This window comes from Notolepis coatsorum, assembly GCF_963971535.1.
Source record: "Notolepis coatsorum genome assembly, chromosome: 2".
NCBI classification, from domain to species: domain Eukaryota; kingdom Metazoa; phylum Chordata; class Actinopteri; order Aulopiformes; family Paralepididae; genus Notolepis; species Notolepis coatsorum.
In genome coordinates this window covers 70,627,139-70,687,917 of record NC_140166.1, presented here as the reverse complement: position 1 = coordinate 70,687,917, position 60,779 = coordinate 70,627,139, and the positions used below count along the sequence as shown (strand labels likewise).

Below are 60,779 nucleotides of genomic sequence, written 5' to 3'. Positions count from 1 at the left end.
CCTAGAGGCTAATCTCTCCTGTGACAAAATGGCATCCAATGTAATAAAAAAAGTCAACCAACGAACTCGATTCTTGTACCGGATCACCTCTCTGGTAAACAAGAATACCCTGAAGACTCTGGCAGGAGTACTCATTCAAGGGTACTACGACTATGCTTGCACCTCATGGTACCAAAGCACCTCAAAGGCGCTAAAAACAAAATTACAAACATCTCAAAACAAACTGGTCAGACTACTGCTTCCTCACCCCTGCCCACTTTGACAACCTAGGATGGCTTAGAGTAGACGACAGAGTACAGCAACTTGCAATGGGCCTGGTCTACAAGATACACTACACGACCAAGGTACCCATGTACATGTCAAAATACTTCCCAAAGGTCAGTGAATACCACGATCACAACACCAGAGGGAGCTCCACAAATCATGTTAAACCCAGATTCGGCTCAAACAAGGGACTAAACACGTTTCGCAATTATGCCACATCAATGTGGAACGCCCTACCCAAAGCTGTAAAGGAATGTGAATCACTACCCACTTTCAAAACCACTCTCAAGGGACACCTACGGGAGACTGCAATTCGAAACTGGCCCCTGTAAATGTCCTAACCCAACCCCCTCCAATGTACAGTAATTTACCTAGTATGGTTTTGTCAATATTCCAATGTACAATTTTGCTTGTTTGTACAGTGTGTGTCCCCCCCCCCCAATGTACAGTTTTGCTTGTTTATACAGTGTTTCTCCCCCCCCCCCCCCAACCACCTCTAATGTAAATTACCCAGTATGGTTGTCAATATCCCAATGTACCCAACCCCACGCAACCTCCTCCAATGTACAGTTTCTACGTCAAATGTATATACTCCCTTTTCTTGACTCTTTTTGTATCACAAACAGTACTGTATTTGCAAATCTGGTATGTCATAAATATATAGATGTAGCAGTACTGTCTATCTGTATGTCATGTATGTCATATATGTCCTGATGAATTGAAAATGGGGGACCCTGATGTAAACAAGATGAAAGTCTTTCTCTGGTCTGCATCCCCTTAACAATTGTGTGTATTGAGCTGTACTGTATTGTACCCATTCTGCAATCTGTTAATAAAGTTTTCAATCAATCAATTCCACTGCTTTGCCGACGATGTGCAGATCTATTTACCCCTACAAGCAAAAGGCACGGTTACATTACAGCCACTGTTAGATTGCCTGGCTGACATAAAAATATGGATGAGTGCATATTTTCTCAACTTAAATGAGCGCAAAACAGATAATTTTATTTAGTAATGATTCGGTTGACCCTACTGCCAATGCCCTAGGTCCTATGGGCTCAAATATCCGCTCCTCTGTCAGAAACCTTGGAGTAATCTCAGACATTTTTTATTTGACAAACAGGTTAGCTCGGTGGTTAAAACCAGCTTTTTCCACCTCAGACTCCTGGCCAAGACCAAACCATACCTCTCTCAGAAGGATCTGGAGAGGGTGATCCATGCCTTTATTTGGACCCGGCTGGATTACTGCAATGCGTTGTATGTTGGCATTGACCAGTTGCTGCTCTGTCGCCTGCAACTGGTACAAAATGCGGCTGCCCATCTTCTTTCTGGTACCAGGAAACGTGACAACAATATCACCGGTTCTGGCTTCACTCCACTGGCTCCCTGTCCGTTTCCGTATTGATTTAAAACTTTTTGCTATGACTGTTTTTAAAGCACTACACGGGCTGGCTCCACTGTACTTAGCTGAGCTCCTGCATCACCACACCCCATCCAGAGCCCTAAGGTCTGCTGACCAGCTACTGCTGGATGTGCCTAGGACCAGGCTCAAAACTAGGGGAGATCGAGCCTTCACTGCTGCTGCCCCCCAGCTCTGGAACAGCCTCCCCCACATAAGATCTGCCCAGAGCCTAGAGGTTTTTAAATCACTGCTCAAAACACACCTCTTTTGGGGCGCCCGAGTGGCGAACCACAAAATGCGCTGCGTCGCAACACGGTCAACCCGGGCTCGATTCCCGGACCCGGCTTTCTTTGCCGAATGTCTTCTCCTGCTCTGTCTCCCATTCCTCCTCTCTCTCTCTCTACCGGACTGTCCGGTAGTAAAAACCCAATAAAAAAAAATCTACAAAAACATAACTTGTCTGAAAGGACAAGTAACATTTAAAACACACCTCTTTTCCCTGGCTTTTGACCAGAGTTAACCTGCCACTTATGACGTCCGCGGTTACTCTGGACATTTTATCCAATTTTCCTGTCTCTTTCTATATTGCACTTTGCCCTTGTTTTCTTAAATGTACTGTACTATACCTTTTTCTGTAATTTTTGTGTATTTCTATTGCATTGTATGTGTTTTTATCGTGTGAAGCACTTTGGTTTGGCTTTTAGTCATTTGTAAATGTGCTATACAAATAAAACTGACTTGACTTGACTTGATGATGCTCAAATATAACCCCTGGCTTGAGTTACTTTAAGTTCCTTATATATATAGATATAGTTACTAGGGGTGTAACGGTACACAAAAATCACGGTACGGTACATACCTCGGTTTTGAAGTCAAGGTTCGCTACGGTTTTCGGTACAGTGGGGGGAAAGTTTGGCTTTCCATGTTCCACTCAGGAGTGATGTAGTGTGCAGTAACTAATTGTACTTGTAGGGCTGTCAACTAATATTCTATATTGAAATGAATAATCGACCTGTAAAAAAAATAAAGAAATAATAATAATTATATTAGACTGTGAAAAAAACAGCCCCGGTGAGCGGTCGTTAGTGGTTAACATACTGTTGTATTCGTTGGGTACACTACACAGCCGTTCGGTACGGTACGGTACACACTGAAACTTGTTCGGTTCGGTACGGATACATGTACCTTTACACCCTTAATAGTTACTTGTGCTTTCTCACTAAATGGCTGACTGTAATCTTAACCATTAACTAAAAATCCTATCTTAAAAGCCGTTTAACTGTTAACTGACGTGCTATCAATGTTTTTTTTTATTTTTTTTATTATATTTTTGCACAAATCTTACACATCTTCATGGAAGAACTTTCATCGTCATAACATGCAAAGTCGAAGATTTGTCTTTTTCTTTTTTTGTAGACATACAAAACTTACATAGGACTTATACAGACATACCAAAAACAGACATGGAAATTAAAAAAGTACTTACAAAAAAAAAAAAAAACATTACTATATTGTGCATATAATATAACCAAGATGCATATACGTTACATGTAGTCCGATTCTACCTGCGATGCAAGCATGTGCTGCATCTCTATCGGGATGCCATCTTTCTCCATAGTGCATGTGAGAGGATGCGTCTCAGATATATGTAAGTGTGTGTGAGAATGTGTATGAATGTGTGTCTCAGATATGTGTATGTGGGTACGTGTCTCACCTATGTATGTGTGTGTGTCCCATATGTATGTGTATATCCCCTATTATGTGTAAGTGAGAGCGTATGCTTCAGATATGTGTATAAGTATGTGTGTGTATGCCTGCTTCCTATATGTGAGTATATGCGTGTATGTGTGCCTCAGATATGTATATCTCAGCCATGTGCATGTGAGTGTGCGTAGCTCAGTTATGTACACATAAGAGTGTGTGTGTCCTAGACATGCGTATGCGGCTAGATATGCATATGTGAGAGTGTGATAGAGCAAGTGGCTATGCCATAGATACACCATTCGGACATACAATATATGTACATACATTGTTAAAGTTAGAGGTTCTATGTAGGATTGCAAGTAACTGTCTAACTGTATTTAACTGTTTCCACTGACTGTACATAACTGTTTCCACTAGAGGGCGCTAATGGCGGAGCCACTAATGCTACCACCAGGTGGAGAGTATTTAAAGAGATGTCTCCTCCCTCTCTACCTCTTTCCCACCTGCCTCTCACGGAGAGGAGAACTCATGTACTGCTGCCTTACCATGCAAATAATAAACCACGCTGATTAATGGCTGAAGGTAGAAACCATGGCCCTCATTCATCAACGTGATTTACGCACAGATATGTGCTTAAGCTGTGCGTACGACCATTTCTAAGCAGAGTGTGGGATTCATCAATTTCAACTTGAACTTGACTTCGTGCTTATATTTACGCACAGCTCGGACCATGCGTACCTGGCGCCCGTTGGTAGAATATATTATTACAACAAGGAAATGAGCTTCTGTGCATTAGTTTCAACACTGGCATGTTCTGTATGAACCGTAATTCATTATAGTTCATTGTAAAATAGCAACAGTAGTGTAATTATGGTCAAAACCCTATAAATAGCATTTGGAATAATAGATCTTTCTCTCAGAATGAATGCAGCATGGTTTATATAGCGTTATCGGAATATACGGGGTGTACTGACTGACTGCGCTCCGCGTAGCTCAACTCGTTATTATTTTGCGCACAGACCGCAGAAACACGGGAACGTTTTGATTATATTTAAAAGGCTCTACGTTAAACGAAACAAGTGGAATTTCGAAGCTGTATGAACACCCACGATATAGTGTTCTTCCCCCTTTTTACTGTAGAAAGAATAAAAAACGCATTGCAATGACACCAGGGTGTATGTGTATGGGATTCAAGTTCGCGTTTTTGTTGATCATAGGCATGCTGTCAGAGTATGATATCTTAATCAAACATTCTAGAACATTTGTCATCACAGATCATGTCATAATAGAACATAGGCTACATGGCATGGTCCATCGTGATATTGTGTAGACTGTTATTACTGTACCAGTACCACCCACTCCCGCACACAAACATGATGGAATTCAAGTTCATGTATTGAAAGGCAGGCTACATCATACATGGCCGTGAGATTCATTGTTCTTGTATATGCTCTCGTATTATTGTTTATATAGGCTACCCAATACTGACATCAAAATAGATTGTATGCCTCTAGAAATCATATGCAGCAGGTAGAAAATTGACGGAAAGTCCGTCGCGATTTGGAATAAAATTGAGGAGAACTTTAATCCCTGGGTATTAATCAAACAAAACGGAAAAAGGCAGTCATATTCCAGCATGGTCTTTATTAGTGTTTGCGCTGCCCAGGCAGCAATGGTTAATAGATATCATATCCGACATCACCGTACGTGTACACGTCTGTCAGCCTGTCTCATAACACACTTCCCTCGGTTTAGTCCATTCTTCCACATGTCATGGGGGTGTCCATTACCGTATATGGTTAATCGGGGCGGTTTTGGTATGCAAATACGTGAAAGTGTGCACAAGCCTCGGCGCAGGGCCAAGGTGATATTTATCATGACAGGTGTGCGTAGAACCTGCGTACGCACGTGTGGTAAATCCCGTTTATTTTGTGCGTGCACTCATTCTAAATTCTGTGCTTACGTGTGGAAATAGAACATTTTCTACATCACGTTGATGAATGAGGGCCCATGCCTCTTGACCACATTATTGTCGCCCCATAGCCAGACTCTGTCAACATACATACATAATACAAAATAAAATATAGGTACGATCAGGTCAGATCCTACTTTTCACATTCATCATTGATGATAATACTGAAACCCTGCCTCAATCATTCATCCCCAGACCGTTCAGTTAGGTGTAGAAAATTATCCCATATCTCAGCAAAGATATCCTCTCTCCCTGCAACTCTATATGTTACCCTTTCATATGATGCTGTCCGGAACATTAGTTCCATCCATTCTTTAAAAGTAATATCAATGGGTGATTTCCAATGTCGTAAGGCAATTCTACATCCTGATATCATGGCCAATCTATACCACATTCCTTGGTACTTAGACAGTTTAATCTCTTTCGGTACTATACCCAATACGCATGCCACTGGGGAGTTATTCACCTTTACATTCAGAACTTTACTTAGGAATATCACAATTTGATCCCACATTTTCTGAACTTTCTCACATTCGTATAACATATGTAGTAGAGTACCTGTCTCCTTCTCACATCTCCAGCAGATGTCACTGTTTCTTAGTTTTAGTCTGGCTAGTTTACTAGGCGTCCAATAGGTTCTGTTTAAGACTTTGTAAAAGATAAGTTGTGACTGTGCCTCCCGAGAGAATTTACCCCATTTGGACACCAGCTTCTCCCATATTTCCTCAGTAATATCCTCACGTACATCGTTCTCCCAGCTCAACCTCAGACCCACCAATTTGGGTGCATTGTGTTCCCTTATAACATCATAGAACCTTGACGCACCGCCTTTTCTACGCCATCCTTTATAAAATATTTCTTGAATTGCAGTAATCGGGCACATTTTGCAAATCTTTCCCCAACGATGACGATATACAATGTCTAATCTGCAGGAATCAATAGAAGTTTTTATTATCTATGCCAAAATCCTTTCTAATATCCTCAAACGGTAATACCCCATCTTCCCCGGCTATATCACCTAGTACATGTATCCCCTTTTTAACCCAGTCCTCCCATATGACTGATTTATTTCAATTTCGCGCGAATTGATTGATTGATTAATTGCAATTTTTTTTTCTTTTTTTTTCTTTCTATAGAAGCAGCTGGGAGGTGCGCTGTTTTAAGTGAGCGTGGACTATTGAATTAATTGATTGATTGATTGCTAATTTTATTACTGTACGCCTTGTTTCCAACTGGTTAAGTTTAGGCACTCTTTCGAAGTTGGTTAAGGTTAGAGTTTGTCTTTAGAGCAGGGCGATAGACCACCAGCCCTGATTCCAAACTCTAACCTTAACCAACTTCGAAAGAGGGCCTAAACTTAACCAGTTGGAAACAAGGCGGACAGTAATAAAATTAGCAATCAATCAATCAATCAATCAATCAATTCAATAACCCACGCTCACTTAAAACAGCGCACCTCCCAGCTGCTTCTATAGAAAGTAGATACAAAAAAAAAAACTCTTATAGGGCAGAGAAACCCCCCCCCCCCCCTATATAGGGCAAAGACAAAAAAAATTCCCCCTATAGGGCAAAGAAAACTTTTTTTAATTTGTTTGACCTACTTTCTATAGAAGCATCTAAGAATGAAGTTCTATAGAAAGTAGGTTAAAAACTAAAGAAAAGTTGGATGTGTTAGTTTGCTGGATGTCTAGTTGAAAGACAGTTGGATGTCTTAGTTTGTTGGATGTCTAGGTGAAAGACAGTTGGATGTCTTAGTTTGTTGGATGCCTAGTTGAAAGACAGTTGGATGTCTTAGTTTGTTGGATGTCTTAGTTGAGAGACAGTTGGATGTGTTAGTTTGTTGGATGTCCTACTGAGAACAGTTGGATGCACTTCCGAGCTGCTTCCACATGGAGGCAACTTCTCTTTTTCTGGCGGATGGTTTTTTCAATACATTTTTAATTAATTAGACCATGCCTAGACCAACCCCGGCGGCGACACGCTGCAGGGCGCTCGACTCTTCCGCCGGCTGAGTCGGGGTCTCTGGTCCCAGCCCCGGATCCTGGGTTGTTTCCGCCATCCCCCCGCTCCGGTCCCTTCTCCGGGCCTCTGTTCCTGTCCCCGGCTCCCCTCACCGGGCCCCTGTCTCCGTCTCCCGCCCCCCCCTTGCCCCAGCCTGAGCCTGTTCCTGGTTTCTCCGAGGCTCTCCCCGTGTTCTCCCACTACTTCCCTGGGTCCCGGCCCCCCGCCTTTCCCGTGGCTGCCTCCGTTGCGTCTGGAAGCCGTCCCTCGAGGGGGGGGTCCTGTCAGGATCAGCCCCAGCCTGGCACCACTCTCCCTCCGTTTCCCCAGGCTGGTCACAATGCCCCTCCGCCTCAGAAGGCTTGCCCTACACCTCCCTCTAGTGGAGTGTTCCCGGTACTCCCTGGACTCAATGTGTTATTATTCCCTATGTTAATCAATCTCCTGTTTACGTCAATGTTCAATGCTGTGAGGATTTTGGATTACCTCTGGATGCTGTTTGTTCCCCCCGTGTTGTACCTCGTCTGTTTTTCTTCAGGACGTCTATGGAAGTCGCCGCTGTTGCTTTTCTCTGTCTTCCGTTGGAGCTGTGCCTCGTTGCCCGCTTTGCGCATTTGCGCCTTGGTGAGTTTTTAGAACGAACCTTTTGGATTCTCTGTTTTCTGTGTGTTTTGGTAACACTGAAGATTTGCTGTTTTTGTTTTGTACTGGACTCAGCTAAACTTGTGTGTTGGTAACACTGAAGATTAAGTCACGTGTGATTGTACTGGACTCTGCTAAACTTGTGTGTTGGTAACACTGAAGATTAAGTCACGTGTGATTATACTGGACTCAGCTAAGGAGGACTGGACTGCCTTGTATTCCGTTGGCTGTTTTGTTGACAACTCTCTCTCTCTCTCTCCGTTCCTTCCCGAGTTGGAGCCTTGAGTAGCTGCAGAGCCGCAGAGGCAGTGGCGCAACGCTGCTTCACCCTCTCTACACCGGGACGATCTGCAGAGCCGCAGGCTGCTCCGCCCATAACATTCCCCACTTGTACCTTTTGTTGTTTCATCTATTCCCTGTTACTTTGGAAATAAATACGCCCTGGTTTTTGGCTAACTCTGAACTACCTGTCTGTGCCGTGCTGTTGGGGTTGGTGTCAAACCATAACATTTGCGTGTATTGTATTTCTGTGTGTGTTACCCGCTCTGTTCCCTGGTCTGGTTTAGTGTTGTATTTGTATGTTTCATTGTTGTTCCTTAAAAGTCATGTTATCTAGTGTTGTCATTGTTTGTCATCCAGGTGTGTCTTGTTAGTAATCAGTGTGATTAGTCTTCCTATATATTCTGTGCTGTCCTGTTACTCCGCTGTCGGTTTGTAAATGTTTCTTGTCTTACCCGTTGTTTTCATTATCTGCCAGCTTAGGCTGTGGTACAATTATAATTTTGTTGTAGTTTAAAGCCTTGTGAAGAACGAGTAAAGCTTATTTCCAAACTACACTCCGCTGTGTCCTGCCTCTCTCTCTCTCGTTCCTGTTATTGCGCCTGGGTCCACACCACCAACAACGAATCCTTACATAAGGGTTATGTGCAGGTGTACAAGCAAATATATATAGGGTTGTATGTAACTATATCTAATTACAATCTAATTACAATCCTGGGTGTGTGTCTATCAGGGTAAATGGCTGGGCTAGTGTAATGGTCTGGTAGCACTTCATGCCTACCAGGGGCGGGCCAGTGGCAAATAGGTGTCACAGCCTTTTTTGTGCTCACATGACCTTCTCTACAATTACAGTGATTAACAATTAACAATGCTTGGTTAGAATAGAATAGAATAAACTTTTAATTGTCATTGCACAGTATACAACGAAATTTCAGGGGAGCTCCCACAGACCGTAGTACATATATACATACATGAACACATAACACATATAACACTGTACATAACAGAATATTTTAAATAATAAAGTGCATAATGGGTGGTAATCAGAGATTATCAAGTGCAGTGGTAAGTGCATGGTGCACGTGAGGGGACAGTCAATGAGTATTTAACAGTCTGACTGCTTGGGGGAAAAAGCTGTTCTTAAATCTTGTACTCTTGGCATGTATGGACCGGTATCTCCTCCCTGAGGGAAGGAGCTGAAAGAGGTGATGTGCTGGGTGAGACTGGTCTTTGATGATACATTTGGAGCGGTGGAGGCAGCGGGAGGTGAAGACGGAGGTGATGTTTGGTAGAGGAGTCCCGACGATCCTTCCTGCCGCCTTCACCAGCCTCTGTAGAGCCTCTTGCTCTGCCTTTGTGCAGCTGGAGAACCACACAGACACACCGTTCTGTATGAGCCCCCTGAGAATGTGCTTCATACAGTAAAAAAAAAAAAAAGAAAAAAAAAAAAAAGTACACACACAAGTACAAAACACTATAACACTAATACTACCCATGAGGTCCTGGGTTCAATTCAAACCTGTGCCACTAACTGTATGTCTAATTATCTAGCTGGTTTATAATATAAATGTTGTATAGCAGTCCCAAGATAATTTGAAATGGTTTTCATATCTAGAAGTGTACTGCTTTTAACTCTACACTACCCAGACTCCCCTTAAAAGGCAAGTCTTCATGATTGGCTTGGCTGAGAGTAGTCTGTGAATAGGAAAAGTAAAAACTAAATCAAGTACACACATTCCTCACTTGATTAAAAACAAGCTGTAAACACTAGTTCTCTGAGTCCTCCATATATAGAATTCTACAAAGATTATTTACTACTAAAGTATGAAATGAAAAGTAAAAGCACATGTTCACTTTGTCTCCAGGAATGTTTGCTATTCTTGATTTGAAGTGAATCATTTTAATTAATGACCCAACCCTGTGTTTATTATGAAAACTTCTTATTTAAAATTGAATCAATGCAGGTGTTTGATAAATATAGTGGAGAGAGAACTGTGTTCTTTTCTTTGAAATATGGCAGAATAATATTTTCCCTAATGTGTAATTACTCTGGTAAAGTACCGAAATAATCTACAGAAGTATAAAGATTACGTACTTTATCACTTTTCAAGGATAAATCTACCGAATTAAGTCAACCATTTAAACACAGAAGGTCGGACAAAGACGGTTGTAATAATATTGTAAATCATCCAAAAGCAGTAGGGCTTCATGCACTAATCGTGGTTATGCAAACAGACATATTCTGTTTACTCTATTTTAACTCAATACATAACTAAACAAGCTTGGGTTTTACTATTTTGAAATACTAACATCATTAATGAATATGACATGAAACTAATCACAAAATAAAACAAGCTGATGAAATCAAATAAAGTAGTAATGGAAATCTTCCCAGATTATAAATACATGCAACATTACACCCACTGAGAAGAAGTTACACCCGCAGTAATATATTTAATGACTGATCATTGCCAAGAAGTGCACTCCTGTTATGGTTGCAATGTTGTTAGCACCCTGGGTTTATTAATAGAGTTGTATATGTCAATGTGATTAAGATGCTTTATTATATGTTATTATATATTAGGATATATAAGGATTCACATATCTTAATATGTGAAACAATTATTGAACCTTTATTATGAAAACACACGTGTTATCTTGTTGATTGTAATATTTTGTAATTGTATTAACTATTAATGCAGCATTAAATTCACTGAATGCAAAAATTAAACATGTTGTATATGAATAAATGAAAATGAAATACACAAAAAATAATCAATATGGTATAAAGGCACATGATCTAGCACCACAGTAGTGGGTGATGATACAAAAAAAGCAAATATAAATCAAAAACCATTTGACCTTTTTGAGGAGATGCCCACATTTAGTTTTTGCTTGGCTTGCAGAGTCAGCTCTATATAAGACAGCTGAGAGAGAGATGGAGGTAGTGGAGTGGAGTTCTGTTCTATTCCAGCTGGGGGTAAGTGACACAGATGCTTCAGCTGCCATTCACAGTGAAGGAATTGCATGGGAGATGTTTCAGTGCTATACATGTTGACTGATGAAATTAATTTCATCACAATATTTGTCTTCGTTTTAAATGTATAAGGACATTTTCCAGTATAATGTTTTCCAGTACAAATTACTATGTGACATAACATATTTGTATGTCATTAACTTTTAATAAAATTGTCAGGGTGCTATTTCATTCAAAATGGTCTATATTATTAAAAATGTTTAAATACTATGCAAGGAACACATTTTTAACAAACTAAACTAAACATAATGAACTAAAACATGCAGTATTTTGTATGTATGTACAGAGTAAATATATTATGTAGGGGAGAACGGGGGACGTTGTCACACTTTTTACTCTAGTGTGAATTGCTCATAATCAAAAGATCTTTCAATAGTTATTCCTACATTAAATTGAAGCTTAAGATGTTGGCTTGAAATGTGTATCCCTCTCATTTTCCAACGTATTGTAACAAAGAGTTAATCACCTATCAAAGACACTCTGACACATTGTGACAACTAACCCCATCATGGGGATGGTTGTCACACACTATGGGGTTGGTTGTCACCATGTGTTTTAAAACGTTTAATGGGAAAATCTTAAAAAAAAGACAAGATTTAGATTTCAGATAATGATTGAAGAAGTGCTTCTTTAGTCGACGGCGAAAGATTGAACGGGTTTCGGCTGTCCTAACTGGGGTGGGTAGTTCATTCCACCATTGTGGGGCAAGGACTGAGAATAGACAAGAAGGCAGAACTAAATTTTAAAGTTTAATTGCATTGACAAGTTGACAAATACATAACTTAATGCATTTTAATGAACATAAACAGGAAACACATCTTTAGGCCATCCTATATAACAAAATAAGAACACAATAAATCGGCCTAACAATAATAGCCTACACAACATGTGACAACCAACCCCAAATCAAATGTGACGACCAACCCAAACTGGAATGTCTTGATAGCATCAAGGCTAACAGCCATCTAACAACTAGTTAGCTAGCTAACAACAATCTAAACTATATAGCTATCCCATCACACCTTTTAAGGGTAATAATTGTTTCATTATAAACCAATTGTGTATAAGCCTAGAAGAAAAATACTGAGGAGCGGAATATTTACAAATGGACATGAAAAACACAAAAAGTCCTCTCACCTCAAATTCAGCTGTTTCACTCCAAATATGACAATGTAGGTGAACTCTGACCCCAATTCTGGACATTTAAATACCAAAGTATGGGAGACAGGATCCTCTGGTGGTGAAATATAATAAATGTGACAACCTACCCGTGTGAATGACGGTATTGTAAAAATCCATACCTTTGACGGTATACCTTCATATTTGGTATACCTCCCATCCTTCAAATAATTGTTCTTTGGGGAAATAATGTGTCCATAATTGGGGATGTGTCCATAATTCAGTGTGATCAAATTTTAATTAATATACTGGGGGAAAAACATATAACTCAAGTAATAACGGAATAACATTAATACATGATTATTCTCTCAAGCAGGGTTCTACATTGTGAAAAGTTCTTCTGTGATCGGGTAGCAACAAGGTAAGAACAGAACATCCTACAACCTGCCATTATTTCTGCAATCTGTACCCCAGTGGTGGTTCAGAGTGAATTTAGTTTTGTTTCCACTTCCATAAGTTGGTCCAAGTGTAGGTTGTGAACTTAAAAATTGTCTTTCAGTAATATGCTACAATAGAAAACAAGACTAACATTTATTTTTGTTATATGGGAGATGTGGCTGATATACCAATACACTGCATGCAATATAGTTATCTCTTGTGCCAAAAAACTGGCGTCATGATAGACATCCAATCTACTGCAACCGTTTAGTCGGTTCAAACTCAAATGAACAAGGACACAAAGTATCAAAGATGCAAAGAATGGTGACATTAATAGGTATACTTCAATGTATTCATGAATGAGTGGTCTATGAGGTCTAAATATATATACACATAAGATAGGAGAAAACATGGTATCTTTTTGTCAGTCAAATATAAAAGCAGCATGTTTGTTAGTTTTAATCTTAATGTACTAATTATGTTTTTGTCTGTTGACAGGAAGCCGCCACCATGAGTACAGACGCGGAGATGGCCATTTATGGCAAGGCCGCCATGTACCTCCGTAAGCCAGAGGCTGAGAGGCTTGCAGCTCAGACCTCACCCTTTGATGCTAAGGCTGCTGCTTACGTGGCTGATAAGGAGGAGCTGTACCTCAAATGTACCATCCTGAAGAGAGATGGTGCCAAAGTCACTGTCAAAGTGCATGACACTCAGGAGGTAAATTAGGCTGAAGTGTTTCATACAGAATTCAAAGCAATACAACTTGCAGATGACTCGGTAAACTGAAATTGTGTTTCTGTATTTCAGGAGAAAACCGTTAAGGAAGATGATGTTCACCCTATGAACCCTCCCAAGTATGACAAAATTGAGGACATGGCCATGATGACCCATCTCAATGAAGCCTCTGTGTTGTATAACCTCAAAGAGCGTTATGCCGCATGGATGATCTACGTAAGATATTCTCAAATATGAGTAAAAGGTGCAATATTAATTAATGACCCTTAAGATAACTTACTGTAAATGTTCCTAAATGTCTATTCCCCTTCAGACCTACTCTGGGCTGTTCTGTGCCACTGTGAACCCCTACAAGTGGCTCCCAGTGTACGATTCGGATGTTGTAAATGCCTACAGAGGCAAGAAGCGTATGGAGGCCCCACCCCACATCTTCTCTGTCTCTGACAACGCCTTTCAGTTCATGCTTACTGGTATGTCCTGGTCATGAAAATCCTATGAATTATTATTTTTGGTTTGGTTAAACAGATAATAAATATGTATTTTCTTTACCTTTCACAGATAGGGAGAACCAGTCTGTTCTTATCACGTAGGTTTCTCATCTATTGTTCATCAAAAATATCAATATAATCAAAATGATTGAAATTAGTTTGTGAGTTTCTCTTAATTCAATTATCTATACACAGTGGAGAATCTGGTGCCGGAAAGACTGTGAACACCAAGCGTGTCATCCAGTACTTTGCCACAATCGCAGTGGGTCCTGGTGGAGAGAAGAAGAAAGAATCAAAGATTCAGGTAAAATACTGAGAGAATATACTGAAAATGGAAACCACAGACATTTGAACAAAGAGTGGACATTTACTGATATGATTGTTAAAATGTGAAAATGTAATTATAGGGGTCACTGGAGGATCAGATCATTGCAGCCAATCCCTTGCTGGAGAGTTATGGTAACGCAAAGACCGTGAGGAATGACAACTCCTCTCGCTTTGTAAGTTGAATATTTTCTTTTCTATCAAATATCACTTGGGCATTACTTGGTTACACAATAATAACACTGTTGTGTTCTTCTGAAAAGGGTAAATTCATCAGAATCCACTTCCTCCCAACTGGCAAACTGTCCAGTGCTGATATTGAAACATGTAAGTATAACATTCACATACAAAATTAAACAAGTGACATTATTAGTAGGCTAGATATTTATTATGACCAAACCTCATAGATCTGCTGGAGAAGTCCAGAGTGAGCTTCCAGCTTCCAGATGAGAGAGGCTACCACATCTTCTACCAGATGATGACCAACCACAAGCCTGAGCTGATTGGTGAGCTGAATAACTGATTAACCTATAACTGATATAACTCATCTTAATTGTCAACAACAATGGTCCATAATCATTTGACGGAAGCAGATCCAGTATAACTTATTTGTTGTGTTTCCACACCAGAAATGACTCTCATCACCAGCAACCCCTATGACTTCCCCATGTGCAGTCAGGGTCATATCACTGTGGCCAGCATTGATGACAAAGCGGAGTTGGATGCCACTGATGTGAGTGATGTGTAGTAATCTACCTACAGATGTTCCAACTTATTATATTATTTTGTATGTTTAAATGTTAATTTAAGAATAATTACATTAGGCTACATATGCACTTTCTCAAATTGCCATAAGATGGTAAATTACTTAGAATTAACCTGACCCGTCAGATGGTTTGTTACACAGAAGAACCATCTGGGAAGTATAGTTAGCATGAATTTTCAAGATGAAAAGCAAGTCAATACATTGCATTAAAGCAAAGCAGCAATGATCGCTTATCCACTTATCCAAAACATTTTAATTAAAAAACCTAGTTGGCCTGAAGGAAGCACTATGGAGCTCAAATTTAGAAGGCCTTCAATTCAACACCAAAATTCTAATTACAGAGAAACGTAGCTGACATATCCAGCTTTCCTTGCTCTACAAGTGTGCCTTTAACCCACTAGTCCACAATAAAGCTCTTGGTCACTTGTCTGCATGTGGCTGACATTCTTATATATATATATATATTTTTTTTTTACAAATTTCAACTTCATTTCATACAGGATGCTATTAATGTTCTGGGCTTCACTGGTGAAGAGAAGAATTATATCTGGAAGCTGACTGGTGCTGTGCTTCACCATGGCAACTTGAAGTTCAAGCAGAAGCAGCGTGAGGAGCAGGCTGAGCCTGATGGCACAGAGGGTGAGTATTAAAACATAGGTTCACTATTTTTCAAACCAGCCCTTATGTTGCTTCCTATTATTTATAATCATGCATCGCAAAATCTCACTGATAGATTTAGTGTTGAGAAACATATCCCTCCACTGCAGCTTCTCTGTGGACTTAATTCAGTCTCAGTCTAATAGGGAGGTGTAGTGGTTACGTCATTTTCGTTTTTTCCTGTTAATGTATTTCCCCATTGCCCATTTCTAAAACGGTTCGTTTAAAACAAATAAAGCATGGACATTGGCATGGTGTACCTTTCTGTGCGTATTCATCCACAATCTATAGCTCAACATGAAAATATTCGCAATTAATCGTAAAGGTAGCAAAATAACAACGTTTATGTTTTCGTTCGCTGGGAAACTACACTGGTATTTGGCGCTGCTGACTGACGTCACCACAGCGTAGACGCCTGGCTTTAGTCGCAGACCTAGGATCAGATTTCCCTTACATTCCATAAGCTTAACAATTCGTACAATGGGAAAATAACTGACCCTGAATCTGTGGCTAGTATCTCTCTGGTGATCATAACCAGATCATAACAAGATACACTACACGACCAAGGTACCCATGTACATGTCAAAATACTTCCCAAAGGTCAGTGAATACCACGATCACAACCCCAGAGGGAGCTCCACAAATCATGTTAAACCCAGATTCGGCTCAAATAAGGGACTAAACACGTTTCGCAATTATGCCACATCAATGTGGAACGCCCTACCCAAAGCTGTAAAGGAATGTGGATCACTACCCACTTTCAAAACCTCTCTCAAGGGACACCTACGGGAGACTGCAATTCAACACTGGCCCCTGTAAATATCCTAACCCAACCCCCTCCAATGTACAGTCATTTACCTAGTATGGTTTTGTCAATAGTTCAATGTACAATTGTGTTTGTTTGTACAGTGTCTCCCCCCCCCCCCCCCCTCAATGTACAGTGTTACTTGTTTATACAGTGTGCCCCCCGCCCCCCCCCCCCCCAACCACCTCCAATGTAAATTACCCAGTATGGTTGTCAATATCCCAATGTACCCAACCCCCCCCACCCAACCTCCTCCAATGTACAGTTTCTACGTCAAATGTATATACTCCCTTTTCTTGACTCCTTCTGTATCACAAACAGTACTGTATTTGCAAATCTGGTATGTCATAAATGTATAGATGTAGCAGTACTGACTATCTGTATGTCATGTATGTCATATATGTCTATATGAATTGAAAATGGGGGACCCTGATGGAAACAAGACAAACGTCTTTCTCAGGTCTGCATCCCCTTAACAATTGTATGTATTGAGCCGTACTGTATTGTACCCATTCTGCAATCTGTTAAATAAAGTTTTCATTCATTCATTCATTCATTCATTCATTCATTTATCAGATGAAGCCAACCACCATTTCTAAAAGCAACAACCACGTTATCATTATTTGTATTCACTGCATATTAAATCACTGTAAATACTAATGTAAATCATTGTTTTGTTGTACATATTGTGTGTATAGTCTATAACGTTATTGTTTTTACGGCAGGCTCTACATGCCCCAATTTAAAATGGTTATCTCCTCTTTGTATACTTTTGTCCTCACAAACAAAGTATTCTGCCAGGGAACTTATAGACACGACAGTAGTAGGCCTATAGTTATAAGGTTTTTGAGCTTGTAACGTTCACGCTAGTTAGCTATCGTGGTATCAGACGGCCGTGACGTGTAGCTAGCTAGCTTGCTAGCCGGCATGATGTGTGCAGTCAGTGCACAGGTCTGAGAAGAGGACCTGCACATTTTACTCTGTCCCGAAATGCCTCTACATGCCCCGATTTAAAATGGTTAACGACAGTAGACATTGCTAACGTCTAGTACGTTTAGCGAGGTAACGTTAACGTTAGCTAGCTAGCTAGCTTGGTATCAGCTGTGACGTGGATTAGGCGACAGCACTGAACAGGCTGCCTAGTGAACAACAGGCTGCCTAGTGAACAACAGGCTGCCTACTGGTAAATGTAGTTCTTTTTTTACGACAAATTAAAAACCTTATAACTACCTTTATTTCAACCAAAAATGCTTAAACAATAATGTTATGTATACTGCCCTTTTCAGCCGTTGAGCACCTGCCCCTCTAAAGTCCTGTGCACGTCCCTGATGCTATCTATTTGCTATGCTAGTGTACCTCTATGGCAGTACACTGTCTCTTTACTATGCTAGTGAAACTCTATGACATTATTTTGTCTCTTTGCTATGCTAGTGTGACTCTATGGCATTATGCTGTCTCTTTGCTATGCTAGTGTAACTCTATGGCATTATGCTGTCTCTTTGCTATGCTAGTGTGACACTATGGCATGAATCGTGAATCCAATATTCCTGGATATTTCTCCTGAATGCGTTTTATACACATTTTCAGAGGCTGACAAAATCGCCTACCTTTTGGGCCTGAACTCTGCTGACATGCTGAAGGGTCTGTGCTACCCCAAAGTGAAGGTCGGAAACGAGTATGTCACCAAGGGACAGACTGTGCCTCAGGTGAGCAAGATACATTACATCCTTCCCCTTCTATGTATTTCACACACAGCCACGTTGGAACTTTAAATCGGTAGGGGGTGCTGGGGGGTTGCCAGATGATAAATTTTTTTTTTTTTTTTGTGGTCAGGCCACTGAACTTAGAATCAGGCCAGGCCAGTGTTTCTAGTTGCACCAGCGCAATAGTTAGATAACCTTGGTGGGGAACAGCCAGGAGATCACTAGCTAACCTGTAATAATCCCCCCCAGAAAAATTTACTTTGCATTTGATATATTGCAAATATATGCCATCACACACACTGGCATTTAAATAGTTAGAATTATAAAATGAATATGTGGTGTTATGATCAGGGCTGAAGTTGAATAAAATATTGTATTTATCAATTACAAAAAACTGAAAATCCATAAAAATCTGTGTTGTTGCTAATCATACATATGCTAGCCTGTTTTTTAACAATAATTTGTGATGCCATCACAAACACTGGCATTTAAAGGGTACAAATAAAAAAAAATCCTGCTACAGAATGCAGGAATTGAAGTCTTTGTAACAAAAAAAATCCTGGTGGGGGACCCCCAGACCCCCTGCTTAAAAAGTGGTCTGACTGGGGCTATATTTCCTGGCCTGAATGATTTCCCCAGTCCGGCCCTGCATTAAAAGCCTCCAATGCTTATTAGTGTGTGTGCGTTTGAACGTTTGCATGTTTCAACCATACATTTCCGTTTAAATTTTTTATTTTTTTTTACCTCCTATAATAGTGGGGGTCACGGCTCTCCGACACCGTTTTTTTTGGGTCGCGGCCTGAAAAGTTTGGGAACCCCTGGTCTAGCCTGTACCCACCAGACATGTTGCTGGCCCCGTCAAAACAGTATCCTATCAGCCTCTCCATGGGCAGGTCGAGGCGTAAAAGTATTTTATACACAAAAACAGCGTCTCAGCTGTTGTGTCTGGGCCGGGCATTGTAAAAACCCCAAAAGAAGTTCTGAGCTTCCAAGTTGTCATCGGCGAAGGGCGAACTGTATATTACACGAGAATTGTTCTTTTCCAGTGAGTGACATCAGTGGTTCCGTCAGCGCTCAAGCCAAAGAATGGGCTTTTGGATGCTTTGCCTCTAATTTGTCGCTGAATATCATGGGCAAACAGCTGTAAGATTTCGTTTTGGATGTTGTTGGACATCCAGTTGTCTCTCTTTTGGAGCAAATTCTTCAACTCGGGATCAGACAATACACACAATACACACAATATTAAAATGGTGAAGTGCTTTGAGCAGGATAAACTTATAATATACAGTGTTACAGTTATACAGTTACAGTATATACAAATATATAAATACTGTCATAAAAAAAACATAAAAAAAAAAATTATATATATATATATTTTTTTGTGCAATAACTGAGGGGGGGGGGTGTGCTGCAGCACCCCCCGCACCCCCCCTTCCAACGTGCATGGGTCACAGCAATTATGTTGCTTCACATTTTCCTGTATACACTATTTCCAAAGTAACATTTTGGAGAGTGTGTGCAAGTGGCAGACTGACAGCATTGGAGTGCTAATGTATGTAGATACATGCATTTTAATTCAATCAAATACATTTTTTCAGGTCTATAACTCTGTTATGGCCCTGGCCAAGTCCATCTATGAGAGGATGTTCTTGTGGATGGTCATCCGTATCAACCAGCAGCTGGACACCAAGATGCCAAGATCGTCTTACATTGGTGTGCTGGACATTGCTGGGTTTGAGATCTTTGATGTAAGTATGCAATTATAGCAATCTATAGACTGCCTAATTTCATGGAACGACATTTCCTCAAGTAATGTAGGAGATTAGACTAATATATATTTCCCCCAACTGACAGTACAACAGCATGGAGCAGCTTTGCATCAACTTCACCAATGAGAAACTGCAACAGTTCTTCAACCACACCATGTTTGTCCTGGAGCAAGAGGAGTACAAGAAGGAGGGCATTATCTGGGAGTTCATTGACTTCGGCATGGACTTGGCTGCCTGCATTGAGCTCATTGAGAAGGTACACCATAACGTTGTGACTTATTGAAATATTCCTTAGAATGCCACAAGGTGTGTCTAAATGATCTGTATATCTCTTTTCCACTTTTATAAAGCCCATGGGCATCTTCTCCATCCTTGAAGAGGAGTGCATGTTCCCCAAGGCTTCTGACTCTAGCTTCAAGAACAAGCTGTTTGACCAACATCTTGGCAAGAACATAGCATTTGAGAAACCAAAACCAAAAAAGGGCAAGCCTGAGGCCCACTTCTCCATGGTCCACTATGCTGGAACTGTGGATTACAACGTCACTGGATGGCTGGAAAAGAACAAGGATCCACTGAACGATTCGGTGATGCAGCTTTACCAGAAGTCTTCCGTTAAACTGCTGCCTGTACTGTATCCTGCTGCAGTGGAAGGTACGTCATTATGAGAAATATACTTTTAAGTGTGATTATTAAGATTTGTACTTTGGTCTAAGCGACAATTATCTCAACTTCTAAGTATCCTCTGTGTCATACTAATTGTATTTTCAATGCTATCAATTAAATTACATTGTCCAACAAAAATGTCCAGCATAATTCCATTTAGATAATAATGTTGAATCTATAAACTGATGATGTATTATCAAATTATTAGAGACTGGTGGTGCAAAGAAGGGAGGCAAGAAGAAGGGTGGCTCCATGCAGACCGTGTCCTCCCAGTTCAGGGTAAGATCTAACAACAACACTTTTTGGAATTAAATACAAATAATTGCTTTTCATGAATAATATTTGGTTTTGATATGTATCTACAGGAGAACTTGGGCAAGCTGATGACCAACTTGAGGGCCACCCATCCTCACTTTGTGCGTTGCCTGATTCCCAATGAGTCAAAGACTCCAGGTACACTAACAGTTAACATGATGTCTTATTATGATGTGCTTTAGTGATTTAGTGTAGTGGAGTGGTAATGAGTCATTACATTGTCGTAATAATCGTGAAAAAATCTTCTCTGTAGGTCTGATGCAGAACTTCCTGGTTATCCACCAGCTGAGGTGTAATGGTGTACTGGAGGGTATCAGAATCTGCAGAAAGGGATTCCCTAGCAGAATTATCTATGCTGACTTCAAGCAGAGGTATCCATTAACTCTCAACACATTTTGAAACTTACAACTACCTAAGTGCTGAACATGACCATGAACTCTTTCACAAAAGGTACAAAATACTGAATGCCAGTGCCTGCCCTGAAGGACAGTTCATGGACAACAAGAAGGCCTCTGAGAAGCTGCTTGGTTCAATTGATGTGGAACACGAAGATTACAAGTTTGGGCACACCAAGGTAAAGAAAATACTAAATGTTGATTGACTTAATTGAATATGATGGCCTGAGAGAAGTCTCAATACTGACTGTATGGAGGGTGTCCACTAGAACCTGTAAAGCGACCTTGGGTCCTCTGAAAGGCGCTATATAAAACGAAGTATTATTATTATTATTAACCTAATAACCAGATAATTACATATAATTTATTTTCTTAACATACCAAACAAGTCGACTAAGACATTTCTGAGTCGGGTACTGCCCTAGTAAATGGACTGCAATTATACTGGAGAATTTACCCCCATGATTCATTTGGGTTGGTGTGAACACTGGAATCGAACTTGGGTGCAAACAACCACATCCTGTTCCACCTGTTTGAGGTGGGTCTCAGTCTGCTTCCAAGGAAACCCTGGAGTGGTTTGTTTGATGTGTGAAAGCAATCTGAAAAATATATCTGAAAACTGAACATTTAATAAGCTGATTGGACAGTTTTCCATTTATTTCCAAATATACTGTACACTTTTTCATCATCTAATCACAATGCTATTATTTCCACTGTGAGGTCAAAATAGCCACATAATGTTGTGATACTAAACAAACCTTGCATGCATCATTCATATCACAGTAGTGTGTGTATAAGTAATCACCAAAACATTTTTGTCATAGGAAAGAAACAGTTGTGATTGACAAAATGGCAAAATGGCTGTATTTATATAGCGCTTTTATCAAAAGCACTTTACAATTTGTTCCTCACATTTTACCCATTCACTCACACATTCACACACTGATGGCGGAGGCAACCATGCACGGTGCCAACCTGCTCATCGGGAGCAATTATAGGGTTAAGTAAGGGATAATGTATAGCTACGAGGTCATTGTCGCAAAATAATTGACCGACACGTAGTTTAAAATACCGAGCCGCTTCGGCGAGGTGTTTTAAACGTCAGTGAAGGTCAATTATTTTGCGACAATGACCGAGTAAAGCTATACATTATCCCGCTTATTACATGGCTAACTTACTAACAATATACCTAATTCATTTGACAAATCGCAGTTGTTCTGTGGCTCTGTCAGCCCAAATAAAGTGATTATTATTATCGCGGGCAGCTGTGTTCTGGCTCCGCTCGTCGCTCCGCCCCCTGTCATCGCCGGCAGCAGAACACCGCACTGAAACAGTGTGTGTCAGTGGGCTTGATTGCGAACAGCTGCGCACAGCGGTCATTATTGAAAAAACAGCGGTCATTATTGAAAAATAATGACCGCTGTCGGGGGGCTATTGACCAATCACAAGCAAGCATTTCGGCGAATGTGAAAACGCCATGTAATAAGCGTCTATAGCTCAAGGACACTTCGACACCCTGGCCTGGGAGGAGTGGGAATTGAACCTCCAAAAGACTGCTCTACCTGCTGAACCACTGTCGCCCCCACGACAATGTATGAGGTGCCGATTGGGAAACAAGTCTGTCAAATACAAGACACCACCTATCCAGTTATCCTGCGCGACCCAGTTGGTCCACGCGCGCCGCCTAGTTGGTGCGCCGATTGGGACAAAAGCCTGTTGAATACAAGACACCGCCTATCCAGTTGGACCGCGCGCAATACCCAGTTTTGGTCTGCCAGAGAGGACCAAATGGCCCGCGAGAGAGGCCCAGATGGGTCCGCACAAGGCCAGATTAAGAATTCAGAGGCCTCTGGGCCAGACTCTTGTGGTGGCCACACACACACACACGTGCACGCACGCACAGTGGCGTTTTTATAAAACATTGGTAGGGAGGGCGGCTACGTGGTGCAGTAGGCAAGGCGCTCACCACGAATACTGGAGACGCTGGGTTCGCCTGTTCGAGCCCAGCGCTCCACATTGCTTTCAGTTTAGCTGGTCGTCCGTACTAATACACATTGGCAGTATTAGGGGGTGGGAAACTGATGGGTAGGGATCGGGCGTTGTGGACAGCGACTCCTACAGGTCAGTTGGTGCGCCTGCGCAGTAGAATCAGGAAGCGATGGGGGAGGCGCGCCTCCAAAGCGCAGACCCCTGACGCTGAAAGATCGCGCCGCGCAGGTGAAAAAGATGCGACTGCTGTTACCTCGAGTATCGGAGGGGACTCGTGCTATGTATGACTTAGTCCACATTGCAGCCGGCTTGTGGGAGGCAAGAAACAGCGTTCGAGACAGGGGAGGGTTGAATTGGATGATACGAAATTGGGATGGGAGAAAAATTTAAAATGGGAAAAAAAGTGGATAAAAAAAATTTAAAACATTGGTGGGGCAGCCACTAACCAAGACTACATACCAGGCAAACTACAGTAATCAAAATGACAGTAATCGTTGTTCACAAATTTCACACCACATATCAGGCATAGGCTACAGGTAAGCCTGCATTGTTAGTCGTAAAAGCAAATTAATCTGTCCACGCTGAATTAAACCCTCTATTTTCCTCAGACTTTCCTTTTTTTGGATTTATCCATGGTTAGCTTACTGGGGGGTCGGAAACTCAAGATTAGTCACTTGTAGACGGCAGGGAGAGGCACGGGGTGTGACGTACTGTATATTTTAGTTGATGAAATATTTTTGTTGACTAAATATTTTAGTTGATGAAATATTTTTTCATTTCAGTGTCACAGTATGACATCGATCTTCAAAATAATAATAATAATAAAAATAAAAAATTTAAACAAAAAACAAAAAAGAAATGTGGAGGCCCCTCGTCACTAGAGGCCCACGGGCCGCGGCCCAAACGGCCCGGTCGTTAATCCGGCCCTGGGTCCGCGGGCCACCCAGCGGACCAAAACTGGGCCAAAACGTATTTAAAAGAATAAAGTGGTGTACTCCTGAATTTCCCCAAGGGAAATAAAGGAATATCTTATCTTATCTTATCTTATCCTTCACTTCCACAATCAGATCAGTCAGCATTTGCGCATGTTATATGATTCTTTCCCACCTTCCCACACAGACAGAATGTCGGGAATGGCTAGAAGAATAGAAGTTGATAGAATTCTTAACAACGGACAAAAGGCACTAGAGAACACTTAAATTCACACCCTTTAATTAATGAAGCAAACTATAATAATTTATAATAATAATAATAATAATAATAATAATAATAATAATAATAATAATAATAATAATAATAATAATAATAATAATAATAATAATAATAATAATAATAATAATAATAATAATAATAATAATACACTGTGTTTGTATAGCACCTTTCATACAAGAATTGCACCTCAAAGTGCTTCACAGCATTACAAAAAGACAGGCATAAAATGAGCACAACATTGGCAGATCAAGAGCAATGCATAAAGTGCAGACATAAAGCATAAAATAGATAGCAGTAAAATAGACAAAGTCAAGGTAAGACATAGAACATTAAATCACATCGTTTTTCATATTAGGATCTAAGATCTAGGGTTAACTCGCTGAACGTTGAGCACCAGGACCCCCGAAAACCAGAGTATAGTCGGGTTTTCATCGTTGTTTCTTTTATTCGATATTTCCATTCATAAAGACATGGCGGCAGCCTGTGTTATCACTGGGGATGGGTCTGGGATCTCAAAAGTCCAATACCGCCGCCTAACACCTTGCGGCCGCTATTGCACTCCATTTGAAACGATGTGGCTTGGTGTCTGTCATTTTGGAAATGACACCAGACCACCCTGAAACTACACTCATATTCACGACGGTATAAAACGGAAATGTATGGATGGAAAAATTATCTGTTTTTTGCATCTTGACCGGAAGAAACTCAATGACAATCGACTATATTATTAGATCCATACCTATAATATATAATATAGCTTTAGGCCTGCAAACACAGCCACGTTATCCCCATGTTAAAAGGCGCTGGCCTTTCAACAGTAACAGTAAACAGCGCCATCTGGCGCTGAAAGTGTTAATATGCGTCTTTGTTTACGGTTTGATTATCACTGATACAAAGTAAAATAGTGCAGTGCAATAAAATAGTTAGTAAAATAGAATAAAATAATGCAATAGTGCAATGCAATAAAATAGTTATCATCGTATTTTTTCGGGAGGCCGGTAAGGAGTGCATTACAGTAGTCGAGTCGGCTTGAGATAAAGGCATGGATCTGGTTTTCAGCGTCCTTTTGATTTATAAATGGCCGTACTTTAGCTATGTTTCTAAGGTGGAAGAATTATGTTTTTGTCAACTTGTTGATTGTGATTTAAAGCTTAGGTCTGAGTCTACCATAACACCAAGACTTAACTCACTCAAATACAGTTAGCAGCTGGATAGACTACAGATGGAAATTAGCTTCTGCTAAATCTGGTGCAAACATATTTTCATGTAACAATGATTAATTGTCAAAAAAAATAAAAAACGATATTTTTTTTTTTTTTTTTTTTTGTAGATTCTGGGCTTTTCAGAAAACATTCGGGGCTTGAGCCAAAGTAGCCACCCCCTAGCCCCGCCCTGAAGTGGATGGGTGGCGTAGCGGAGATTGCGCTCGTCACCAATGCAAGAGACTCCGGTCTCGAATCCCGATGTCAGCATTGCCTGCGGCTTGGGCCAGTCGTCATACTATCTCAATTGACAGAGTTAGAGGGTGGAAGTCGATGGGTGGGGATTTGGACGTTGTGGACAGCGACTCCTACAGGTCGGTTGGGTGACGCCTGTACAGCAGAGACAGGAAGTAGCGGGGGCAGTGTGAGCCTCCCACGCGTTACTCCTCGCCACTGAGAGTCCGCGCTGTTCAGGTGAAAAGATGAGACAGCTGCCTCCTCGTGTACCGGAGGGGACACGTGATGCAAGGCTTCTATCCTCACTACAGCCAACCAGTGGGAGGCATAGTCTAGCAATGTTCAAGACAGGGGAGGGGAGAATTGGTCATACGAAATTCGGATGGGAGAAAAATAGAAAATAAGGAGAAAAAGTGGATAAAAAAAAAAGAAAAAAGGGTGAAGAAGGCTGGGAAAGATCAATTGGAAAACAAAGTAGCTCAGAACTGTGCATGATCTGTGCAAACCAAATTAAGTCATTAGCACTCAAAATGATGTCCAATGTTTGTTTTTTAATTGGCAATATGAATATGAAACAAAAGCAAAATAATACAAGCTGCCAAAAGAATAAAAATGTCACTTTTAATTCGGACAATTTCAAACAAACGTATGTGTGATTCAAAATGATTTTGACATTGTTGGAGATTAATATGAAGTGAATGGTATCTAGTAGGTAGGGAAATTAATCACATGATAACTGTTTCAGTGATAATGTCATCTATGATAAATCCATGCCTGAGTTTTATTTAAAAAAAATGCTGGCATTATCCCATAAAATAAAAACCAACAAAGTCATATAAGAATATGTCATTCATCTTATTCAGGTGTTCTTCAAAGCTGGTCTGCTGGGTGTCCTTGAGGAGATGAGAGATGAGAAGCTGGCTAGTCTGGTCAAAATGACTCAGTCTCTTTGCCGTGGTTTCCTCATGAGGAGGGAGTTTGTGAAGATGATGGCGAGAAGGCATGTTGAAAACAGCCACATTCTAAATACATTGTTATGTTAAAAAACATGCTAAAATGAATTTTGAATTGAACAGCAACTCTTTTTTCACAGGGAAGCTATTTATTCCATCCAATACAACATCCGCTCATTCATGAATGTCAAAACCTGGCCATGGATGAAGGTTTACTACAAGATCAAGCCTCTTCTACAGACTGCTGAGACTGAGAAGGAGCTGGCTAACATGAAGGAGAACTATGAGAAGATGAAGATAGACCTGGCCACTGCTCTGGCTAAGAAGAAGGAGCTGGAGATGAAGATGGTGTCTATTCTCCAAGAGAAGAATGATCTGTCGCTGCTAGCGGCATCTGTAAGTAGACTTCATCTGTCTAGAAACTGTTGATATATGTAAATGATAAACTGTCTCTCTGTTTTTGTCATATAGAGAATAATATTATCATTATTATTGTGCCCTAGGAATCAGATAATCTGTCAGATGCTGAGGAGAGATGTGAGGGACTTATCAAGAGTAAGATCCAGCTTGAGGCCAAACTCAAAGAGACAACTGAGAGACTGGAAGATGAGGAGGAAATGAATGGTGAGCTGACTGCCAAGAAGAGGAAACTGGAGGATGAATGCTCTGAGCTCAAGAAGGACATTGATGACCTGGAGCTCACCTTGGCCAAAGTGGAGAAGGAGAAACATGCCACTGAGAACAAGGTTCATAAGTATTTTCTCTGGCTAAATTCTCAAACGATAACAAGATGATCATTCATTTATGATAACATGATTTGTATTCCTTATTCAGGTGAAGAACCTGTCTGAGGAGATGGCCGCTCAGGATGAGAGCGTTGCTAAGCTGACAAAGGAGAAGAAAGCCCTCCAAGAGGCACATCAGCAGACTCTTGATGACCTGCAGGCAGAGGAAGACAAAGTCAACACTCTGACCAAGGCCAAGACCAAGCTTGAGCAGCAAGTGGATGATGTGAGTTATGAGTTCTATAAAAATGTTGAAGAAAACAAACAGGCAATTTTAGATGAGCTGTGACCAATTTGTCATCAGGAAATTTTACATTTACAGTTTATTGCTGCCTGGGAATGCTTTAACCTGAACACGAGATCCATTATCTTTATGCAATTATGTAATTGGCGGACCAGTGTTGTAGACTAATGATACATGTAGCTGGATATATGTACAAAGTCCCATGTCGAATGGACTCTGCAGTGTACAATTTATTGCTTTTCAACGTTGAACATTAGCGCCACCATCTGGGTTATTGGTGTGATATTTAGAGTGAGAAATTGCCACATCAAAATCTTTGTGGCAAATTGAATGTCTCTATTATATGATTTTTGTGAATATCAGTTCACCATCATGTGACTGATTCACACAAACCTTTGGACATCTCTTTACTATCATGGAGCAAGCATGTGTGTCAAGTGTGGTGTCACTTCCTGTTTACAGTGCCTTTTTCCAAATTCGATTAGGAGTAGCCATCATACAGAAAGACCTAGAAACTTTCAGGAATACACATTTCAAGAAGCTGTGCTCTTGATGCCACACAGCAAGCGTTGTGAGAATCAGGTGAATAGTCAGGCTTGGAGGAGTGGTGGAAAGATTCTAAATGGCAGAAAATGCAATATGGCAGTCATGGGTCATCCTACTGGTGAAGTTGTAGAAAAGGGATAGCTTGGATGAGCACAAACTCTAGTGTCAATCGGGTTTACGGTGTTTATCTTTGAATGTTTGGCAACGATCTGATCAACTGGCATGAAATGTGATGTGTTGTGTTGACACACCAATATCTATCATTATGTCTTGGCAAACTATTTATTAACATTTTGGGATGGTTCAACCGATAGACAAACGTATACTAGCTGCTTGGTATACTAATCCTATTGTTGACCAATTTCTAAACTTAAATTCACAGCTTGAAGGTTCTTTGGAGCAAGAGAAGAAGCTCCGCATGGACCTTGAGAGAACCAAGAGGAAGCTTGAAGGTGACCTGAAACTGGCTCAAGAATCCGTCATGGATCTGGAGAATGACAAGCAGCAGTCTGACGAGAAGATCAAGAAGTAATATAGATTGGGTTTCACTTATATACTGTACTGTATATTTTCTCATGCATGACATAATATACTGTGTGAAGATGAGGTAACTATACTGTTTTTTCTTATGAATCTTATAGAAAGGACTTTGAAACTTCCCAGCTGCTTAGCAAGATTGAGGATGAGCAGTCCGTGGGTGCTCAGCTTCAGAAGAAGATCAAGGAGCTGCAGGTGAGTACCATTATACTTTACCTCTTTCGTACAACATATTCGCCAAACATTCGCCAAACATTAGATTCTGATTGGCTGAGAGTATGGCATTTATTCATTGAATCCACCAAAGTTTCGGTTCTAAATCAATTCCGAAAAATTTACAACACAACTGATTACTATTGATTTTCAATTGTAATTTACTTTACCCTTGCAATGACACTCAGTAGCGAGAGAGAGCCACAATCTGAGTCTAGCCAAGATACAAGATTTATTATTGCCAGTGTTAGTACTAATCATTTTGTTATGATGTGGTAGCTATGTCCCAGCCCAAAACCACCAAGGCAAAATGTGTAGTTGTTTGCTGGAACATTAACAGTGAATAATGATTCCATTGCATAGGAATCTAATGTTTGTGAATAATTGTGTTCCATGCATTAGTTAGATCTTCAGGTATTGCCAGGAAAACAGAGATATCACTAGCTAAATGATTTTATTTTCAAAAGTTAAAAAGTTCATATTTTCCACGTTTTTGTGGAAATTATATTATTTGATCGTAAGCGGTTGTATGAAAAATGTACTTGGGCCCAGGAGTTACAATTTAAATGCCCTTTGTGCAGAGTGTAATGTGTGACACCTCTGTGTTGTGACATTAAAGAGTGCTACACCTGGCTGCTCCTTCATTTTCCTTCAATGAACCTATTGTCAAACTTATGAATTGCAATCACTCATCATATGAATTTTAAATCATTTAAAGGCCCGTATTGAAGAGCTGGAGGAGGAGATTGAGGCTGAACGTGCTGCTCGTGCCAAGGTTGAGAAGCAGAGAGCTGACCTCTCCAGGGAACTGGAGGAGATCAGTGAGAGGCTTGAGGAGGCTGGTGGAGCCACTGCTTCTCAGATTGAGATGAACAAGAAGCGTGAGGCTGAGTTCCAGAAGCTGCGTCGTGACCTTGAGGAGTCCACCCTGCAGCATGAAGCCACCGCATCTGCTCTCCGCAAGAAGCAGGCTGACAGTGTTGCAGAGCTGGGAGAGCAGATCGACAACCTCCAGCGTGTCAAGCAGAAGCTGGAGAAGGAGAAGAGTGAATACAAGATGGAGATCGATGACCTCTCCAGCAACATGGAAGCTGTTGCTAAGGCCAAGGTATACTAATCTACACAGTACATATACATTCATGTGTAGAACACATGTCTGAATAAATTACACAACCCATTCAATGTGATTAACAGGGAAATCTTGAGAAGATGAGTCGCACCCTTGAGGACCAACTTAGTGAACTGAAGGCCAAAAGCGACGAGAATGTGCGCCAGATAAATGATATCGGCGGTCAGAGAGCAAGACTTCTAACTGAGAATGGTGAGTTTTTTTTTTTTTTTACTCTAGCATTTTCTTTTTTTACTCTAACGTATCTAAAATAAATCAAATTTCAAAATCAGGTGAGTTTGGTCGTCAGCTTGAGGAGAAAGAAGCCCTTGTCTCCCAGCTGACCAGAGGCAAGCAGGCCTTCACTCAGCAGATTGATGAGCTGAAGAGGCAGGTTGAGGAGGAGGTTAAGGTGAGCAGAATCTTCTCAAAAAGGTATGACAGATCTTTTTCTTTGAATTATTATTGTCTCTAATTAAATTGTACTTATTTCAATAACCTTTTTAGGCTAAGAATGCCCTTGCCCATGGTGTTCAATCAGCCCGCCATGACTGTGACCTTCTGAGGGAGCAGTTTGAGGAGGAGCAGGAGGCCAAGGCTGAGCTGCAGCGTGGCATGTCCAAGGCCAACAGTGAGGTGGCCCAGTGGAGGGCCAAGTATGAAACTGATGCAGTCCAGCGCACAGAGGAGCTTGAGGAGGCAAAGTAAGTCAATGTTGTTATTTTTTACTGTACATCTCAACAAACATAGTTAATTACATTTCATAACATTGTTACATTTAATAATTGTTCACCAGGAAAAAGCTGGCCCAGCGCCTTCAAGAGGCTGAGGAGCAGATTGAGGCTGTGAACTCCAAGTGTGCCTCTCTGGAGAAGACCAAACAGAGACTCCAGGGTGAGGTGGAGGACCTCATGATTGATGTGGAGAGGGCCAATGCTCTGGCTGCCAACCTTGACAAGAAGCAGAGGAACTTTGACAAGGTACATTGATATTCATGACTTTAACTAAGGACATGTAGTGAGAATTTGTGCCTCCAAATACTAGGTTACATTTCTCTAAATGACTTTGCAGGTCCTGGCTGAGTGGAAGCAGAAGTTTGAGGAGGGCCAGGCAGAGCTGGAGGGAGCTCAGAAAGAGGCTCGTTCTCTCAGCACTGAGGTGTTCAAGATTAAGAACTCCTATGAGGAGGCCCTGGACCAGCTGGAGACCCTGAAGCGCGAGAACAAGAACCTGCAGCGTGAGTCCGTTAAGAAAAATAACTGTTACTTAATACCATGATAGATGTAGATGAACACACTAGCTAGGAAAGCTGCAATGTAGTGTTTCTAATCCCTGTTTTGTGGTATCTACAGAGGAGATATCAGACCTGACTGAACAGATTGGTGAGACTGGAAAGAACATCCATGAGCTGGAGAAGGCCAAGAAGACAGTAGAAACTGAGAAGTCAGAGATGCAGACAGCCCTTGAGGAAGCTGAGGTAAATATTATCTTAGCTATCTCTACATTATAATGTTATTTTGTTTGTAAATTTTGTTTTTACAGTTAATCAAATAATGTATATATATATTTCCATTACATTCGAAAGTGAACCAGGACTATATATTGGATGTATATTTTTAGGGAACTCTGGAACATGAAGAGTCCAAGATTCTGCGTGTCCAGCTGGAGCTCAACCAGATTAAGGGTGAGGTTGACAGGAAGCTGGCAGAGAAGGATGAGGAGATGGAGCAGATCAAGAGGAACAGCCAGAGGGTGATTGACTCCATGCAGGGCACTCTGGACTCTGAGGTCAGGGGCAGGAATGATGCCCTGAGAATCAAGAAGAAGATGGAGGGAGACCTGAATGAGATGGAGATCCAGCTGAGTCATGCCAACCGCCAGGCTGCTGAGGCCCAGAAGTCACTGAGGAATGTTCAGGGACAGCTCAAGGTACTGCATGAGGAACCTTTGTATTACGCTGTCACAGTATTGTCCTCTATATGCTAATTAATCAGTGATCCAAAATATGAAAAGAATATAATGACATACATATAAACCTAACTCATTGACTGCCGCACTGTTTTTCCATCTTTACTCCCTGGCGCTTTGTTATTGGCCATTTTCACAATGTTTGTGGACCCATCGTATATTCTATATTATAGCTATGGAGACAATAGTATGGATAATTTGACAGACACTATTTATACTCCAACAGGGACAAAACTGTTTATTTCTACATACCTTTGTTTGTGCGCTATACCACGCAAAAAATCACCCCGTTTCACAATAATCCAGGCTGGTTTTCTAGATTGTGAGATATAGTGTTTTGTGCGGCGTATGTGCAAATCTCGCGGCTGCTCGCCTGAAACCTATATTATTGCCACGTCAAAGGTAAACACTACCATGTTTCTTCACAAAGCCATCGGGGGTGGGGGGGGGGGGGGTTCCGACGCTGCGATCATTACAAAAGTATGTTTTATGATGGGTTCGGTAAAATAGACGTTACCTTTGTCAGTCTCCACCCTTACTCCAAGTGTCTTGAATCACAACAGGATCGATACATATAACGTTAGGTGGTCCTCATCCGTTGTCTTCTTCTAGTCTGCTCGGGCCAGACTATACCACGGAGCCGAATAGGTTTCCTCTATAGTTTGACTATAGTATTTTTATGATTTACCAGAAGTGCTGAGTCCAACATAGTCTGGTGGAAATGCACCTTATCACCCATAATCATCATCCATATAATCTGTTTTGTCTTAGAAAAAAAAGAAAAGGAACTAAAAACGAGATATCTCGTTTTTGGCGCTCAACCGCTGGCTCTCAGAAACAAGATATCTCGTGATTGGCGCTCAATGAGTTAATTGCTGTTTACAATTATTTTTGTATTACTGTTGATGTCCCCCACTTGCATGAGATATTATAAATTAAGCTCCAATTCCACGGCTGCCTGAAGCTGAAAAGCATGTATGGCATACCCTTAATTGTAGCCACATTCTGACCTTTTGTGATAATTTCAGTCACATATGTCTTTTAACATTAGGATGCCCAACTGCACCTTGATGATGCTCTCAGAGCACAGGAAGACCTGAAGGAGCAGGCTTCCATGGTTGACCGTAGAAATGGACTCATGGTGGCTGAGATCGAGGAGCTGAGAGCTGGTCTGGAGCAGACAGAAAGAGGCCGCAAAGTGGCTGAGCAGGAACTGGTGGACGCCAGTGAGCGTGTTGGACTGCTGCACTCTCAGGTAAACAAACAACATTATCTGATCATTTGTTTTTAGGCATGTGTTTCTTTGGGTTATGTGTGAGCCATCCTTGAAACTCTTTATCTGTATAATGTTTTTCTTTTAGAACACCAGCCTTCTGAACACCAAGAAGAAGATTGAGACTGACCTGGTCCAAGTCCAGGGTGAAGTAGATGACAGTGTTCAGGAAGCCAGGAATGCAGAGGAGAAGGCCAAGAAGGCCATCACTGATGTGGGTTTACATTTCATGAGTTTCTTTATGGCCAAGAAGGCCATCACTGATTTGATTTGAAATCTTTATTTCGAACATCTAAATAAATACAAACAATATAAAATCAAAACAAATAATTGATTGAAAAAATAAACAAAAGCAAAACATAACTCAATTTACATGTTCGAAAACATGAAACATGAAACTGATGTGGGTTTACATTTCATATGATAGTTTCTTTATGGCCAAGAAGGTAATCACTGATGATTTGGTTTCTTCATGTCATTTCAGTCAACAATGTAACATTTTCTCATGACATTTCTAGTGAATACAAATTATTTATCTTCTAGGCTGCCATGATGGCTGAGGAGCTGAAGAAGGAGCAGGACACCAGCTCTCACCTGGAGAGGATGAAGAAGAACCTGGAAGTCACAGTCAAGGACCTGCAGCACCGCCTGGATGAGGCTGAGAATCTGGCCATGAAGGGGGGCAAGAAGCAGCTCCAGAAACTGGAGTCCAGAGTAAGATCAAATAATAGCCACATGTCAAGATATATATTGTTGAACTAATGTAGTCATCTGTACAATTACAGAGAAACATGGATTCTTAATATTTTATCCAATTCTGAAGGTGCGTGAGCTGGAAGGAGAGGTTGAGGCTGAGCAGAGACGTGGAGTAGATGCTGTTAAAGGTGTCCGCAAATACGAGAGGAGAGTGAAGGAACTCACCTACCAGGTATGTCATGTTCACATTCATGACAACTTGGTCATCATTAGTGTTTCTTTTGACTGAAGGAAAATATTGAACGATTGCTAACTCATTTAGCTGATTCATTTTAATTCCTTGCTTCCATTAGACTGAGGAGGACAAGAAGAATGTTGCCAGGCTGCAGGATCTGGTCGACAAGCTGCAGCTCAAGGTTAAGACCTACAAGAGGACGGCTGAGGAAGCGGTACGTTGTTTTAAGTCAAAATGCTCTACTTGTCTTTCTTCATGCTTTTCATTCTACTCTTAGTATTCCTAAGTAATACTGATCTATGAAACTTCCACAGGAGGAGCAGGCCAATGGTCACCTGTCCAAGTGCAGGAAGGTTCAGAATGAGCTGGAGGAGGCTGAGGAGCGTGCTGACATTGCTGAGTCCCAGGTCAACAAGCTGAGAGCTAAGACCCGTGACTCTGGCAAGGTAAATGTGAATATGTTATCTGTGAACATTCATACAGTGGATTTTAAGTATGATAAGACTCAAAACCTTCCATTGGATATTGTCTCAATATCTTTATCTTTTACAGGGAAAAGAAGCTGCTGAATAAGCCTCCAATCTGGACAATTGAAAACATGTTATATATTGTACAGTAATATGACAACATTATCTACTGTATTTCAATAAATGTTGCTTCAAAATCATTTTGTTTATCCTTTGTTTCATTACCATGTCCAACCAGTGTTAATTTCGTCAACTATTTAACATTTGTACAAACAAAAACGGCACATCTTCAGTGTTACCCAAACACACAAAAAACAGAAAGGTCCCAAGTCAGGAAGATGCGAGGAAAAACAGAGTATCCAAAAAAGTACGTTCCAAAACTCACCCAGGCACAATTGCGCAAAGCGGGCAACGAGGCACAGATCCAACGGATGGCAGAGAAAAGCAACAGCGGCGACTTCCATAGACGTCCTGGAGAAAAACAGACGAGGTACAACACGGGAGGGAACAAGCAGCAGCCAGTGGTAATCCAAAACGACCCGACACAGGACGTTAGGAACACCAGAGTATATAAGGGCTCCACCGAGCTGATTAGAACTCACTTCAGGTGCGCGAAGGTAATTGGTACCTTGAAGCGTGCGGAATCGGACCAATCCTCACAAATACAATTATAGTACAGTAGAAAAGTAAAAAAGTAAAGTAAAAACATCCATACAAAATGTAGGCTACTCAATACGTTCAAAGGGAGGTTTTATCACTTTTTGATCTCTCTGAACCAGCGCTGCCTCTCTCTCTCTCTCTCTCTCTCTCTCTCTCTCTCTCTCTCTCTCTCTCTCTCTCTCTCTCTCTCTCTCTCTCTCTCTCGCCAAAGGCACTTGTGTCAACTGGCCATACCGGGAAACCAAAGAACCCGATGATGGAATTTTACGAGTCACAGGTTGAGTATGTGGGGAATGGACCGGCATTGTGGGATGACACACACATGTTACACGTCAGGCAGGATTTTCCCGTGCGTCTCCCGTGCATCTCCCATGTGTCCTCCATGCGTGTCAGTGCTGTATCGACACACGTTTACAGCGTGTGGGGACAGACGAGTTTAACTCGATGAGAGGCCAGATTCCAGTGTGGCTCCTGCACACACAATTTGATTGGCCGAGAGAGGCCAGCATATACTAAAAAGAAGAGGTCGGGACTGGACATCTGGACTACTTATTAGATTATATATTTGTAACTATATTTATTGTAGGGCAAATATAACTAAGGGCATACATACCCTCATCTTGCACCTTATTGCCCTGCGCATGTCCAGAGTTAATTATATTGTTATATTGTTACTTTACACTGCCTTTTTATTCTATTAAATTTTTTTTACCTCTCCACTGTACGATAATTCTATGACCTGTACCATGTCTTCCACTACCTCACCTCCCCCCTCCCCCATGCTGCCATGATGCCTGATTTCCCCCAAGGGGATCAATAAAGGAATATCTTATTTATCTATTGTAGCCCCCAGCCTACCCAACTCTGGGTGTTGGTAAATGAAAGGTGTAAAAAAGAATAATGAACTAGTCAATAAGATGACATATTCCTTTATTGATCCCCTTGGAGAAATGCAGAGGTGTCATAGCAGCACAGGTGAGGGGGGGGGGTACAGGTAGAGTATGCAGGGTAATATAGGCAATAAATATAGGCAATACAAGTTTATTAAGTCTATTGCACACATCCTCAGGAATAATAACCTACTCTGTCCCTTCCTGTGTTGTCCGACCAGTCTAGTTAGTTGTTCAAGTGTATTCCCAGCACTAATTACAACCTAGAGCCCTCATATAGTGGGGGGAATGCAGTCTACAATGTGAGTTTAAACCTGTAAGGCCAAAATTTAATTGACATTAGCAACATCAGAGGCCAGAATGTGGGACAGAATGTGAGACCTATGGATGAATGAATGAATGAATGACTTTATTTGACAATATAAAAATAACATGTGACAGAAAGCACAGCCAGGAGATACTGCCGAGGATGAACACAAAAAAGCTCAGAGCTTATTTCCATTGTGGTCCTTGGATATAAAAACACCTTCTTCCACATATTTTTTTTAAACAGTGTCTCAGTCCGAACAACAACAGCGCATAAACGCTCACATGAAATTACCTGGACAAGAGGCTGCATGGAGGTTTCCTGATTGCAGAGAAAATACTATGTTTTAAAAAATATCCATGATGTTAGCGTATACCCATAAATTCTGGTTTCACCTGTCCACACGAGTATACTATTTTATTTCTTTGTAATCTTTTTTTCATCTTCACCCTGGCAGTAGTTTAAAAATAAATATACCATGGTGAAATGGCAACAAATAACTACCAAATGTTTCAGTAAAAACTCAGTTTGCATGTGGACAAAAGGCCAAACCGTATAGAAAAAGCTATACGTTTTCAAAAATGATTTTCTCTATTGATGAATCATCTATTGTCTTAAAATCTCTGTACACTCAGCCCCATTGAAAATGAGGTTCTCCCTCAATGACTCCAGACCTTAAATAAAGTATAAAAAAAAAAAAACATAATAACAAATAAATAAAAAACTTTATATTTATTTGTATCATCTGTTGTATTACCTATCTGGTAAGATTCTCTAACAAAAGAAATCACCCAAACCCTCACCTTTACAGTCCCATCAGTAGTCAAAACGTTATCCCTTGAGACTTCCTGTTCTTCTTCTTGTGTTCTACCTTTTATTTTGATAATATTGCATTTGTACAGAACCATTAGTGGTTGAAACATTTGATGGGAAAACAACAGGTGATTGTAATTAAATGACAACCGTGGCCATTAAGATATAATCCAGGGGTCAATGATGCAATAAAGATAACAAAAGACAAAGAAACACAATAGAAAAGTATTTTTGCTTTGATTTCTGACATGTCGCATGTGGCACTTAGTATTGGATCATTGTATTGGGGAAATCTCGTATTGGCCAGATCCCTAGTTAGGATCCATCCTAGGCTACATTTAGCAAACAGTAGACAACATCCTGCCTTATTGAATTGCTCTATCTCAAAATACTAACTAATTATCTTTTTTTAAATCCCCAAATTGTTTTTAATAAATACAGACATAATTGATCATGTGATCAAAATAAGAGTTATTTTGATCACATGATCAATTATGTCCCTGTATTTATTAAAAACAATTTGGGGATTTAAAAAAATTAAATTATTTAGTCTATAGGCTAGTGTTAGCCCACAGACTAAACAATTACCGTCCTGTTTACAGTGTAAAGCTTTGTAAACATGTGTACAATATCAATGACCGTGCTGTTTACAGTGTAAAGCTTTGTAAACATGTGTACAATATCAATGACCGTGCCGTTTACAGTGTAAAGCTTTGTAAACATGTGTACAATGTCAATGAGTGTTTTGCCATATTTTGGACTATCGTCTTTTTTGTTACTGTAGCTACTAACTTGCGTCACAGAGTACATTCCTCGCACCTGTGAAGGAGAGAGGGCCGGTGTGTCAGACATGTTGTATGCAGCTGGACACAGCAGGCTCCTCCCACTGTACCATGAAGTGACACTTGTGCATCTAAACTTAGATTAGCTGTGTACCTACATGTGTTTACCTACGTACATAGGCTAATGTTCCGATGACACAGAGTGACAAGGAGAATGTGTGTATGGATGTGTTTTCTTAACAGGTCTACCGCCTACTGTGCGGCTCTTCACTCAGACTGACTTGCCGTGCACATTCATGACCCCCAGAATCCTGTTGATTTTGGTGACCTCCTGTCGTTTCCTCTAGCGGCGCCATCCGGTAAATCTTTCAAATGAGCGAAAGATCTGTGAAATTATGTGTTAGTCCAGGCCGATCTCGCTTATGTCACAAACAGGTGATTTATGACAAATAGGGAGTCCACACGTGATAACAATTTAACAAAAATAATTTATTTAATCCTATCTAAACAAACAATAATTGACACTAGACAATTCCGCGCGGGGGAAATTGTGAAAGTGTGGGTGACGCCTGTGCACCGCCGGCCAACGGGAGAGGGTCTCTTGCGAGTCTCTATGACGAACGGTTCAAAAGATACAAAAAGGGGTGCGGCCTAAGGATCGGGGGAGTGGTCAACATAGACCAATGAAAGAGGATATCCCTACTGAGTGCAATTACACACTATTACACTATTACACTATTACACACTATTACACTATTACACACTATTACACACTATTACACAATTACACTATTACACTATTACACTATTACACACTATTACACTATTACACTATTACACACTATTACACTATTACACACTATTACACTATTACACTATTACACACTATTACACTATTACACACTATTACACTATTACACTATTACACACTATTACACACTATTACACTATTACACACTATTACACTATTACACTATTACACACAATTACACTATTACACTATTACACACTATTACACTATTACACTATTACACACTATTACACTATTACACACTATTACACTATTACACTATTACACACTATTACACTATTACACTATTACATACACTATTACACTATTACACACTATTACACACTATTACACTATTACACTGTTACACACTATTACACTATTACACTATTACACACTATTACACTATTACACTATTACACTATTACACTATTACACACTATTACACTATTACACTATTACACACTATTACACACTCGAGAATGCAGCTGTGACCGCGTCCCCGACCGCCAAGAACCTTGGTGTTGTCCTCGACGACCAGTTGAACTTCTCTGCTCACATCGCAGCGACAACCAGAACCTGCCGATTCCTCCTGAGCAACGTCAGAAGGATACGCCCCTTCCTGACAAAAGAAGCCACCCAACTCCTCGTCCAATCAACAGTCATCTCCCGCCTCGACTACTGCAACGCACTGCTCGCTGGCCTCCCGGCCACTGCCACTAAGCCTCTTCAACTCATTCAGAACGCAGCGGCCCGCCTGATCTCAAACCTACCGAAGTCGGCCCATGTCACCCCACTTCTTAGGGACCTGCACTGGCTCCCCATTGCTGCACGAATCCGCTTCAAGGCCCTTGACCTAGCATACCGTGCGGCAAAGGGAACTGCTCCCGCCTACCTCCGGTCAATGGTCTCTAACTACACACCCTCAAGACCCCTACGCTCTGCATCTTCTGGCCGCCTCAGACCTACTCCTATCCAAGCTCCGGGAGGGTCATCAAAGAGAAGTCGCCTATTCTCAGTCCTTGCCCCACAATGGTGGAATGAACTACCCACCCCAGTTAGGACAGCCGAAACACGTCCAATCTTTCGCCGTCGACTAAAGACTCACTTCTTCAACCATTATCTGAATTAAAAAAAAATAAAAATAAAAAATAAAAAATCTAACCCTAACTAACCATACTGTCATGCACTTGTCCTAATAAACTAACCTACACTGTAGCACTCAACACTTTGATGAACATTGTTACTCAGCTGATAGAGTTGTGCTCTTCCTGATGGCTTGTCGTACAGAACTTGTAAGTCGCTTTGGATAAAAGCGTCAGCTAAATGACTAAATGTAAATGTAAATGTTTACACACTATTACACACTATTGCACTATTACACACTATTACACTATTACACTATTACACACTATTACACTATTACACACTATTACACACTATTACACTATTACACACTATTACACACTATTACACTATTACACTATTACACTCTATTACACTATTACACACTATTACACTATTACACTATTACACACTATTAAACTATTACACTATTACACAATTACACACTATTACACTATTACACACTATTACACCATTACACTATTACACACTATTACACTATTACACACTATTACACTAGCACACTATTACACACACTATTGTACTGAGTACAATGGCACAACCCGCAAGTCTCTATGACAAACGGTTCAAGAGATACACAACGGGGGATGGCCTAAGGGGGTGTGGTCTAAGGATCGGGGGAGTGGTCAACGTAGACCAATGAAAGAGGATATCCCTACCGAGTCCAATGGCACAACCCGCAAGTCTCTACGACAAACGGTTCAAGAGATACACTAAGGGGGTGTGGCCTAAGGGAGCGTGGTCTAACGATCGGGGGAGTGGTCAACATCTACCAATGAAAGAGGACATCCCTACTGAGTACAATGACACAACCCGCAAGTCTCTACGACAAACGGTTCAAGAGATACACTAAGGGGGTGTGGCCTAAGGGGGCGTGGTCTAAGGATCGGGGGAGTGGTCAACATCGACCAATGAAAGAGGATATCCCTACTGAGTACAATGGGTCAACATAGACCAATGAAAGAGGACATCCCTACCCACAAGACAGAGGGCGCTGTCAATCAATTCAGTACTGCTACACAGAGGGGCGATGAAGGGTTAACTCCATGAGAGGTCATTGCCAGGTCAGCTGTACTGAGTTGATTGACAGCTTCCTTTGAGCCATGAGCCACACACACACCTGCTGACCACTGATTAGGGTGATGCAATCAGCAATGACGCTGCACTTTCACTTTCAATGTATTTTAATGAGGGCAGATGCATGACTTCATTCTCACGATGATTAAAAGCAAACGATAAGAGATGAAGCGTTGTGACTTTCAGATGAGCACTTGAAGGGTTATGTGAAGGGTTTTGTGTGATATTGTGTCATTCCGTCGACAATTGTGGCCCCGGTGGCGATCATAACACAAGGGGGGAAAAGCTCAAAAATCTGCTTTTTTTAAGAGTGGAAACCCATTGGTTTGTATGTAGAGGATAACTTTCAAACAAATGGTCATCAGTTGAGATAGAAATGTCCAATTCCATTTATTTTTCTTTTGTGGTTTGATGAAATGTATAGTGTAAAGAAGGATGATATTTAAACATGGGCCCCAAAATGAATGGAAGCGAATGAGGAGCCTGACACTTGGGAGAAATGGGGGTGTTGCAGCATTGGGGATGTTTAAAAAATATAATTTAATATATAATATAATAATTTGTGCTTCACCTAAAAATTTGGTCAGCAGCCTCCACTGGTGTGTATGTGTAACTAGGAGGGATATGAGGACTGTGTGTATGTGTAACTAGGAGGGATATGAGGACTGTGTGTATGTGTAACTAGGAGGGATATTAGGACTGTGTGTATGTGTAACTAGGGGGGATATGAGGACTGTATGTGTAACTAGGAGGGATATGAGGCCTGTGTGTGTCCTCTGCTCTCAGTCCGCTGCCCCAGCAGGTCACAGCGTACAAGTAGGCGCCCGCCACCACCGACTCATAGAACATCCTCAACATCCTTGTACAGACATTGAAGGATCTCAGCCTTCTGTACAAGAAGGGCCAGTCGGCTCTGGCCCTTCTTGTACAGTGCCTCTGCATGTTTTGACCCGTTCAGTTTGTCGTCGATGTGCACACCGAGATATTTGTACACCTCAACCATGTCCACATCAACTCCCCTGATGGAAACGGTTGTCACAGGTGCACTCCTCCTCCTCCCCAGCTCCACAACCAGTTCCTTGGTCTTCGCCACATTTAGCTGCAGGTGGTTTTTATCGCACCATGTGACAAAGTCCACTACCAGTTCCCGGTATTCCCTCTCGTCACCGTCCTTTATACATCCCACTATCGCAGAGTCATCAGAAAACTTCTGAAGGTGGCAGGACTCTGACCGATAGTGGAAGTCGTTGGTGTAGACTGTGAAGAGGAAGGGAGAGAGGACTGTCCCCTGCGGGGCCCCGGTGTTGCTGACCAGTCTGTCAGACACACAGCCAGGGCCGGACTGGGGAAATAATTCATACCGGGAGATATAGCGCGAAATATAGCCCCAATCAGGCCACTTTTTAAGCAGGGGGTCTGGGGGTCCCCCACCCGGATTTTTTTTGTTACAAAGACTTAATTTCCTGCATTCTGGTGAATTTTAGTGCATGTGAATCACTAACTAATGAGCCAACAATTGCTTAGTACAATGTACTGTTATGAACCTCAAATAAAACGGTTGTGGCACTAGCAATGGTACTCTCTCCACCTTCAAAAAGAAAAAAGCACAACATATTTTTCTACTATTATAATACAGTTAACCACTCTCTCCACCTATTCAAACAGAGCAAGAGCACAATACCATATTCACTTTACTGATGCACTACCCATCAACAGTTAAAATAGCCCTTTACACAAACATTAAATAACAGACCTTTCATTACAATACTATAATAACAGTAGCCACTGCCAGAATAGTGACACATGTATCGTGTGTGGTGAGCACACGCATGCATGCACAACAAAGACAGAAGATTGCGTTGTCTCAATCATTTTAACTATTAAATTAGCTCAAAGTATGAGCTCACTGACTGAAATTTCCAACAAAAAGCATCAATTGTCAAATAATATTGATCACATTAACTAGACTAGATGTTTTTGAGGAAATTAGAAAGGGAACAACAACTTAACCCTTGTGTCTGATCAGATTCTTATTTTTTCGATAACGTTGCAGTGATTATGTTTGTAGCCAATGTGGCAAAGGTGTGTAATTGCAAGGGTGTGGCAAAGGTGTGAATTATCTCTCTCTTTCATAAATTGTTTATTCAACTTCAGCCCCAATCATAACCACCACATATTGTTTTTTGTAATGTCAGATTTAACAACTCCTTCCAGAAAAGTGGGAGTGTGCATCTGCCATTCCATTCGCCGCCTCCGCTGTCAATCAGTTGTATCGCCTGGTCCCGCCTCCACCAATCACAAGCGGCAGCACGGCTCCATTGTGTGTGTGTGTGTGTCCCCGTTCAGTGACATGTCTTGTTTATTTTGGCTATAAGATGATGTGATGTCTTTAGAAATCTAAGAAAATCCTTGTTTCAATAGTATATGAAACTCAAAATAATAACTTTATTTGTATAGCACTTTTTCATACATGCCCTTTGTTATTAATGTTTCACATTTTGTTTATCATTTTGGAAATAAATTCTATTTGAATAAATGATATTTTTGAAAGCTAACCTTTTAATTGCTAAATAATAACATACACTCTTACCAGGGGTCAAAACAATGCCATTTACTGCTTTTTATATAGAAATTAAATGTATATTATGCATAATTGAGTTTGGAATTTTGGTCCGGCCCTCCAACATATTTTCAGTTGCTCATTCGGCCCCCCGGGAAAAATAATTGCCCACCCCTGCCTTATGGTATCAAAAGCACTGGAGAAGTCAAAGAACATGACTCTCACAGTGCTCCCCGGCTTGTCTAGGTGAGTGTAGGCTCGGTTCAGCAGGTAGATGACAGCATCCTCTACCCCCAGTCGGGGCTGGTAGGCGAACTGGAGTGGGTCTAGGTGGGGTTTGGTCACCGGGCGGAGTTGCTCCAGGACTAACCTCTCCATGGTCTTCATTATGTGAGAGGTTAGAGCCACCGGCCTGTAGTCCTTGGACGTGCTGGGAAGTGGGCACTTAGGGACATGATTCTGGCCTGGTAGGTTAAGCCACCATTTGATGCAGTTTCTATATCTATCCCACCGTGTCTGTGTAAAATCTTGTACACGTTCTTTCTGAACGGACGTGAGATGCATATAACATTGTTTAGAAACCTTTTTGCGAACTTTAGTGTTTGTGTGCGCATATACATTTCTGGAGCATTTATCTATCCACTCTGGTTGGATGGTGTATTGTACTTATGCTCTGCTGTATAATAACAATACATTGGAATCGAATCTCATTTTGAGATCAGTCGCAAATCGCTTCCTGTTGAATGGGTCGATTGAGTGCAATGCCGAACCTCTGCTGTTTGTTTTCACTTGTCTTGACAGCCTAGTATATGACACGCCCACTGATGACGTCACGGTTCGCAAGGAAAAAACAACTATTTTTCGGTTCCAGCTGAGCACCTATTTTTAACGGTCTGAACCAATTAATCCCCGGTGTGAACGCGCCGGCCGCTTCGAGATTACGTTCGGGAACAGGTGTTCTGCGAAATTCTACTACCTGCTGAATTCTGCTGCCAGCGCTCCTGCGCATGACCCACAATCGTTCACTCTACAATATTCTGCCACCTTGCTGACGAACGTCTTGTTGAGTCTTGTTGATATATCTTAAACAATATCTTAAACATATGTTTTTCATTGCACCTTTTTAACTGTATACGCATGTAAATATTTGCATGTAATTGGCTTTGCAGCCGAATGTATTTGTAGATGATAAAATGTCGGTACACCTGTTGGAATTCCGGCTCCGTCACGGAAATCACTGTGCCCAGGCAGCAGTGGTTCGGCAAAAAAAGTGTGCTACTATACAATAAATAAAGTTAAAAAAAAAATGTATAAACTAGGCTAAATATAATCCAAAATATACACAAGAATGGATGGGCTGTCAAATAATCAGAGATGTAGGTGTGCTGTGCAGTTGGGTTTGATAGCATATGAATATGTGTATTACGGTAAGTATTCTTTCAAACCTTAGTCCATCCTTTTGGGCTACACCCAAGGCTCGGCCCCATCAGCAGAACTAGTCCTGCCAGATTGTATTCACTGATTGCAAGAATTTCACAAGTTCTATTGTCATCCAATGATATAAACCCCTGCCATTCACATTCTTCTTGACTTCACTCCTGCTGTGTGTTGCCAGCGACGTCCACAGAGCATCACATCATCAGCCTAACAGACGACCGTTGACACCCAGGATTTGGGACTTCATTTGGAGGTAAGAGGTGCTGCTGCCTGGGAACATTTTACACACCTCACTGCTAGACCCCTGCTGCGGATTATATGTTTATTTGAAAGATATTGAGTCTATTTGTAGACTTTTTCCCCCACAGTATTTTGTCAGTGTTGTTTAATGGAAAAGAAGAGTTATGAACAATGTATTTTTTGGATTTCTTTCCCCAATATTGGTTAAATTTTAATTCATACATTAATATACTGTATGTCATCGTGTGTGGTGCTTTCAGTGAATTGAGATCAAAGGAAAGTTTGTGCATAATTCTGATCTATTGTAGGGCTTGTTTTTGTAATACTACTCAATGTGGTGTATGCTTGTTTTCTATCTCTCTGCTGCTGTTTGATCAGATGCTTAAATAATGATATTGTTTGATGTTCCCTCCCTTGTTCAAATAAAGATCAAATGTTTTTTTCATGCAAGGCATATTGTTATGGACGAAAGCATTGGATTTCTGTCTGTGGACTATTGCCCAGGATGTTTGTACTCAACACTTACAGGATACACTTGCTTGCTTGACCTGTCAAGGTGTGGCTCATCTTTTAGTATCAGCTTAGATGGGAGGGGTGGATTTGTGTGTGTGTGTGTGTGTGTGTGTGTGTGTGTGTGTGTGTGTGTGTGTGTGTGTGTGTGTGTGTGTGTGTGTGTGTGTGTGTGTGTGTGTGTGTGTGTGTGTGTGTGTGTGTGTGTGTGTGTGTGTGTGTGTGTGTGTGTGTGTGTGTGTGTGTGTGTGTGTGTGTGTGTGTGTGTGTGTGTGTGTGTGTGTGTGTGTGTGTGTGTGTGTGTGTGTGTGTGTGTGTGTGTGTGTGTGTGTGTGTGTGTGTGTGTGTGTGTGTGTGTGTGTGTGTGTGTGTGTATGAGTGAGAGAGTCCATTGTGGCATATGACTTCCGAAGTAAAGAAATATGCTTAAGTATATTTTCTGAAAGTATACTTTACTGTATATACTTTTTATGTATTCTGACTACAGTTGCGTTAATTTAAAACCACTTAAGTTGTAGCCTACTTAGTTTGTTAAAAGTTGTACTTAAGATGTACTTAAATATATTGAAATTGTACTTTTGATATAGAGTGAGTAAAATATGCTGATTGGTCCAAATTGGTGAAGATGTGTATGTCACATGAAAGAGACAGATGTAAGTTATTCACTGTTCACAGTCTTGCACTTGATTTGCAAACGTCCCACTCTGGGCTTCAGGGGGGGCTGTAGGGGCGGGGCTCCCCGGGCCCGGGACGATCGGGACCCAATGGGGTCGCCGAGGCAGCAGGCACTGCCCCCGAGATATTCGATGCAGGCCCTGCTGCCTCGCGCCACTGACGTTCGTGGTCATATTAGGTGGTATAAAGCCAGTGCTGGCCGGTGCTACGTATAGTAGGAAGGGCGCGGGGGGTGGGGGTCCCCCATTTTCAATTCATCATGACATTTATGACATACAGATATACAGATATATCATGACATTTATGACACAAATGGATCTCTAAACAATGTTTGTATGTCTCCGCAATGGTATGATTCTGGCCTGGTAGGTTAAGCCACCATTCGATGCAGTTTCTATATCTATCCCACCGTGTCTGTGTAAAATCTTGTACACGTTCTTTCTGAACGGACGTGAGATGCATATAACATTGTTTAGAAACCTTTTTGCGAACTTTAGTGTTTGTGTGCGCATATACATTTCTGGAGCATTTATCTATCCACTCTGGTTGGATGGTGTATTGTACTTATGCTCTGCTGTGTAATAACAATACATTGGAATCGAATCTCATTTTGAGATCAGTCGCAAATCGCTTCCTGTTGAATGGGTCGATTGAGTGCAATGCCGAACCTCTGCTGTTCGTTTTCACTTGTCTTGACAGCCTAGTATATGACACGCACACTGATGACGTCACGGTTCGCAAGGAAAAAACAACTATTTTTCGGTTCCAGCTGAGCACCGATTTTTTACGGTCTGAACCAATTAATCCCTGGTGTGAACGCGCCGGCCGCTTCGAGATTACGTTCGGGAACAGGTGTTCTGCGAAATTCTACTACCTGCTAAATTCTGCTGCCAGCGCTCCTGCGCATGACCCACAATCGTTCACTCTACAATATTCTGCCACCTTGCTGACGAACGTCTTGTTGAGTCTTGTTGATATATCTTAAACAATATCTTAAACATGTGTTTTTCATTGCACCTTTTGAACTGTATACGCATGTAAATATTTGCATGTAATTGGCTTTGCAGCCGAATGTATTTGTAGATGATAAAATGTCGGTACACCTGTTGGAATTCCGGCTCCGTCACGGAAATCACTGTGCCCAGGCAGCAGTGGTTCGGCAAAAACAAGTGTGCTACTATACAATAAATAAAGTAAAAAAAAAAAGAAAATTATAAACTAGGCTAAATATAATGCAAAATATACACAAGAATGGATGGGCTGTCAAATAATCAGAGATGTAGGTGTGCTGTGCAGTTGGGTTTGATAGATTATGAATATGTGTATTACGGTAAGTATTATTTCAAACCTTAGTCCATCCTTTTGGGCTACACCCAAGGCTCGGCCCCATCAGCAGAACTAGTCCTGCCAGATTGTATTCACTGATTGCAAGAATTTCACAAGTTCTATTGTCATCCAATGATATAAACCCCTGCCATTCACATTCTTATTGACTTCACTCCTGCTGTGTGTTGCCAGCGACGTCCACAGAGCATCACATCATCAGCCTAACAGACGACGTCTGACGACCGTCATCATGGTAGACTGGCAGTAATTGTGAAATAGTCTACATCTTTCTCACAATAGTAATAGTATAGTAATAGAGTCTGCAAGCTAGCCTAGCTTAGCACAAATTAATGGAAGTTGATACGGACCACTAGTCTAATTTAAAACTCCGGGAGGGGTGTTTTTGGCCAACAGTTAGGTTAGTGGTCCGTATACACTTCCATTCATTAGTGCTAAGCTAGGCTAGCTTGCACCCAGATAGCTTCCTACTGAACGCACAGAGAGAAAATTGGTATGTATCTTCTTGTCTGACTCAAGAGAAGACGGTACGTGCATTTCCTATAACGTTGGTGTGTTCCTTTAAGAGATGAGAGTTTTGCTCTCTTTTCTGTTGTGGTGATCACCACAGAGGCACTACCAACTACCCCTCACCTGAAGTGCATATTATCCCCATTGATTCAGAGGATTCAAATAGAAACTTCATGGGCAGTGGTGTGCCACTATAAGAAGCCCATATGCCCTTGGGTTGATTCGTATAAGAAAAGGTGAGCAGTTTTACATTGTAGAATGTGGGTCACCAATTCTGGGATCAAATACATTAAGCGGACTACAATATTATTGTCCTTATGTCCTTTATAACATTTTAATCTCACCAAGTGTAAAGTCTGGAGCTGCTCCCTATACAATGAATGGGAGAATTTGTGGACTCATAGTATGTTTGTATGGGCTTTTATACCTACAGTGTAAATGAGCTTTATTCTATAGCAGTGTTCACATTTCTTAAAGAGAAAATGTACCCATAACATTCCCATGGGTGCTCTCAGTGTCATCTTTCTCAATGTATTGTCGATGGAGCAGCTTCAGACTTTATACCTGATTGAATCACGCATTTAAATGTTCCATGTGAAACTGGCCCTATAGCAAATGTAATATCTTATTTGTTATCCACAGCTTTACCACAAAGCCTATTTTGAGCACACTGAGTAATACCTTAAAGGGATAGTTTAGATTTATGTACATTAAAGGAATGTGCCACAATTATGGCAAATGCGCTTAAACGGAAGCGGAAAACTAGCTCAAAACTCCAGAAACTAGCCTAGCTTGCCTAACTTGCCTGCCCTACCCACGGCCGTAAAGTAATGTGAATCCCTACCCTCCTTCAAAACCGCTCTCAAAGAGCACCAACGGGTGGCTGCAATTAGAAACTGGCCTCGGTAAATGTCAAAATCCCCCCCCCCCCACCCACCCACTCAACCCCCTCCAATGTACAATTTATTCCCCTTCAGATATATTTTTTTTATGATCTCTTTTTCTTAAACACTACACTGTAAATTTCGCAGAGTACATTTTACTCAAACTGAGTACAATTTTACTCAGTTTGAGTAAAATGTACTCAGTTTGAGTAAGATTTACTCTGCAAAATTTCAAACTGAGTAACATTTTACTCAGTTTGAGTAAAATTTACTCTGCGAAATGAACTGTGTATATTTGTATGCTTTGTATTGTCATAAATGTCTTGATTAATTGAAAATGGAGGAACCTTATGTAAACAAGACGAAAGTATTTTTCTGGTCTGCATCCTCATAGCAGTTGTTTGTATTGAGCCGTACTGTATTGTACCCATTCTGCAATCTGTTAATAAAGTTTTCAATCAATCAATCAATCAATCAATCAATCAATCAATCAATCAATCAATCAATCAATCAATCAATCAATCAATCAGCTTAAAACTCTGGGAGAGTGTCCACTTTCATTGATTTGTGCTGAGCTAGGCTAGCATGTAGCAGATAGCATTCTATTTAACGCACAAAGAGGAAATACATTTAAATAAATGTGGTTTCTATCTTCTTGTCTGACTCTGGAGAAGACGGTGAGCAATGAGCATGCACATTTCCCATAATGTTGGTGTGTTCTAGGGATGTCCGATATTATCGGCCTGCCGATATTGGCATTCAAATGTGATATCGGAAATTATCTGTATCGAGTTTTCAAAATATTATTATTATTATTATTATTATTATTATTATTATTATTATTATTATTATTATTATTATTATTATTATTATTATTATTATTATTATTATTATTATTATTATTATTATTATTATTATTATTATTATTATTATTATTATTATTATTATTATTATTATTATTATTATTATTATTATTATTATTATTATTATTATTATTATTATTATTATTATATATTTTTTTACATTTATTTCACCTTTATTTACCCAGGCAAGCAAGTAAGAACAAATTCTGATTTTATTTATTGTCAAAAGTATGCATAATGTTGTGTTCATTCCATGACAAGATAATATGTAATGTTAATTACCTGAAATTATTCAGTTTTTTGGGGGGGGGGAAACCCTGCATATATCGGTATCGGTTGATATCGGTATCGGAAATTATGAGTTGGACAATATCGGTATATCGGTATCGGTAAAAAAGCCAATATCGAGCATCCCTAGTCTGTTCCCTTAAGAAATTATGAAATACTCGTCAGTAGTTTAGTCGATGCAAAGCTATTAGTGTTCTGAGTTCTGGCCTGGTTCCGAAACTGGGATTCTGCGGTCACAAAAACACAAACATATGAATTCACACCACAACATGCAGGCAAAGAGTTACCCATTTCCAACACAAAACTACTGTTATAATTCCATCGAAGCAGAGGCTGACACAAGTGGCTTCCTTGCTACTGGTTTATTTGAAGGCTTCTATTTCTCCAAATTCAGCGTGAAAACTAAATGAAAAACATAAGCCATGTATAAAACAATAGCATGCACAACATGTGAAATAACATTTGACCAAAATAAAATCCAGAAAAACAACAGATACCTAGTTGGCTGCATACAAAAAAGGGAATAATAACCTTATTCGTATCAATTAAAGTATTGACCAGCAGCTTTCACTAGAGCATACTGTATGTTTATGCGTGCTGCTTGCTTGTAGGTGTCACTTTTAGTCCTAATCACACGAGAGCAGCTCAAATGGGGCTTATATTGTGCATAACTTTGAGCTAAGACTTCAAAAGTACTATAATAGTACTAAAAGTACTATTACTTGTAGTAAATAAAATAATATAAAAAAAAAATAAAAAAAAATCCTAATTATGACACGAGGCTTAGAAAACTGAAACTAATTATTTAAATGATGTAAACCATATGACGGCAACAGTTGCAACTGTCGTCAGGATTCCTGCATATTGAAACCTTCATACGCCTTGTTTACCTGTGAACTGGCTCCACTGACACTGGCTTTTATGAAGAAACTAAATAACGCCACATGAAACAGAATCGCGGAGGAGAAGGCAGGAGGATGGTGGTGGTGTTTCCCTTAGCCTGCATGTTGTGGTGTGGATTAAAACCTTTTGGTTTTGTGACCCTGTTTGCTTTCCGGTTCACTCAGAACCCGGCCAGAACTCTGACCATGGGGCTCGGTGAGTAAGGGAATCGCTTTGCATCGACTATACTGCCAAGTGTTTGATACAAATGAATGTCCAGAAATCTGAACAAATGGTGGTAAACTGGTTTGAATTGACCTATCTCAAGCCCTGCCCTCTTTTATTGATCCTCCAATCACAACTGTTGCTTTTCCCAGACAAAGTTAGGTAAATTCCTGTAATTTTATTCCTGCAATAAAAATGTTTATTTCAAGTACATTGATCATGAAGACTACTCTCTCCATGTTGGAGTTTATTCCAGGTACTCTGATCATGAAGAGTACTTTCTGCCTGTTAGAGTCTATTCCTAGTACACTGATCATGAGGAATACTTTCTGCATGTTATAGTTTATTCCATATACACTGATCAGGAAGAGTACTTTCTGCATGTTAGAGTTTATTCCAGGTACACTAATAATGAAGAGTACTTTCTGCATGTTAGAGTTTATTCCATATACACTGATCAGGAAGAGTACTTTCTGCATGTTAGAGTTTATTCCAGGTACACTGATAATGAAGAGTACTTTCTGCATGTTAGAGTTTATTCCATATACACTGATGGTAAAGAGTACTTGATGTTTTCACAGGCAAGAGAGACGGAAAGGATGGAGCCTCTCATGATCCTTCTCCTACTAGCAGGTATTTGTTTGAATGTTCATGCTTGTGTGTGCAAACGTGTGTGTACTGGGTATGTGGGTATGCATGTGTGTGTGTGTGTGTGTGTGTGTGTGTGTGTGTGTGTGTGTGTGTGTGTGTGTGTGTGTGTGTGTGTGTGTGTGTGTGTGTGTGTGTGTATGTGTCTGTGTGTGAGAGAGAGAGAGAGAGAGAGAGAGAGAGAGAGAGAGAGAGAGAGAGAGAGAGAGGGGGGGGGGGGGAGAGAGACAGAGAGAGACAGAGAGAGACAGAGAGAGACAGAGAGAGTGAGAGATCATACAGCATTAAATGCCCATAAATAAGGGTAGGACTTCTACTGTACAATATAACGTTCTGACATTCTCTCCCACAGGACTAGCAGGAAGATCATCAGCTAACAACAGTACAGCGACACCCACAAATGCAACAATGACTAACTCAACAACAGGTAATACAATTATATTATTTCAAATGTACCTGAAATAAACCAAAATTCAACATTTCAACTTCAGAAGAAGCTAGTTTTCAAAGTAGTCAGCGAGGCAAATGGCACAGCAGTGGAGGCTGCTAACTTTTACCTGTCTGACAGTTTCTACAGAACACTGCATCCATACTTCATGCAAAGCAGCACACATAACCAGACTGTCGTAAAGTAAAAGCTAAATATGTCAGGCATTATGAAATTGACAATTTAATCTAAAATAAAATTTTGACAACTGAACAAATTTGATAATTCTGCACAGACACACTGATCAATGCGAATTTTTAGACAATGAAAAAGGTATATACACCACCAGTAAACACAACCTCAGCCCTTACTTAGTTACTGGTAATACAACGTCACCACCAGCAAATGTAACTCCAATCCCACCACTATACACAAATGCACCATCAATTGCATCTTCAACACTGATCAATGCAACTTCACCACCAGTCAATACCACTGCAACATCAGTCAATGCAACTCCACCATCCATCAATAAAACTACATTCCTAACCAATAATGCAACTTCACCACCAGTCAATGTGACTTCATCTGGTCTCACTCTTCCTATCAGTGCATCCTCTATTGTTGTCACAGGTAAGAAACATGTAATTTACTCCAAATGCATTATCTAACTGCTATTTTTGTGACAAATGCCAAATGTATCATATTGTGTCTCTACAGGAGCTACTACAGCATCGACAACTGCCACATCTAGTGTTACAGCTGCTCCAACTGCTGCTCCAACCGCTGCTCCAACTCCTGCTTCAACCGCTGCTCCAACTGCTGCTTCAACCGCTGCTCCAACTGCTGCTTCAACAGCTGCTTCAACTGCTGCTCCAACTGCTGCTGCAACTGCTGCTTCAACAGCTGCTTTAACTGCTGCTTCAACTGCTGCTTCAACTGCTGCTCCAACTGCTGCTTTAACTGCTGCTTCAACAGCTGCTTTAACAGCAGCTCCAACTGCTGCTTCAACTTCTGCTTCAACAGCTGCTTTAACTGCTGCTTCAACTGCTGCTCCAACTGCTGCTCCAACTGCTGCTTCAACTGCTGCTACAACCATTGCTCCAACTGCTGCTTCAACTGCTGCTCCAACTGCTGCTTCAACTGCTGCTCCAACTCCTGCTTCAACTGCTGATTCAACTGCTGCTTCAACTGCTGCTCCAACTCCTGCTTCAACTGCTGCTTTAACTGCTGCTTCAACTCCTGCTCCAACTGCTGCTTCAACTGCTGCTTCAACTCCTGCTTCAAATGCTGCTTCAACTGCTACTCCAACTCCTGCTTCAACTGCTTCTTTAACTGCTGCTTCAACTGCTGCTTCAACTGCTGCTTCAACTGCTGCTTTAACTTCTGCTTCAACTGCTGCTCCAACTGCTGCTTCAACTGCTGCTCCAACTGCTGCTTTAACTGTTGCTTCAACTGCTGCTTCAACTCCTGCTTCAACTGCTGCTTCAACTGCTGCTCCAACTGCTCCTCCAACTGCTGCTTTAACTGCTGCTTCAACTGCTGCTCCAACTGCTGATTCAACTGCTGCTTCAACTGCTGCTCCAACAGCTGCTCCAACTGCTGCTTCAACTGCTGCTCCAACTGCTGCTTTAACTGCTGCTTCAACTGCTGATCCAACTGCTACTTCAACTGCTGCTCCAACTGCTGCTCCAACTGCTGCTTCAACTGCTGCTCCAACTGCTGCTTCAACTGCTGCTTCAACTGCTGCTTCAACTGCTGCTTCAACTGCTGCTTTATCTGCTGCTTCAACTCCTGCTTCAACTGCTGCTTCAACTGCTGCTTTAACTGCTGCTTCAACTGCTGCTCCAACTGCTGATTCAACTGCTGCTTCAACTGCTGCTCCAACTGCTGCTCCAACTGCTGCTTCAACTGCTGCTCCAACTGCTGGTTCAACTGCTGCTCCAACTGCTGCTTTAACTGCTGCTTCAACTGCTGCTTCAACTGCTGCTCCAACTGCTGCTTCAACTGCTGCTCCAACTGCTGCTTCAACCGTTGCTCCAACGGCTGCTTCAACTGCTGCTTCAACTGCTGCTTCAACTGCTGCTCCAACTGCTGCTTCAACTGCTGCTTCAACTGCTGCTTCAAATGCTGCTTCAACTGCTGCTCCAACTCCTGCTTCAACTGCTTTTTTAACTGCTGCTTCAACTGCTGCTTCAACTGCTGCTTTAACTGCTGCTTCAACTGCTGCTCCAACTGCTGCTTCAACTGCTGCTCCAACTGCTGCTCCAACTGCTGCTTCAACAGCTGCTCCAACTGCTGCTTCAACTGCTGCTTCAACAGCTGCTTTAACTGCTGCTTCAACTTCTGCTTCAACTGCTGCTCCAACTGCTGCTTCAACTGCTGCTTCAAATGCTGCTTCAACTGCTACTCCAACTCCTGCTTCAACTGCTTCTTTAACTGCTGCTTCAACTGCTGCTTCAACTGCTGCTTCAACTGCTGCTTTAACTTCTGCTTCAACTGCTGCTCCAACTGCTGCTTCAACTGCTGCTCCAACTGCTGCTCCAACTGCTGCTTCAACAGCTGCTCCAACTGCTGATTCAACTGCTGCTCCAACTGCTGCTTCAACAGCTGCTTTAACTGCTGCTTCAACTGCTGCTCCAACTGCTGCTTCAACTGCTGCTTCAACTGCTGCTTCAAATGCTGCTTCAACTGCTGCTCCAACTCCTGCTTCAACTGCTTCTTTAACTGCTGCTTCAACTGCTGCTTCAACTGCTGCTTTAACTGCTGCTTCAACTGCTGCTCCAACTGCTGCTTCAACTGCTGCTCCAACTGCTGCTCAAACTGCTGCTTCAACAGCTGCTCCAACTGCTGCTTCAACTGCTGCTTCAACAGCTGCTTTAACTGCTGCTTCAACTTCTGCTTCAACTGCTGCTCCAACTGCTGCTTCAACTGCTGCTTCAAATGCTGCTTCAACTGCTACTCCAACTCCTGCTTCAACTGCTTCTTTAACTGCTGCTTCAACTGCTGTTTCAACTGCTGCTTCAACTGCTGCTTCAACTGCTGCTCCAACTGCTGCTTCAACCGTTGCTCCAACGGCTGCTTCAACTGCTGCTTCAACTGCTGCTCCAACTGCTGCTTCAACTGCTGCTTCAACTGCTGCTTCAACTGCTGCTCCAACTCCTGCTTTAACTGCTGCTTCAACTGCTGCTTCAACTGCTGATTCAACTGCTGCTTCAACTGCTGCTCCAACTGCTGCTTCAACTGCTGCTTCAACTGCTGCTTCAACTGCTGCTTTAACTGCTGCTTCAACTGTTGCTCCAACTTCTGATTCAACTGCTGCTGCTTCAACTGCTGCTTCAACTGCTGCTTCAACTGCTGCTCCAACTGCTGCTTCAACTGCTGATTCAACTGCTGCTTTAACTGCTGCTTCAACTGCTGCTCCAACTGCTGCTTCAACTGCTGCTCCAACTCCTGCTTCAACTCCTGCTTCAACTGCTGCTTCAACTGCTGCTCCAACTGCTGCTCCAACTGCTGCTCCAACTGCTGCTTCAACTGCTGCTTCAAGTCCTGCTTCAACTGCTGCTTCAACTGCTGCTTTAACTGCTGCTTCAACTGCTGCTCCAACTGCTGATTCAACTGCTGCTCCAACTGCTGCTTCAACTGCTGCTCCAACTGCTGCTTCAACTGCTGCTCCAACTGCTGCTCCAACTGCTGCTTCAACAGCTGCTCCAACTGCTGCTTCAACTGCTGCTTCAACTGCTGCTCCAACTGCTGCTCCAACTGCTGCTTCAACTGCTGCTCCAACTGCTGCTTCAACTGCTGCTCCAACTGCTGATTTAACTGCTGCTTCAACTGCTACTCCAACTGCTGCTTCAACTCCTGCTTCAACTCCTGCTTCAACTGCTGCTTCAACTGCTGCTTCAACTGCTGCTCCAACTGCTGCTTCAACTGCTGCTTCAACTGCTGCTCCAACTGCTGCTTCAACTGCTGCTTCAACTGCTGCTCCAACTGCTGCTTTAACTGCTGCTTCAACTGCTGCTTCAACTGCTGCTCCAACTGCTGCTTTAACTGCTGCTTCAACTCCTGCTTCAACTCCTGCTTCAACTGCTGCTTCAACTGCTGCTCCAACTCCTGCTTCAACTGCTGCTTCAACTGCTGCTTCAACACCTGCTTTAACTCCTGCGTCAACTGCTGCTTCAACTGCTGCTTCAACAGCTGCTCCAACTGCTGTTTCAACTCCTGCTTCAACTGTTGCTCCAACTGCTGCTCGAACTCCTACTTCAACTGCTGCTCCAACTGCTGCTTCAACTGCTGCTTCAACTGCTGCTTCAACTGCTGCTCCAACTGCTGCTTCCACTGCTGCTCCAACTGCTGTTCCCACTACAGCAGCCACCACCACAAGTGTAACAACTCCAGTATCCAATGTGACTCTTCCACCAACCACTCCAGTATCCAATGTGTCTGTTCCACAAACCACTCCAACAGGGACTATAGCATCTACAACATCAGGATTGACCCAAGCCCCAACTACAGAAGCAGCTTTGACCTCTCCTAAGCTTTCATTAGTCTTCAGTCTTAACCAAACTTTCCAAAGTGCACTCAGCAATAGCAGCTCAACTGAATACCAGACATTAGTCACCCAAGTGACTTCACAGGTAACTACTATTTCATTATATTGTGTCATTGACATTTTTCTCTGACTCTGACTGCTGAATTCCTATAATGTTTGTGATACATGAGACCTTGTGTTTTATTTTACAGCTTGATTCGGTGTATATAAATATGTATGGATCCAGCTTCATTCAAACTGTTGTCAACAGCTTCAGGTCAGTACAATAAACATACATGGTTCTTCAGAGTGGAAAACACCTAAACTAACATTTAAAACAATTGCTAACTTTTTAAGAGATACATTTTTTTCTTCATTTCACATCCCTACCCTCTTTGATATTTTCAGACAAGGATCTGTTGTGGTGGATTCTACGCTGGTATTCAACAACATACGCTCAGTTCCTGCATCCAGTGATGCTGCCCAAACCCTACAAACTGCCATCACCTCTAACTCATCTGGTCTCACTCTTCCTATCAGTGCATCCTCTATTGTGGTCACAGGTAAGAAACATGTAATTGACTCCAAATGCATTATCTAACTGCTATTTTTGTGACAAATGCCAAATGTATCATATTGTGTCTCTACAGGAGCTACTACAGCATCGACAACTGCCACATCTAGTGTTACAACTGCTCCAACTGCTGCTCCAACTGCTGCTCCAACTGCTGCTTCAACTGCTGCTCCAACTGCTGCTTCAACTGCTGCTCCAACTGCTGCTTCAACTGCTGCTCCAAATCCTGCTTCAACTGCTGCCTCAACTGCTGATTCAACTGCTGCTTCAACTGCTGCTCCAACTGCTGCTCCAACAGCTGCTTTAACTGCTGCTTCAACTGCTGCTCCAACTGCTGCTCCAACTCCTGCTTCAACTCCTGCTTTAACTGCTGCTTCAACTGCTGCTTTAACTGCTGCTTCAACTGCTGCTCCAACTGCTTATTCAACTGCTGCTTCAACTGCTGCTCCAACTGATGCTTCAACTGCTGCTCCAACTGCTTCTCCAACTGCTGCTTCAACTGCTGCTCCACCTGCTGCTTCAACTGCTGCTCCAACTGCTGCTTCAACTGCTGCTCTAACTGCTGCTCCAACTGCTGCTTCAACTGCTGCTTCAACTGCTGCTTTAACTGCTGCTTCAACTGCTGCTTCAACTGCTGCTTCAACTGCTGCCTCAACTGCTGCTTCAACTGATGCTCTAACTCCTGCTTCAACTGCTGCTTTAACTGCTGCTTCAACTGCTGCTCCAACTGCTGCTTTAACTGCTGCTTCAACTCCTGCTTCAACTCCTGCTTCAACTGCTGCTTCAACTGCTGCTCCAACTGCTGCTTCAACTGCTGCTTTAACTGCTGCTTCAACTGCTGCTCCAACTGCTGCTTCAACTGCTGCTTTAACTGCTGCTTCAACTGCTGCTTCAACTGCTGCTTTAACTGCTGCTTCAACTGCTGCTCCAACTGCTGATTCAACTGCTGCTCCAACTGCTGCTTCAACTGCTGCTCCAACTGCTCCTCCAACTGCTGCTTCAACTGCTGCTCCAACTGCTGCTTCAACTGCTGCTCCAACTGCTGCTTCAACTGCTGCTCCAACTGCTGCTCCAACTGCTGCTTCAACTGCTGCTTCAACTGCTGCTTCAACTGCTGCTCCAACTGCTGCTTTAACTGCTGCTTCAACTGCTGCTTCAACTGCTGCCTCAACTGCTGCTTCAACTGTTGCTCCAACTGCTGCTCCAACTGCTGCTTCAACTGCTGCTTCAACAGCCGCTCCAACTGCCGCTTCAACAGCTGCTTTAACTGCTGCTTCAACTGCTGCTCCAACTGCTGCTTCAACTGCTGCTTCAACTGCTGCTTCAACTCCTGCCTCAACTGCTGCTTCAACTGCTGCTTCAACTCCTGCTTCAACTGCTGCTTTAACTGCTGCTTCAACTGCTGCTCCAACTGCTGCTTCAACTGCTGCTTCAACTGCTGCTCCAACTGCTGCTCCAACTGCTGCTTCAACTGCTGCTTCAACTGCTGCTCCAACGTCTGCTTCAACTGCTGCTCCAACTGCTGCTCCAACTGCTGCTTCAACTGCTGCTTCAACTCCTGCTTCAACTGCTGCTTTAACTGCTGCTTCAACTACTGCTTCAATTCCTGCTTCAACTGCTGCCTCAACTGCTGCTTCAACTGCTGCTCCAACTCCTGCTTCAACTGCTGCTTCAATTGCTGCTTTAACTCCTGCTCCAACTGCTGATTCAACTGCTGCTCCAACTGCTGCTTCAACTGCTGCTCCAACTGCTCCTCCAACTGCTGCTTCAACTGCTGCTCCAACTGCTGCTTCAACTGCTGCTCCAACTGCTGCTTCAACTGCTGCTCCAACTGCTGCTCCAACTGCTGCTTCAACTGCTGCTTCAACTGCTGCTTCAACTGCTGCTCCAACTGCTGCTTTAACTGCTGCTTCAACTGCTGCTTCAACTGCTGCCTCAACTGCTGCTTCAACTGTTGCTCCAACTGCTGCTCCAACTGCTGCTTCAACTGCTGCTTCAACAGCCGCTCCAACTGCCGCTTCAACAGCTGCTTTAACTGCTGCTTCAACTGCTGCTCCAACTGCTGCTTCAACTGCTGCTTCAACTGCTGCTTCAACTCCTGCCTCAACTGCTGCTTCAACTGCTGCTCCAACTCCTGCTTCAACTGCTGCTTTAACTCCTGCTTCAACAGCTGCTTTAACGCCTGCTTCAACTGCTGCTTCAACTGCTGCTTTAACTGCTGCTTTAACTGCTGCTTCAACTGCTGCTTCAACTGTTGCTCCAACTCCTGCTTCAACTGCTGCTTCAACTGCTGCTTCAACTGCTGCTTCAACTGCTGCTCCAACTGCCGCTCCAACTGCTGCTTCAACTGCTACTCCAACTGCTGCTTCAACTGCTGCTCTAACTGTTGCTCCAACTGCTGCTTCAACTGCTGCTCCAACTGCTGCTTCAACTGCCGCTCCAACTGCTGCGCCAACTGCTGCTTCAACTGCTGCTCCAACTGTTGCTCCAACTGCTGCTTCAACTGCTGCTTCAACTGCTGCTCCAATTGCTGCTCCAACTGCTGCTTCAACTGCCGCTCCAACTGCCGCTCC

The 60,779-nt window shown here is 41.8% G+C and overlaps 1 protein-coding gene across 1 annotated transcript; it reads left to right on the top strand.

The window, feature by feature from the left end:
• Positions 1 to 12,795: 12,795 nt before the first annotated feature.
• LOC311223893 (myosin heavy chain, fast skeletal muscle-like) lies at positions 12,796 to 35,249 on the top strand (the record flags this gene model as incomplete). The annotated part of the gene is made up of 40 exons (XM_084308654.1): positions 12,796 to 12,841; positions 13,357 to 13,575; positions 13,666 to 13,809; positions 13,907 to 14,063; positions 14,152 to 14,179; positions 14,277 to 14,385; positions 14,489 to 14,581; positions 14,669 to 14,732; positions 14,813 to 14,911; positions 15,035 to 15,138; positions 15,672 to 15,810; positions 18,221 to 18,339; positions 19,935 to 20,084; positions 20,191 to 20,361; positions 20,456 to 20,756; positions 20,977 to 21,047; positions 21,134 to 21,221; positions 21,337 to 21,454; positions 21,534 to 21,657; positions 26,982 to 27,118; positions 27,212 to 27,467; positions 27,575 to 27,817; positions 27,906 to 28,082; positions 29,029 to 29,174; positions 29,288 to 29,378; positions 30,115 to 30,504; positions 30,591 to 30,717; positions 30,798 to 30,916; positions 31,012 to 31,208; positions 31,301 to 31,484; positions 31,576 to 31,741; positions 31,857 to 31,981; positions 32,125 to 32,433; positions 33,524 to 33,727; positions 33,834 to 33,959; positions 34,289 to 34,459; positions 34,569 to 34,673; positions 34,795 to 34,890; positions 34,991 to 35,122; positions 35,229 to 35,249. The coding sequence occupies exons 2-40, from the start codon at positions 13,369 to 13,371 to the stop codon at positions 35,247 to 35,249; spliced, it is 5,808 nt and encodes a 1,935-aa protein (XP_084164780.1). The 5' UTR covers positions 12,796 to 12,841; positions 13,357 to 13,368.
• Positions 35,250 to 60,779: the final 25,530 nt, after the last annotated feature.